The sequence below is a fragment of the Rhinopithecus roxellana genome, chromosome 7 (genome assembly GCF_007565055.1).
Source record: "Rhinopithecus roxellana isolate Shanxi Qingling chromosome 7, ASM756505v1, whole genome shotgun sequence".
In the NCBI taxonomy this organism is placed as follows: Eukaryota; Metazoa; Chordata; class Mammalia; order Primates; family Cercopithecidae; genus Rhinopithecus; species Rhinopithecus roxellana.
The window spans coordinates 76,477,899-76,549,987 of record NC_044555.1 but is presented as its reverse complement, the minus strand read 5'-3'; positions in this window follow the sequence as shown (position 1 = coordinate 76,549,987).

Sequence of the window (72,089 nt, the reverse complement as noted above, 5' to 3'; positions counted from 1 at the left end):
CCATCATGACTATTTGTTTCCAAATCTGTTCCATCATATGAAATAGAAAATTCATACCCATTAAGCATTAACTTCCCAATTCCCCCCTCCCCAAGCCGCTGGTAACCTCTAATGTACTTTCTGTCATTATGCATTTGCTTATTCTAGGTATTTCATATAAGTGGAATTATACAATATTTGTCCTTTTGAGTATGGCTTATTTCACTTAGCATAATGTTTTTAAGGTTCATCCATGTTGAAGCATGAATCAGTACTTTATTTTTGTGGTGGAATAATATTTCATTATATGTCTATACCACATTTTGTTTATTCATCCATTGGTAGATAGATATTTGGGTTGTTTCCATATTTTGGCTACTGTGAATAATGCTGAAATGGACATTGGTGTACAAATAACTGTTTGAGTTTCTGTTTTCAATTCAATTGGACATGTACCAAGGGGTGGAATTTCTATAATCTTGATTCCTTTTTCCTCTCCATGGCTTCATCCTGAGGTGAGCAAAAACAACTTGGTCCTCACTCCTAAAGTTCTTTAAAGAAGGGAGATATTTTCTCTCCCATTGTACATATTAACCCCAAAAGAGAAAGTCTGGTTGGCCATGTTCTGATGCCAACCCTTGGATCCATCACTGTACATAGAAAGAAGCTCCTTCATAGCTTCATGACTAATAACCCCACTGTGTGGGAAAGCAGTTCTCTACTCAAAAGAGACACTCTGTTTCTATGCTGGGGGTGTGGAGGAGAGGAAGAGACATTTGGTGCAATGTCATCCCAGGTGTGGGTAGAAAACTCATCTTGATTGTTTACCAGGGACCTTTGGGTGAATGGAATAATTTAAGAATGATAGAGTTAGAGTTTTGACAAGAATTAGGGAAAACAGAAACTTTCAGTGCTGCCAGTTGGAATACCAATTGCTATCACCTCTCTGGAGAGCATTTTGATAATATCTAGTACAGCCGAAAATGTGCAGATGTTCTGACCAAGCAGTTCTGTCCTTAATATAGTCCCAAGAAAACCTCTTCCCCTAGTGCCTAGGAAACATGGGACAATACTGTTCATTGCAGAACTGTTTGTAATGGTGAAAAATGGAAAGCAGCTGAAGGTTTCATTAGCTGACTAAAAGATAAACTGTAGTATAGTCATAGAATGGAATGTTATGCCATCATTAAAAATAACCTAGATTTGTATGTATCAAAGAAAATAGACTGAAAAGTATAACACTGAATGAAAAAAAATCAACTTTCAGTATCATAAATACTATTTGCAATAGCATTTATGTAGATACTAGAAAACATACAAGACTGTATTATGTATTGTTTTGGGATATATTATGGAATTAAGATGTATATGAAAGAAAATTAAAAACCTGTGTATTGGAAGAGTACCCAACAAGTTAAATAATGAAAAGGCAAATGGGGCACAAAGAAATCAAGGGTTTTTAAAAATTATACTGCTCTTTTTATTTTAAAAATAGCTAAGTTTTATTGAATAGGTATTAGCAGTTGCTAATTTTGGCTGGTTGATGCTGTATTATTTTCTTTTCTTCACTGTTCTGTATTTTTCAAGCTTTTCACAGTTAAAAGAAGTAGCACACAGTTGGAGTTCAAATAGAAATTCAATTTTTTCTTTAATATTAAAATTTTGAAAGATGTAATAGGTAGACAGTTTATCCTAAGCAAATTAATATAGGAGCAGAAAACTAAATATCACATGTTCTCACTTATAAGTGGGAGTTAAACATGGGGCATTCATGGACATAGAGATGGCAGCAATACAAACTGGGAATTACTAGAGAGGGGAGGGAGGGAATGGGGAAAGGGTTGAAAAACTAACTGCTGGGTACTGTATTAGTCTGTTCTGACACTGCTATGAAGAAATACCCAAGACTGGGTAATTTACACAGGAAAGAGTTTAATTGACTCACAGTTCTGAATGGCTGGGGAAGCCTTAGGAAACTTACAATCGTGGTGGAAGGTACCTCTTCACAGGGCGGCAGGAGAGAGAATAAGTGCAAGCAGGGGAAATGCCAGGCACCTATAAAACCATCAGATGTTGTGAGACTCACTAATTATCATGAGAAAAGCATGAGGAAACCACCCCCATGATTCAGTTAACTCTAGCTGGTCCTGCCCTTGACACATGGAGATTATGGTGACTACAATTCAAGGTGAGATTTGGGTGGGGACGAAGAACCAAACCATATCAGGTACTAGGCTTAGTATCTGGGGTGACAGAATCATTTGTACCCTGAGCCTCAGCATCACACAATATACCCAGGTAAAAAACCTGCACATATATTCCCTGAGTCTAAAATAAAACTCAAAAAAAAAAAAAAAAAGGGGGGGGGCAGGCAGTTAGGTTTGTAGAGAGAGAGAGAGAGAGAATATTGTGTTTTTTTAACTTGGTATGTTTTTCATGTAATCCTGTAAACAAGCTCTTGCCAAAATCTCCTTGCCATGCTATGCTACTTCACGCCATTTTATAGCATTTATGTGTTAGAATGCAGTTTGTCCTTAATCTTCCCTGTGCCAGAGTATTTCCCCTAACTAAGAAAATGCCCAGTGTGTTTCTCATTAACCTCAAAATTCCTACCAGGGTTCAGCCTTACAACCCTGAAATGCCTCCTATCATTTCAGCAAACAATGAGACTGCTCCCTGAACATTAAAAGCTGGTAAAAGTAAACTATTGAAATCAGTATTCCTATGAGAAGAAAGTCCTGGGAGGAGGTGAAGATGGATTTCAGAAATCCTATTCATACCAAGAGGAAAAAATGATTAAATAATTGTGCGTGAGGCAGTTGGTGACAGCCTTGTCTCTTTTGGTTTTGCAAAAACGATAACAGAAAGATTTGCAACATCTTGCATGATTCTGAAGTGGTTAAAATTTTATAATAGAAACTTAAAGGCAAGAAACAGAATTGCAGAAAGAGCATTGCTTGCTGAGCACTGACATCATTGAGTGGGAATGAATGAGTATTTTCTTACACAATGGAATGCATTCTATCTCTCCTCTGAGAGGGAATTTGGCTTGGTATGCAAATTAAAATATTGTTTTGAAAAATCTGTTGCATCGAATTACAGAAAGAATTTTTTTGCTAATCCACTTCTTTGGTCCATTGTTGGCAAAGCAATTGACAGCAGTCTCGTCTAGCCAGTTTGTCTGGGGCTCCACTCTTGGATTCTGTGATGGAGCCCAATCAAGGAGAACTGTCCTTTGGCAAAGAAGCAAAAGAGCCCTAAAATCTTGGGGTCTCTGCTTAAATGTTTTTTTCAGGCATAAAAGAATGAAGGGTAATTTGTTTGAAATACTTGTAAACCCTTAAAGGCATTTAGAATTTGAGTGTTTGTTATTTTGTTCTCCCTTTGTTGGGAAGTTGGCAGGTGAGCGACTGCGTAGCTGGCTTGTGTTGGTAGGTGGCCTTCCTCTTCTCCTTTCAAACTTACCTGAAGGGGCCTATCCCCAAATAAAGTCTTTCAGTCTGAAGTTCTACAGCCAGGAAATAATCTGAAACTATTCAGAAATGCCATACATTTCACAGCTCTGCTCCCCAGTGTCCTTGCCTGGGGTTGGCCCTGAGTTCGCTGATGGGGATTCAGAGAACAACTGATGCTAACATTCATGCCCGTGGCTCATGCCTCACTATGGGGCAGTGGCTTTGTGAAGAGTTGTCCTGAACAACATAATCAGCATCACCTGGGAGCTTGTTAGAAATGCAGATTCTCAGAGTCCACCCTAGACCTACTGGGGGTGGGGCCCAGGAATCTGTGATTTAACAGGTTCACCAGGTGTTGGGGTCTACACTCAAGTTTGAGAACCACTGCTCCAGGATCATCTGTCTGTTTGGGTGTAGAGAATCCCAATTCTGATCTCCTTTAGTCTTCCTCCTCCTGTTGTAATAATTGCTCCTTGTTGAAATAATGTTAGAATTATTGATGAAGGAGGTGGAAGGAGAAAACTGGCATTCATCAAACAGCTAGTATAAGCCAAGTGTTTTACATATGCAATTTCAGTTAGTGTTTCAAGCAATTATGAGAATAGGTCATTTGGCCCAATTTACAGATGAACAAACTGAATCTTTAATTACTTATTGTAGCAAATTTGGTTGTTTGGGTGTTCAGTGGTGATTTCTTTTTTTTTCTTCTTTTGTTAACAGAGGAATCCAGATTTACTGCAGGTATCACATAGTTCTGTGATCAGGAAAGAGGGCCCAGCCCCAGGGTATGGAATATGATTGGGTTTAAGTCAAACATGGTATTCCTTCTCTTTTCCAGTGATTGATTTGAACGTGGCCATGTGACCTGGTTCTGGCCAACTAAATGTAAGGGGAAATTTGTGGATGCTGTTGGGAAAATGTATTCTCTCTGATGAAGTAAAGACTTGCATAAATAAAAATCCTCATTCCTTCTTACATTGGACTGCTGTCTTGTGAAGATGCAGTATTTGTTTGGAACCGCAGCAGCCACCTTTCAACCACGAAGAAAAAGTCAAGGGAGAGTGGTTGAGATTGCCCTGCCTGGCACTGTTCTGTTTCTCGATTTTTGGTTATGTGAGTTAATAAATCTCTGTTGTTTAAGCCATATTTTGTTAGGCGTCCCATTATTTTCTACTAAAAGCGTGCATTCTGAGGGTACACATGTTTACCAGGCACCATAATAAAGATTAGAATCCAAGTTTGACTGATGGTAAACATCATCCGAGTTTGTTCTCTCTCATACCTATCTGCCTGCCCGCCTTTTCTTCCAATAAAAATACATTTTGCAGGGATATATGGATAATCTCTGTATCTTCCTCTTAATTTTGCTGTGAACCTAGAACTACTCTAAAATAAGTCTTTAAAAAATTATAGTTACTTTTCAGTGACCCCCCTCCACCACTAGATAATTAAATAAATAAATAAACTTTGTCTACAATCACCCTACAGAATTTAAACTCCTAGAAAAACGACTAGCAATGATATGAAAGTTTTTGAAAACATTGTATTAAGTGTAGTTTATTCTAGGCCAGATTGTCCCAAGGAATGTTTTATCAGTGCTTTTTAGGTAGCCTGATATATTTCAGGTGCACATATGATAAGTATATTGTTCTGGTAAAAGTCCAAATATTACATAAAACCAGAGCTTTCCATGACTCACTCAATTTCACTTTTCTCTCCAGAAATAATCATCCATCTCCTGTTAATAACATGTTTTACTAGTTATTTTCTGTGCATTTATATATTTATATGCTCAGATCAAGATAATTCTTTTTAAAAATAGCATTTTTGCATATATTGCTCTATGATTTTTTAACTTCACAACATGTCTTGCACGTTTTTTCACATGTATTAAGTGTACTTTTATATTATTTTCTTTTTTTCTATATAAATTATTTTCCTTTCTTTTCTTTTCTATATAATTATTTTCTTATTATATTCAGCCTAGTGCTCTATCATAGCTGCATACCAAAGTTTTATTTAATTATCCCTTTGGCTAAAGCAATACTTGGCACATAATAGGCACTTGATAAACATTTGTTAAATGAATTTGTCTTTGAAATTACTTAGGGTGTTTGCAGTTTTTCCTTGTTTTAAACAATATTTCTATGTAAATTTTAGAGTCCATTTGCCAATTTGCTCAAAATAAATCCTATTTGGACTTTCACTGGACTTTTATTGGCAAGGATTGACATTTTATAATATTAAGCTTTTCCATGCTTTTTTTGCATATGTATTTCTTCAGGATAGATATTTTGGAGAGAAATTGCTGACTCAAATGGTATATGAATTATAAAGATTTAATAGTTATTACCGAAATTATTTTTAATAAGTCTTCTCCCATTTATTGTACTATCAATAGTATATGATGGTAGCAATAATGGTGATGATGACAGAGATGATGGTAATGATACTATATTGCAAAAGAACCCAGTGCTTTTCTATAATAATTTATCTCTGCTTATCCTCAGATATCTGATGACCTTCAGATTTTATTACTGTTCATTTTGAGTGTGGAGAAAAGTTCTGATTCTTTAGCTAAACCCATGTTAGGAAAATTTGCCTTGCCTGAGAGCATGCATTTTATGATCACCACCAACATATTGGACTAGTCCCAGTCAAATGTTGAGTAGTGCCTTGAACCACTATCGTAAAATGCCCTAGGATGGCAAAGGAAGACTTCTAGAAGGGATGACAAGTAGTGAAAATAAAATAAATAGTTGACTATTGGTTCATGTTTATGTAACTGTCTTGCTGAGTACTAGGTATCCCAGCTGAGCACCTTGAAGTCCCTATTTCCTAATAAATCTCCAGATCTCTGTGAATGGATGGATCCCTGTACCTTAATGGAAGCACTTACCTGGCTGCCTTCACTTAGAATTTATTTTTACATTTTAAGCAGGCTATGTAAAGTTTGCAACTCCTAATCTTCATCATACCATGACTAGTCCATCTTGTTAAACTAGCAAAAGTCTGAACAATTTGAAGAGTTCTTCTTTTGCCATCATTTACATGCCTATGAGTTTTAGTTGTTTGTGTTTCTTTGACAAAGTATTTGCATGCCTGAGGATTAATGCCACTGACCCAATTAACAATAAACCTGATCAATTGAAATAACTCATGTGTATATCACACCACATTAAGCACTGATATTTCCTGTTTTAAATATAAAGTTTCATTCTAAATGATAAATCCTTAAGAAAATGGTTGGGGGATTTATGAATATTCTGAATTCTTAGATTCAATGATTCAAGTACATTTTGAAAAAATATAGTCTGGAACTCTTGCATAGAGATAACATTTTTGTCATCTTAAATATTTATTTAAAGATTTAAGACTTTCAAAATATGTCCCTATGGGATATCAGATATAATACTGTCACTGTAATCTTACCATCTCTTGTAATGCTATTGCCCAAAGGTCACTCTGAGGCAAAATCTGTTTTCCTTTATGTTTGCCTGAGGAGCAACGTTGCACCCAGCAGAACTACTGGGAAAAGAAGCCCTTTCCCCCGACCTGATTATTGAAGCAGGCTCTGGCCCATCCCAGAGAGGAACTCCCTGACCTACATTCCTCCTTCCCTGGCTATCCTACTGAAGCAGGAGCTGAAGTGTCAGTGAGGCTCCTGCATGTGGCCCACTGCTTTGGTCTTAGATGATTCTGAAAGATCTGCTACCTGTCCTGCAGGAGCTGCTGGTCAATGAAAATCGTCCAGATTGATGATGGGAACACATTGGGGGAGATGAATTGATTTTGAGTGAATATACAAAAACTGGAATGCCTGTCCAAATGTTTATTTTGAAACCCAAAAGCTATCCTGTGTCCACTGCTGGAACCCTCACTTGCACGTTTGAACCTGAAGCTGTTGAATATCAAAGCCTGAATTGCAAATCCACACATGGAGAGAGGCGATTTCTAGAAACAGAGAACATAACCATAGAGAAAAGAATACTTGGTCCTCACAACTCAAAATGTGACCCATGGAACAGCATTGCCCCATTACCTGTGAGCTTGTTAGAAATGCAGAACCTTGGGCTCCGCTCCAGACCTACTGAATCAGGATCTTAATTTTAACAAGATTCCTTGGTGATTTGTATGCACATTAAAGTGTGAGAAGTGCTATTTTAGGCAGTGTTAAGACTAGGAGATGTTCCTTTTCTCACTTACAGTCACCTATATTCAGTTTGGAGTACTTCAAAGGACTCTCACAGGAAAATGTCTGCACAGACTTGTGTAGAGAACTTGAGATCAGAGGTGGCAATAATGAAACAGTCCAGCAGTTAATGGTAGAGCTCTCACCAGCCATACAATCGATAAGCTCTGCATGGTTAGAGTGGGAATCCCCAGTGAATTAAAGGCTGACCCTAAACAATTATAGGCTGACACTGAGAGATTATAGCAGTGACACATCAGCAGGTTTTGGGTGAATCAACATGAGATAACACTGGCTAGAGACAGATAAAAGGAAAAGATCACTCATCAAGTATGGGATTGTGCCCTGTTTATAGCAAGCCCTGTCTTGTCTGTAGCTGTCCATTAAATACTATGAATAAGAAAAGTAGTATGATTTTAAAAATATTGATCTTGGGTGGCTTTCAGGACCTGGCTTTTAACTCTTGTATCATGGATTGAATTTGGAGCTGACTCATTCTCAATTTTCTGAAATAACCATATTTGACCATGTACAGTTAAAAACTGAGGTATAATTATGCTGCAATAAATTGCACAAAACTTTGTTTCAGTTAAGTTTTGAGAACTGTATGTACTAACCATCCGAAACCAAATAACATTTCTACCACTCCAGAAGTGTCTCTTGGCCCCTTTTGGGTCACTTCAATTACTGTTTTAATTTCTATCATCATATATTATTTTGGTGGTTCTAGAACTTCATATAAATGGATTCATACATATGTACTCTTCTGTTTGACTTCTTTCACTCAGCATAATGTTTCTGAGAGAAACATCCATCTTTGGGGGTGTATGAGTAACTTATATTTTTTATTGCTGAATAGTATTCAATTGTATGAACATAGTTTTATCCACTTACACATCGGTGAGCATGTAGGTAATCTCCAGTTGTGAGCTATTATGCATGACTGTTTTGATCATTAGTAAATAAGTCTTTTCATGAACATGCATTTTCATTCAGCTACAGTAATTGCCTAGGAGTAGAATTTCTGGGCCTTAGGGCAGATGTATGTTTAACTATTAGAAATTGCCAAACAGTTCTTCAAATTGGTTGTACTATTTCATACTCTGACTAGAATTTTAACGTTTTTAATTAGTGGGTTTTTAAAATTATTTTTTTAGAGAAGGATCTCACTCTATTGCCCTGGAACTGCAGCCTTGAACTCCTAGGCTCAAGAGTTCCTCCTGCCTCAGCCTCCCGAAGTGCTAGGATTATAGGCATGAGCCACTGTGCCCAGCCTACACTGTAAATAGAAATGCACAAGAGTTCTAGTTGCTTCCTATTCTCACCAATATTTGATGTTATCTGTTTTACATTTTGGTTTAATTTGCATTTATCTGGTAACTAAAGATATTAGCCACTATTTTGTGTACTTATTTGTCTTTCATACAATCTTCTTTTGTGAGATATCTCTTTGAGTAACTCTTTTGCCCATTTTTATTGGGTTGGCTTTCTGTTGTTGACTTGTGGGAGTATCACAGATAGGTTTCTCTCAACTTACCCATGCATTGAGTACCTCAGAGCCCAGAGTGCCTCAGATGTGCTTTCTGGAGTTTTCAGTTCTGTTTTTGGACGTGGCTGCCTTGCACTTAGGAAAGGCCTCATTCATCTCACAGGTATATCTTTTTTCTACCTATCCCAGCTTGATGTAGTTTGGATGTTGTCCCCACCCAAATCACATGTTGAATTGTAATCTCCAATGTTGGAGATAGGGCCTGGTGGGAGGTGATTGGATCATGGGGGCGGATTGCTCATGAATGATTTATCACCATCCTCTTGGTACTGTCCTCACAATAGTAAGTGACTTCTTGTGAGATCTGGTCGTTTACAAGTGTGTGGCATCTCTCTCATCACACTTTTGCTTCTACTCTGGCCATGTGATGTGCCTGCTCCCCCTTTGCCTTCTGCCATGATTGTAAACTTCCTGAGACCACCCCAGAAGCAGATGCCATTATGTTTCCTGTATAGCCTGCAGAACCATGAGCCAATTAAACCCCTTTTCTTACAAATTATTCAGTCTCAGGTATTTCTTTATAGCAATGCAAAAACAGTCCAATGCACAGCCTTTGGCACAATACTCTGAGCATTTGGTGACAACCTGTGGGAATGATTTGATGGGTCAGGGCAGACCCTGTGGCTGAGCACCTTAGCATTCTCATCTGTCACACCAGACCACATGTGACCATTAAACTTTCATTAAAATTTTGCCTAGTTTCTCCTTGTTCTCTACCAGGGTGGATTTCTTCTCCACCCATCATTTTATTCAGATTGAGAACAATTAGGGCCGTCTTCTCACCTATGAGAGGCTCACTGCTTTCTGGATCCATGTTCATTTATGTTTCTTTACCTCCTCCACTCTCTGGTGAATTTTATAAAATTTTGATTTTATAGCTTATCAGGCTTGTTTTGGTGGTTAGGGTGAGAATGATGCTTTCTTGTGACTTTATACATTCTAGCCAGAAGTGGAAGTCCTGCACATTTTTACTCTTACATTACCAGTCCATTCCTTCTTGAAATGTGCCAGAAATGTTGTCTACTGAAGCCTGGAGAAAGACATTGCTTTAAAGATAACAAGCCAAGATGTTCATAATGACCCAGTGTAGAAACCCTGGAATTATCAGAAGAACCAACCACATTGTACATTTATGCTGATAATTTAATGTTTAAATTAGCAACCAGTAAACCATGATAGCTGTTGACCCTAAGCACATTACTAAACATCACTGTGACTTAGTTTCCTTGTTTATAAAACAAGAATCAAAAGGGTACTTACATCATGGGATTGCTGGATGATTAAATTAGTTAATATACACAAAGTGCTTAAAAGTATACTTGGTACATAGCAAATGCCTGATAAATGTAACGTTAGCTGTCATTATTAATATATTGCTACAAATGACTGTTGTTCCAGGAGGAGAAGTTTTTCTAAGAAGAATTTATTTCTTCTCAGTCAATCCCTCTTATGTCCTAATTAAACATTAAGTTAAAGCTTTCTTTGGGTTTTGATGAGAGTTAACAGATTTAAGCAACCAATACTGTGGTCTATTTCAGTTCCATGAACAAAAGGTTGGAAAATTTTGCCTTAAATATTGGTGCCTGTGGTAGTGTCAGAGGCATTCAAACCAGAGTGGCTCCATCTTGAATAGGTGCTGGGTAAAATAAGGCTGAGACCCACTGGGCTGCATTCTCAGGACCTTAGGCATTCTTAGTCACAGGATGAGTTAGGAGGTTGGCAGGACTGATGTCACTGGATACAGGTCACAAAGACTCTGCTGATAAAACAGGATACAGTAAAGAAGCCAGCCAAAACCCACCAAAACCAAGATGGCAATGAAAGTGGCCTCTGGTTGTCCTCACTGCTCATTATATGTTAATTATATTGCATTAACATGCTACAAGACACTCCTACCACCACCATTACAGTTCACAAATGCCATAGCAATGCTTGGAAGTTACCTTATGTAGTCTAAAAAGGCGAGGAACTCTTAGTTCCAGGAATTCCCCAACCCTTTCCTGGAAACCGCATGAATAATCCACCCCTTATTTAGCATACAATCAAGAAATAACCATAAAATTAGCCAACCAGCAACCCTCAGGGCTGCTCTGCCTAAGAAGTAAGCATTCTTTTGTTTCTTTATTTCTCTAATAAACTTGCTTTCACTTTACTCTATGGATTCACCCCAATGCTTTCTTGCACAAGATCTGAGAACCTTCTCTTGGGGTCTAGATCTGGACGCCTTTCTGGTAACAGTAGAAGTTAATATCATTCAGCAATATCTTTGGTTCCCCTGTCTTTGGGTGGGATCTTTTGTGCCTCCTGATATGAAGCATGCTTATGTGATGCATTGGCCAATTAATTGTGACTGAAGATGTATCACTTCTGGGCAAGTCTTTAAGAACTGATTTGCAATGCAATAAGGTTCTGGGCAAGTCTTTAAGAACTGCTTTGCAATACATATGCTTTCTTCCTCATGTTATGTGACCAGTGAAGTTCCAAAAAGAGGAGCCTCTAAGTGAGGGTGATTTGGAGCAGAGTCACACCTGGCTCATGGTGGGCCCATAGAATAAGCCAAACATAAACCTTTGCTTTAGACTGCAGAAGAGTTTGGAGCTGTTGGTCACAGAAGCATCCCCAAGCCTCTCTTGATTGATAAAGTACCTTCACAGGATAGAGGCCAGACTGTTCGTTCTGCTCTGTCTGGGCAGGGTTGAGTCTGATGAATACACTAGTCAGGCGGAGAACTCCTGGAGACCAGAGTTTGAGTGGAGATGTAGCCAGATTCATGGGTACCAGAGTAAGTTCAAACCACATCTAAGTTAAGGTGCCAAAAATCCAAGTGTCCAAATCTGCCCAAAGTGTAGGTGTGGGACTGGAAGCAGAAGACAGAAAGTGGAGACCAAATGTTTGAAGCTGAGTAAAGGCAGGGATGGAGCAGGAACCGAGGAACAAACCTTGGAACTAGATAAGAAGTTCTCTCTATGACATTTCATTGAGTAGTAAAGGGAGAGCCAAAGGGCTGTGTTATTGGGACAGCTCTTTGTTTTATGGTGGGCCGCTTGACTGAAAGGTCAAGTCACAAGGTCAAGTTCACTGATTTGTTTTTCTAAAGACCACCAGAGCGGGCACAAAAGAACCAGCAAGTAGGCAAGCGTAGGAGCAAAACTGCAAATTTATTTTGGTCACCTAGCTTCAGGGGAAGAAGGTGGGTAGGGAGAGGTCTGTCGGCCTCCGGCAAAGGAGGCCGACAGAGTCCCCCGGTGGGGCTCTCAGGCGGAGTTCCTGACACAGTCCCGACATCCCGACAGGAGTGGGGCTGGGAAGTCCGCGCGTGGCGTCAGTCAGGAGCGGCTTTTCTAGGAGTGGGAGGGCAATAGGCGGGACACCGGCGTGTCGGGGGGCGTTCCGCAGGTGTGACCAGGTAAATCTTGGTCTCTTCGGATTGACGTCACCTGGCGCATGCCCGGTTGGTCTGCACCTTCCCGTGTCGCCGGCTGCATTTTCGTGCGCACGGGAAAAGTTGGTGAAGAAGAACCCGGAAGTGCACCATCTTGCCTCCGTTTGTCCAAACATTCACCACATCTCAGGGCGATTTCTGCTTTTATGAACCAGTCTTCACACCAGCAAGATTCCTTGGCACCTCAAGGTTTGAAGAACAGCTACACAAAAAAATTCACTCTATTATGGATGATGATGATCTCCCAATCCAGGTTTAAAGGTCCATCACTTTCAAATTAACAATCACTCTCACTCTGCTCCGGGGAATTGCTTCTGAAACATCAGAACACCTATTTTGGCTCCCTTTTATGGTACCTTGTCATTTAAATCATACAAAATGTTACCAATACAGAGCTGTCCATGTGTGTTTTTAATAGGGTCAGTGATGTTAATGCAGCAGCAGTGTAAGCAGAGCATTTTAAGAAATTCTTCCAGTCCTTTTGCAATACAGCTTAACAGACATGTATTGACATAACTAACTTGTTCAACATGTCTTTCTGTAAGTTATAAGTGAGGAGAAAGTAAAGCTTCCCATTAAACTAACAGATGAGATTTTTGTATTAGGGATAATGTACTAATATGATACACACTAATAGGATATATATTCCAAAGTGCTGTTACATTATTTAATGCAAAGTTACCTCCTACTAGGAACTAAAGATTATTTTACAGAAAATATAAATAATGTTAAGACTCTCTGGGCACTCAGTAATAACCTGGAATGTGAAATAACTCGACTTGTGCCACTGGCCATGTACAATATCTTTTTGTTGAAGATGATTATCAGAATTCTATGGAAAATGTATTGTCAGGGCTGTAGAATGGACTATTCTTGCTATGATTCACTAGGGAACAAGCTTTCTAAATGATTGTTTTTGTTATTAGTTGTCCTCTAAATAAACTAGAAAGGTAGAACGTGTTCACCTAAGTCTGTTTCCATTTGTGGCCATGAGGTTGTTTAATATTATTATTTGTCAGTTAAGTTGTCTGATTTTTTTGACAATTGACTTATTACAGTGATGATACACATTGACATACACTAGCATATCCACCCATATAGAGTAGGTGTTTAACAAATGTTTGTTGAAAATGATTCTATAAATACATCTATAAAGTTTGAAATCTACATTGTCAGAAAGCTGAGGAAAACTCTTCTGTGAGAAAAAAACAGCAAATCTTAGACATTTCCATCGTTTGTAATATATATGTTATATATATATACACACATATGTTATATATATACACAATACATATATAAATATAGGAAATATCTTGAAATAAATATTATCAAATAATCTTTAGGTGTTTAGATGGAGATTTGTATGAGGAAGGTATATTCAAAGAGAAAAGCTGCCTTCACTTAATTTATTGCCTATTTGCTAAAGGTATTTACTCAGTAGATCAGGAGTAAAACTTTAAACTCAGATGTCTGGAGGAATTTAAATATATGTGAATGTGTATGTTTAAATTGAAGAAGAATGTTGACAGAAATAAATCATTTTTAGAGAGAATTCCCAGGACCTGGTCCCTTTTAAGAAAGCTCTCCTGGTCCTTGTGCAAATACATAGTTCTTTAAAGTACTAGCCCACATACTTTATGGGTTTATGTCTGTATGCCTCTGTTTATTTTTGGAATAAAAATCCTTGCTTATAAAAAAGGTAGTTAAGCATGGTACAACATAGCTGTGATCCCTTTGGCCTGACTTAAGAGTTTGTACTTAAGGAATATAAACTAAAGTCAGAGATAATTCAATTAGCATTTTGAACACACAAAGGCATGCTTGCTTCCTAGTTTTCAAGGCACAAAGCAGTCCCATTAAATTATAACAGTAATTACACCACTTGCACACATCCTTCAAAATTTCATGAAGTGCAATGCTAAGCTCTACTTTGAGATATTTGTCTGTCTCTGGAGAATCAACTGAAATAGGAATCTGCAAGTCAAATAACTTAACTGCTTGTCCAACTTCACACAACAAAAATTGCCACTTTCCCTTCTAGGACACATATCCAGTAATCCCTGTTTTCTTCCCACTCCTACTAATCCATCACTAAACTTTGTGGATGTTAACTCTGAAATGACTCTCGAATCTGTCCACTTCTTCCCATTTTCCTTGCCACTGCCCTGGTGTAGGGTGCCACCTTCCCTTGCCCATACTCATGGCAGTGGTCTTCTACCTGTTCTCCCTGCCTTGACATTGACTCACCCCATCTCTCCTCCCCTCTGCACAGAGCTATCCTTTCAATAAAATGATATCTCAACAATAATACCCTGAGTCTCAGCTTCATCACCTTAATCACTTCCCAGGTCACCCCTGATTCATCTCCTTTACTCTACACTACTGAAGCCCCTATAATTACTCTGCTGTAGTAAGTACCACATTTTATTGTGCTTCCTCGCATAGTGGTCTGTTTCAGTAGATCATAAGTTCTGAGAAGGTCGGGACCATGCTTGTCTTGTTTACCCCAGAATTCTTGGATTTAAGCCTAGGATATACTCTCAAATTACGAAGGAATTTATCACAACTCTTCAATATCAGAGCAAGTCCTGAGCCAAGGCACATACCAGTGCTCTCTAACATATTAAAATACTATTTTTTTCTTGTGTTGGAGCCTTTATGGCTCTAAAGGAAAATTCCCTAAGGCAGTGTGTCTCTACGGGCTTTATTTTACTAGTGAGAATAGTGAAATCATATAAATTTCTCCTTGAACTAAAGGTACCAACTTAAATTCCTTCTCTCAACTTTGACTAAAATGCTTGTAATTAGGTTTCAAAATATTTTTATTTTATGCATCCTTTATGATATATGAAAATGACATGACATATAATGATGGTGATATAATAACAAACTGTGATATAAAAATCTACACATGTGTGGGATGGGGTGTGGCCTAAGTTCCTTTAAGTATTAATAGGTTAGTTGACTTTTTTGTATTTTTCTTGTTTCTTTCTCTAATGCCTTATTTACAGACTTTTACCCATAATTGAAGACTCTAGTTCAGTTTAGGCTAGATAAGTGAGATACAGGAAGAAAAATTACATGTGTCTTTCTGTGTGATTTGTATGTATATATGTGTGATGATTGATTAATGACTATTATTAGCCATACAAATAAAACACATGGGAGTTCATGGAACAGAAGTTTATTCACAGGTCTATTGTGAAATAAAAGGTCATTGTCAGTTCAAATGAAATCTCATCTTTATTGTATATGTGCTGTCAAAGTGAGCACTCATCTTTATTGTAAATGTTATAAGTGAGTAGTGTTGAATCGAATTGGTTCCTGTTATGAAAATAGTAGAAATAAATATAATTCTTGTAAAAGTCAAAACATTCATTTTAATTATGGCCAATGATAGATTTGGCATAAAACCCCATATAAGAAATATAAACCTAAATATGTATGTACAGAAATAATTGTAGGTGAAATGAAAGTGTAGGGTTTGTTTCAAAATAATTGTGGTGTAGGGAAGGAAGGGAAGAGTGGACAGGGCCATGGAGGAAATAGGAAGGGCCCTGAGATGATAGTTGTTGAAACTGAGTGATAAGTATATGGTGAGTTATTATGTATCATCATGACTTCTGTATATGTTTGAAAATTTCCATAATATAAAGTTTTTATAAGAAAATAAAGAAAACCCATATGTAGAAGTAGGAACACCCTGAAGCTGATGAAGCTTAAGCTTGAGGATCCACTACTGGATGAGTTCCTTCCAGAATGCTGAGAGGAGCCCTGGGGATGTCTTCATATTTTTTTTCTGTAAAACTTGAAAAAGTGAGATAATTTAACCACAGTTGGCTAAGACTGTTGTCCCTTCCCTTTTCAAAAGCCCCTCCATCACACTTCCCTTCAAAATGAGAGATGTTTGGGCAGCTGTAGACTTTTGGGGGATCTAACTAAGGGAAAGTTAAGTTGGAGATATAAGATAACTTTCAATTATCTTTACTCATAGATGAAAGATACAGATTTAAAATTCCCAGCAGGAACATGCACTTTGATACCCGCACAATTCATTGGTGGAATATGCTTATTGATTACCAGTCCCTTCTGTGTATGTTATGACTAGTTGCTCTGGTGTAGGAAAGGCTTCCAAGAATACTGTCCACTGTGCTGAGCCACCCTGTGTTGTGACTCAAAGCACAAGACCAGAGATTGTACTGTGACATGGGTGCGCTCCATGTTACTTGTCAACAAAGTATGTAAGTAGTGGAAGAAAAGCACGATTTGAAATGTGTGTAGCCAGAAGCCTGTCTATAGACAATCTTTCTAATCATCAGATGTGTAAAATTGTATGCATTGGATTTGGTTCTCACTGATACCAACTTAAACTCAAAGTCATCTTCAGTCAGAAATATAGTTGATGATGCTGCAGTTATAAATGCATCATATTTATTTGCATTTTTATATAAATCAAGAGAAATATAATTTATCAAAATGTTTTGTTTACAGGGCATAAATGTATACTACCAGAAATATAAACTTAAGTTTATACGTATAGCTGCTTGAATATCCATTCATTGTGTCTTAGCCTATCTAGTGCATTATTTTGCCCTGAGGCAGTGTAGGATTCCAAATAAAAAGATACATAAAAGAGGAAGCAGAGCAAGATGGCTAAATAGAAGCCTCCACTGATTGTCCTCCCTGGAGGAACACAAAATTGAACAACTATCCACACAAAAAAATGCACCTTCATAAGAACCAAAAATCAAGTGAGTGATCACAGTGCCTAGTTTTAACTTCAAATCACTGAAAGAGGCACTGGAAAGGGTAGGAGAGATAGTCTTGAATTGCTAGCACCACTCCTCCTGCATCCCTCAGCAGCAACTGCGTGGTATGGAAAGAGAATCTGTGCACTTGGGGGAGGAAGAACAGTGATCATGGGACTTTGCACTGGAATTCTGTGCTGCCCTACCACAGTGGCTCATGGATTGAGCATTTAGACCAGCCCTAGCCAGAGGGGAACTACCCATCCCAGCAGTTGGGACCTTAGTTGTGGCAAGCCTCACCATTGAAGGCTAAAGTGCTCTGGGGTTTTAAATAAACTTGAAAGGCAGTCTAGGTCACAGGAAGTCAATTCCTGGGCAAGTCCTGGTGGTGTGCTGGGCTCAGAGCCAGTGGCCTTGGAGGGGGACACATGGCTTAGTGAGACACCAGTTGGGGTGGCCAAGGGAGTGCTTGCACCACCTCATCCCCAAACCCAGGCAGTGCAGCTTGCAAATCTGGAAGACATTCCTTCCTTCTACTTGAAGAGAGGAGAGGGAAGAGTACAGAGGACTTTATCTTGCAAGTTGGATACCAGCTCAGCCACAGTAGGATAGGGCACCAGGCAGAGTCCTGAAGCCCTCATTCCAGGACCTAACTTCAAGACAACACTTCTAGATACACCCTGTGCCTTGAAGAGAAGGACCCAGTCCAGGCAGAATTAATCACCTGCTGACTAAAGAGCCATTGGGCCTCAAATAATCATCAGCAGTACCCAGGCAGTACTTGTCGTCAGCTTTGGGTGGGACTCAGAGAAGTACTGGCTTTAGATGTAACCAGGCACATTACCAGCTCAGTTGACTATGGAGAGGGACTCCTTCTTTTTGAGAAAAGGAGAGAGAATAATAAAGGAGACTTTGTTTTGCAGCCTAGGTACAAGCTTGGACACAGTGGGAGCTTTTGGAGTCACCAATTCCAGGCCTTGGCTTTTGGATGGCATTTCTAGATCTGTCTTGGGCCAGAGGTGAGCCCACTGCCTTGAAGGAAGAGTCCCAGGCCTAGCAGCATTCACCACAAACTGACTGAAGGGCTCTTGGACCTTGAATGAACATTGGCAGTAGTCAGCAATATTTGCCACAGGCCTGGGGCAGTGGCAGCCACAGGGAGAGATTGGGAAGAGTGGGAAAAGCAGTGCAAACCAAGCCCAAACTTAGTAGAAGAAAAGGAAATAATAAAGAGCAGAGCAGAGATAAGTGAAATTGAAATGAAGTGACAATGCAAAAGATCAACGGAATAAAAAGTTGGTTTTTTGTAAAGATAAACAAAATTGACAAACCTTTAGCCAGACTAAGAAAAAAATGGATAATACCCAAAGAAATACAATCAGAGATGAAAAAGGAGACATTACAATTTATCCCACAGAAATTTAAAGGATCATTTGAGGTTGCTATGAGCAAGTATATGTAAATAAATTGAAAAACCTAGGAGAACTGGATAAATTCCTAGACACATACAACCTAGCAACACTGAACCATGAAAAAATCTAAAACTTGAAAGGGCCAATAATGGGTAATGAGAACTCAGAGGGGGTGGAGCAAGATGGCAGAATCGTAGTCTACGTGGTTTGTACCCCACCAGAAACATCAAATTTTAACAACTATCTGCACACAGAAAAGAACCATTGCAAGAACCAAAAAATCAAGTGGGCAATCACAGTACCTGGTTTTAAGTTCATGTCATTGAAAGAGGCATTGAAGAGGGTCAGAGAGACAGTCTTGGATCACCAGTGCCACCACTCTCCTGTCTTCTGCCAGTGGCTGTGCAGTGCAGAGAGTCTGTGCACTTGGGGGAGGGAGAGCACAGTGACTGGGGCACTTTACGTTGAACTCAGTGCTGCCTTGTCATAGCAGAGAGCAAAGCCATGTTGGGCTCAGTCATTGCCTGTGCATGGAGAGAGCATTTGGACTAGACCTAGCCAGAGGGGAATTTCCGATTCCATTGGTCTGAACTCAAGTTTCTCGGCAAGTCTTGCCAGATCAGACCAAAGGGCTCTGGGGTCCTAGGTAAACTTGATAGCAGTCTAGGGCACAAGGCTTACAATTCCTAGGCAACTCTTAGTGCTGGGCTGGGCTCAGAGCTGGAGGACTAGGGTGGCACATGACCTAGGGAGATACCAGCTGGGGTAGCTAAAGGATTGCTTATACCACTTTTCCTCAAACCCCAGGCAGTGAAGCTTGCAGCAATGAAAGTGTCCCCTTCCTTTTGCTTAAGGGGAGGAGAGTGAAGAGTAAAGAGAACTTTGTCTTACATCTTAGATACTGGTTCAACCACAGTAGGATAGGGCACTGGGCAGAGTCATGAGGACCCCATTCCAGGCCCTGGTGCACAGATAACATTTCTAGACACACTTGGGGCCAAAAGTGAACCAGCTGCCTTGAAGGGAAGGACAGAGTGCTGGCAGGATTTCTTACCTGTTGACTAAAGAGCCTTAAGCCATGAATAACCCAAAGCTACGATCAGGCCTTGGGCACTACTGTTGGCCTTGGGCACTGTAATGTGCTGACTGTAGGTGTGACCCAGCACGTTCCCAGCTGTGGTGGCTACAAGAAAAGACTCCAAGTAAAGGGGACTTTGTTTTGTACCTTAGGTACCAGCTTGGCCACCTTGCAGTAGAGCAACAAGCAGGCTCTTGGGGTCCCTGAGTCCAGGTCTTAGCTCTTGAACAGTATTACTGGAACTGCCCTGGGAAGTACGAAGAAACAAGATCCCATCATCTGTTGCCTATAAGAAACACACTTCACCTATAAAGATACACATAGACTGAAAATAAAGGGATAGAAAAAGATATTCCATGCCAGTGAAAACCAAAAAAGAGCAGGAGGAGCTATACTTATATTGGACAATATAGATTTCAAGAAAAAACTATAAAAAGAGACAAAGAAGGTCCTCATATAATGATAAAGGGGTCAATCTAGCAACAACATATAATGATTGTAAATACATGTGCACCGAACCCTGGAGCACCCAGATATATAAAGCAAATATTATTAGAACTAAAGACAGAGATAGAACCCAATGAAAGAGCCGGAAATGTCAACACCCCATTTTCAGCATTGGACTTATCATCCAGACAGAAACTAAACAAAGAAATACCAGGCTTAATCTATACTATGACCAAGTGGGCCTAACAGATATTTACAGAACTTTTCATCCAAAGGCTGCAGAATAAACATTCTTTTCCTTGGCACATGGATCATTCTCAAGGATAAACCATGGTAGGTCACAAAACAAGTCTTAAAACATTCAACTAAACTGAAGTAATATCAAGCATCTTCTCTGACCTCAATGGAATAAAACTGGAAATCAACAAAAAGAGGAATTTTGGAAACTATACAAACACATGGGAATTAAACAATGTGCTCCTGAATGAGTAGTGGGTCAATGAAGCAATTAAGAAGGAAATTGAAAAGATTTTTGAAACAAATGATAATGGAAAGACAACATGGCAAAACCTATGGTATACAACAAAACCAGTAGTAAGAGGGAAATTTATAGCTATAAATGCCTACATCAAAAAAGAAGAAAAACTTCAAATAAATAACCTAGTAATGGATTTTAAAGAACTAAAAAGGCAAACACAAAAAGGAATAATAAAAATCAGAACAGAAATAAATGAATTCAAAATGAAGAAAACAATATAACAGAACGACAAAATACAAAGTAGATTTTTGAAAGGATAAACAAAATTGACAGACTTTTAGCCAGACTAGGGAACAAAAAAGGGGAGAAAATCCAAATAAAATCTGAGATGAAAAAAGAGATACTGCAACTGATACCACAGAAATTCAAAAGATCATTAGTGGCTGCTATGAGCAACTATATGCCAATAAATTGGAAAATCTAGAGGAAATGGGTAAGTTCCTAGACACATACAAACTACCACAGTGGAACCATGATGAAATAAAAAACCTGAACAGATCAATAACAAGTAACTATATTGAAGCCATAACAAAATGTCTCCCAGTAAAGGAAAGTCCAAGACTCAATAGCTTCACTGCTAAATTCCACCAAACATTTAAAGAACTGATACCAACCCTACACAAAATATTTCAAAAAACAGGGGAGGAATATGTCCAAACTTATTATATCAGAGCAATATTACTCTGATACTAAAGTCAGACAAAGATCCATCAAAAAGAGAAAACTACAGGCCAATGTCTCTGATGAATATTGATGCAAAAATCCTCAACAAAATACTAGCAAATCAAATTCAACCATACCTTAAAAAGATCATTCATCATGACTAGGTGGTATTTACCCCAGGGATGCAAGGATGGCTCAACATATTCAAATCAATCACTGTGATACATCATATCAACAGAATGAAGGACAACAACCATATGACCGTTTCAATTGATGCTGAAAAAAAATTTGATAAAATTCAATATCCCTTCATGACCCTCAAAAAACTAAATATAGAATGAACATACCTTAACATAACATAATAATAATAAAGCCCATAGCTAGTATCATACTTAATGGAGAAACACTAAAATTCTTTCATCTAAGATCTGGAACATGACAAGGATACCCAGTTCACTGCTATTATTCAACATAATACTGGAAGTTCTCGCTAGGGCAATCAGAGAAGAGAAAGAAATAAAGGGCATCAGAATTGGAAAGGAAAAAGTCAAATTATCATTGTTTGCTGATAATATGATCTTATATTTGGAAAAACCTAAAGACTTGACCAAAAATTATTAGAACTGATAAATTCAGTAAAGCTGCAGAATACAAGATCAACATACAAAAATCAATAGCATTTCTAAATGCCAACAGTGAACAATCTGAAAAAGAAATTAAAAAGTAATCCCATTTACAATAGTCACTAATAATGTAAAATACTTAGGAATTAACTTAACCAAAGAAGTGAAAGATATCTACAATGAAAACTATAAAATACTCATGAAATAAATTGAAGAGGACACAAAATAATTGAAAGATACTCCATGTTCATGGATTAGAAGAATCAATATTGTTAAAATGTCCATATTATCCAAAGCAATCTACAGATTCAATGCAATCTCTATCAAAATACCAACGACATTCTTCACAGAAATAGGAGAAACAATCCTAAAATTTATATGGAACCACAAAAGACCCAGAATAGCCAAAGCTATCCTGAGCAAAAATAACAAAACTGGAGGAATCACATTACCTGACTTCAAATTATACTACAGAGCTATAGTAACCAAAACAGCATGGTACTGGCATAAAAACAGACACACAGGCCAATTGAACAGATTAGAGAACACAGAAGCAAATACATCTACAGTGCACTCATTTTTGAAAAAGGTGCTAAGAATATGCCTTGGAGAAAGGACAGTCTCTTCAATAAATGGTGCTGGGAAAACTGGATATCCATATGCAAGAGAATGAAACTTGATTCCTATCTTTCATCATATACAAAAATCAAATCAAATTGGATTAAATATTTAAATCTAAGATTTCAAACTATGAAACTACTACAGGAAAATGTTGGGGATCATCCTGCATGTAGAATTCTTAAAAGAAAAAAGCAACTGAAAATAAAAACGAAAACACTGGGGAAGCTCACCAGAACATTGGTCTGGCTAAAAATTTCTTGAATAATACACCACAAGCACAAGAAACCAAAGCAAAAATGGACAAATGAGATCACATCAAGTCGAAAAGCTACTGCACAGCAAAGGAAACAACTGATAAATTGAAGAGACAACCCACAAAATGGGAGAAAATATTTGCAAACTATCCATCTAACAAGGGATTAATAACCAGAATATATAAGGAGCTCACACAACTCTATAGGAAAAAATGTAATAATCCAATTAAAAATGGTCAAAATATTTAAAGAGCTATTTCTCAAAAGATAACATACAAATGGCAAAATGATCATCACAAAAATGCAAATCAAAACTACGATGAGATATTTTCTCATCCCATTTAAAATGGTTTTTATCCAGAAGTAAGGCAATAACAAATGCTGGTGAGAATGTGGAGAAAGGGGAACCCTCATACACTGTTGGTGAGAATGTAAATTAGTACAACCACTATGGAGAACAGTTTGTAGGTTCCTCAGAAAACTAAAAATAGAGCTACCATATGATCCAGCAATCCCACTACTGGGTATGTACCCCAAAGAAGGGAAATCAGTATATGAAAGAGATATCTATGCTCGCATGTTTATTGCAGCACTGTTTACATTAGCCAAGATTTGGAAGCAACCTAAATGTCCATCAACAGTCGAGTAAATAAAGAAAATGTGGCACATATACACAATGAACTACTATTCAGCTATGAAAATGAATGAGATCCTGTCATTTGCAACAACGTGGATGGAATTGAAGGTCATTATGTTAAGTGAAATAAGCCAGGCACAGAAAGACAAATTCATGCTCTCACTTATTTATGAAAGCTGGAAATTAAAACAATTGAATTCATGAAGATAGAGAGTAGAATGATGGTTACCAGAGGCTGGGAAGGGTAGTGGGTGGGTGGGTAGAGGGGCAAGTGGGGGAATATTAATAGGTATAAAAATATGGTTGGATGGAAGGAATAAAATCTAGTATTTGATAACACAACAGGCTGACTATAATAAACAATAATATATTGTACATTTTAAAATAACAAATAGTATGATTGGACTGTTTGTAACACAAAGAAAGGATAAATGCTTGAGGTGATGCATACTCCATTTACCCAGATGTAATTATTACACATTGTATGCCTATATCAAAATTACTCCTATACCCCATAAATATATACACCTACTATATATGCAAGAAAATTAAAAATTAAAAATTGGAGGCATAAAACTGCCTCCAATGCAGCAAAATGATGAGAAACACACACACACACACACACACACACACACACACACACACACACACACACGAACACACAGTGGATTGAGCCATTGAGTGTAGGAGGTGCTCAGATATTAGTGAGTGGCTGAAAGTGTTGCTGTTTAGCAAATTCTCCTATGAACAGAAAGATTTTTGGAAACCTCCTTCCAGAGTGACTTAAAATATGCAATGTGCTCCTTGAGAATAAAATTTAAAATAGAATAAAATTAGTTGCATTTATAGGTTTGAAACCAAAGTTTTCTACTACTTCAAATTTGACTCCTTTGTGAAGATAGTTTCAAGTATAACAATATAAATTGTTTTTTTTAAATAGAGTCCCTCCAGAGAATTGAAGCATAGCTAAATCCTTCCACAGAAAAGAATAATTGCTTAAAAGAGAAAAGCAAGTCATCCTGTTTCACTTGGTTATTTTCTTTTCCAAGTATGTACTATAGACATCTAGAAAGCATGGTAATAGTGAGTTAATATACATCATGCTTTGTTTATTTTGGCCTTTAAAATAACACACTTCTTAAATTTCTAGTTTGTATAATTTCTGTATTTATTCAACCAACCTTATATCTTTTCCTATTTTTGACTTTTCAGGGAAAATCTTGGTTTATTTTCCTCAAGTTTTCCTATTCTCTTTTCAGGCATTGTTTATTAATTTTGCTAAGAATCTATTTACTCAGAGCATGACGGTAGGATATTTTGTTTTTGAAACAAAACATAAGCACATTAACACACAAGCAATGGTGTGTGTAATATGTATGGGTGAATATAATTACATGATCCATTTATATCTTCCATAGCTAAATATAGGATGCCAGTTGTTTGTTGGTTTGTAAGTGATTATGCTTTTGATTACATTATCTCCACTTGCTATGCCTATAATGGCAAAGAAGTCTTTTCTTTTTCCTGAATATTCTAGGATACTGTTGTACAGGGCTACTCTAATACAGTTTCTAAAACATTCAGAAATTTTCTGACAAACCTAGTCCTTATGGCTGCATTCAGATATAGCTAAAGTCAATGTATTAAGGTAAGCATTACAATCCAGGTGACATGAAAATCTCTCTGGCATAGCCCAAGCATGGTTGACATAGTGTAGAGAAAGGCTCTATTGCATTCAGCCATTCAGGGGCTCAGGCTCCATTTATGTTATGGCTCCATGCCCTGAGACCTTAGGAGTCAACTGGATTAACTACAAACAAATAGTAGAAAAAGTAAAAAGGAGCATGAAGAATTGTGTATGGGGGGTTGGGGGCAGGGAGGCAGTAAAGGAACGGGCATAGAAGTGGCAGGCATCACTTCTAGCCACATTATGTGGGCCAGAATTCAGTCATATGGCCTAGTTGCATCACAGAGAAGGCTGGGGAATCTATAACATTGAGGACATATTTTGTTCTCCTAGAAGGACAAAAAAAAAAAAAAAAAAAAGAAAAATGGGGTTTGGTGAGTTCATAGCATTGTCTCTGATACCATATAGTTCACTGTGGTATGGCACCATAAAGGTCCCTCATGTTCCCCAAGTAGTCTCTAATGGCAAGCTGATTCTTTGATCAAGCTTGAATCAAGGTTGAATGACAACCTTAATTCCTGTTAGGTGAGAATAAAGTATCATCAGTCATTTAGCCCTCATGGTGAAGGCTTTCAGAGAAGGTCTTGTTAAAGGGTGGTTGGGGAAAATTCCTAGGGATATGAGGGGTCAGTGGGGAGTGGAAGTGAGATACTGTAGAGTAAGCGAAAATGTTGACCAGTTGCTCCTTACCTACTTACAATGGCCTGAACTGCTGAGTGTGCAAGAGGGACAGTTTTAAAAGCTGCCAGACCACAAGCTTTCTAACTGCCATCAGCATAGGTTGTTTTTCCCATCCTGTGGCCTTAGGCTGGGTTCTCTAGGAAACAGACTCTAAGATGGAAATTTGCATGCAAGTAATTTATTGGAAAGTGCTCAATGGACAGAAGGATGAGACAGAGGGAGGAGTTGAAATGGTAATGGGTCAGGAAGCTTTAGCACTGGGATGGCTCTTCAAAGCTGTCCTGCCTTGAGGCAAGGGGGCCAGGCTTTTGGATCCCTCTCTATTTGACAGTCACTGGATCTGAACTCCTCCCAGGGAGGGAGTGTGATCTAGGGTAATGGATGACATCTGGGCTTCTACCACTGCTTTTCTGTACACTCCCCCTTCTTGGAATACTATATGAGAAGTACAAAAGAGTATCCCCATGAACATGTTTTCAGATGCCATGGTTCTATGTGGCAAAATTATTCTGCAAAGACAAGCTTTGCTCATGCTCTACTTTCCAGCCTCATCTCACCACCCTAGAATGGCTTCCTCACGTTTCCTAGCTTATACGAAGCATCCTCATCCTTTCAAGTATATTTCAATTTTCACTTTGATGAGGCACTCTCGCTTCCCTTCATTCTAAGGGAACTCACACTCACCAGAAATCTTTTATAGTAATTATTGTCTGAATTATACATCTGTTACTCATTAAGCACTGTTTTACGGTGCTAGCTATCTTTTCTGGTGTGTACCTTCACCCAAAAATGTAAGTACTTGAAGGAAAAGGTTATGTTTTATATTATGTGAATTATCATCAGTGTTTGGTACAATGCAAGTCTTATTTCATTAGTTTGACAAGTATTCATTGAGCACCTGTTATGTTTGAGGCACCATGATGGATGCTGGGGAGACTAAGGTAAGAGTTCTCACACTCAAGAAGATTATTCTTGTGTGAGAGAGGGACAGACAATTTTATGGCAAATAATATGAATAGAGGTTTCAGATGATAAAGAAGGATTGAAACTGCCTGATGCACAGGGTTGGGTCAAGGATCGGGGTGAGGATATGGGTCAAGAGAGGTATCAAAAAGATCAGTCACCATTAATATGGTGATATGAAAAACTCTGAAGCTTCAGATGAATAGGGTAGAAAGTCAGGAAGCAGGAACTGACAGACCTAAAAATTTATGGAAATAGGCACTAATTTATGGAACTCTGAATTCAGCCCAGGGTTTCTCAACCTTGGCACTATTGACATTTTGGACTTTAAATTTCTTTGTCGTGGGAGGCTGTCTGCTTTGTAGGATGTTTAGCAGCATACCTGGGCTCCACCCACTGGATGTCAGTAGCTTTCCCAAGATGTGACAATTAAACATATACCTGATATTACGAAATGTCACCTGGGGCCTCAAAACACCCCCAGCTGAGAACCACTAGGCTGGACACTTGTGCAAAAAGCAACACTGGCCATGATAGCAACTTCTCTATGAGCAGGGGACATTCCTTTCATGAGGTGAAAAGTGAGGAGTGTGTTCAATGCTAATGGAAGGAAGTTCAAATGCTGACACTCTTTGTTGGGAATAATACACTTGTGATGGGTGTTTTACTATCTACTCTTGATGGTCTGTCTACCTAACAAGATATCCCTGCAGTTGAGATCTGGTATATGGATCCTATTTTCCCTAAAGTTAATAGCTCCACTTTTTCAAGTGCTTCTTATAAGGTACATGATCATAGAATAAAAAGATCAGAGTTAATAATCATTTGTTTATTATTTTTTGGAAACTTTTACTAGCAGGGAAGTATGAGGATTTCTAGAAATCACCAGGGTACAGTGAAAGCTGTCAATAAAAATGTAAAATAATACAGATGTTATTATGAAGCAGAAACATATTATGTTTCAAGTAAATCAGTATCCTTAACAATTAGCAAGAGAACTTGAGTTTTGAAAAAAGAACAATAGTATCATAATTTTATTATCTTTTTCCTACACATCTGGAATTTTAAAAACTTTTTGAATTAAAAAAACATTAGATTATTTAGGTCACTCTTGAGTTTAATAGTGGTTTTGAAAATATACGGAAAATTTCCGCCTCAAATATCTTCTCTTTTTACAGACTCTTCTTATTTAAAAGAACTTATCTATGAGTTATTGCCTGATATATATATAGTGAAAATCCAGAGAGAGACTAGAAACTTTAAAATTACTCATTATTTTTTCTGATATAACTATAAAATTTGAAAACTAGAGACAAATATAAAAAATGTAATTTATCATATTTTGATGTAACTGTTGACCTTTTCTCTTGCTTATTTTTTAGTGGCTTTTAAACTTTAATGTACATAAGAATCACAGGGATTACTTGTTTTAAAAGGATGTCCCAGGGCACTACAAAAGAAGAGTACAGGATGAAACCTAGCAAACAGCATTTTAACAGCTACCCCAGATGATTCTGATTCAGAAGGTCCATAAAAACCACCTGAAAAAACGGATTTACGTTCTTATGTTGCCATCATATCATTACCATCCATTGACTGATTGGGGGGGGAAGAAACTTTTCCCTTGTCTGTTTTTAAAAGAGCCCTGCTATTTGTAAATATCATTCTTTCTACAACAATTAGCTTCTATTTAAGACACAACATTCATTTTAGTCTTTCAGTACACTTTTGGGTGACTTTCCTTGGATTGGTAATCATTCAGTGTTTTTTGCCTTTTATCATCTGGAACAGATACATGAATGATCCATTTAAGAATTAATAATCTCCTCTGGACTCCCAGTACATTTGGCCTGTATTCCTCTTGGGATGTGTTAGCTCCAGGCATGACGTAATGTTGACACAGAGCATCTGTGGAAGGATCAGATGAATGGCACAGACCAAGATAATTTTGGTGGGCAGAATCTGTAGTAATTAGCACCTCTTAAGGTAAGAGGGTGAATGACAAGCCAGTGTCCCAGGTGATTCCAAGTTTGGGAACCTGGGCAACTTAAGTGAGAGGAGCTGTGTTGGGGAATTTGGGAGCACAGGTCAGTGAATATAAGAAGAGTGGCAGTGATATGGTTTGGATTTGTATTCTTGCTCAAATCTCATGTAGAATTGGAGGAGGGGCCTCGTGGGAGGTGATTGGATCATGAGGAAGATTCCCCCATTGTTATTCTTATGATAGTGACTGAGTTCTCATGAGATATGATGATTTAAAAATGTGTGGCATTTCCCCCTTTGCTCTCTCTCCTGCCTCCATGTGAAGAAGGTGCTTGCTTCCCTTGTCTTCTCTTATGATTGTAAGTTTCCTGAGGCCTCTCCAGAAGCAGAAGCCTGTACAGCCCACAGAACCGTGAGTCAATTAAACCTTTTTTCTTTATAAATTACCCAGTCTTAGGCAGTTATTTATAACAGTATGAGAACCAACTGATACAGGCAGGATGCAAAATTTCAGGAGCCAGCGGGACATCTGTTAGAGATGTGTATAAGAAGTTTAGAAATTTCAACCATGCTTCAGAAGTTTATCAAGGTTTGGAATAGAAAAGTAGCAGCCAAAGGCGTAAATGTACTAACTAAAAGCTGGTAAATATTAATAAAAGAGAGCTCAAAACTAAGCTGTGAGATGTGCCCTCATTTAGAAACCTGAAGAGGTGAAAAGAAGGGAATAAAACAAGTAAGAAAGGGACATAAGAGGAAGTGGGAACTTCTAGTAAAAACTTGTCCTGGAATCAAGGGAATGCTTCTGAAGGAAGACGTGTCTAGCAGAGGCAAGCCCCGCTGAATTGAGAGAGGAAAAGTATTGAAACAAAGCTTTTGAGTTTGGTGGCCAAGGTTTCACTGGTGACCTTTGACAAAACCTCAGTTACTTGAGTAGACTTAAATGAAGTGAAAAGTCATGAGCTTAACGGAGAACTTAAAACTCAAAATTGCAGTAAGAACTTGTTTCTTCCAGGTCCACTTGTCATCAGGTTCCTTGTTTTTGTTGTGGATTTCTGCCTGCAGGATAAATTTTCCCCTGCAGTCTTCCCTTGGTGACCTCTTCAATGTAATCAGTTCAATATTTCTGCTGTACCTCCATTACTCGCATCTGAGGCTCTGAATTAGGTGGAGTTAATTGATTCAATTGGAGATTCACACCCATGGCAACTTGTCATCTCCTAACCTCTTGATGGAGTATACCAGGGAATGAGAGATGACTTGAAGTAATCTGACCCTTTCATTTCACATCCACAGCACAATTACTCTCCCTTTTACTCGCCTAACACTATCTCAAATACTAAAATGACCCAATCCAGCTTATTAGATCCCCAAATAACTTAATATAATAACATAATACAAAATTTAGACATTTGGAAAAGGCACATGGTAGGGTCCGTATGTACCTGCTCCCATTTTTTTGTATGGTTCAAAGCGCAGTTTTAAGAAACCAGTTAACTTTCTTCAATGAGGCCTATTTGCCAGCTTCTCTACTGGGAATTATTTATAGTATGGCAATAAGGTCATTAACTTCTACTTGGTTCTGAAAAGCTAAAAACCTTTGAAGTTGCAAACTTGAATTTTTGCCCTGATATCTCTGACTCCATTGACAATACTATTTTCCACCATACCATGGTACCTTGACAGATTATCTTTCTCTTCAAATTTTCTTTTGTAAGAATGGCTAATTGACACGTTTTCTTTCTGCTGCCTCCTGTGGTATATAAATACAATTAAGCAATAAAACCAAGGAAATGCAATATCAAATTGATTATATATAATCCAAATGTCTAGGAATAAAACATTTAGCCTTATACCTTTTCATACTCCATGTGCAGCTAAGAACGAGTCCTAGTTTCCTAAAGCACCTCTTGATGAGCTAAAAAAAAAATGGACCTTAATGAGTCTGTCTTCCATACCACATCTCTAATGTTTATAAATATTTCATATAAAGTCAATTCATGAAGTTAAACTTCTGAAACCAAATTATGAGATCTGACAGACTCCATCTATTTAAGGCAAAAGTTGAAAATGTCTAATTCAAAGGCATCATAAATTATTTATATGTAAATTTAAAAATTTAAAGTTTCATTTTGGCTTTTTTCATTTTCAGAGAAGGAAAGGGTCATGTTAGATCTGATAACAAGTAAGTACAGTTATATATCAACATATTCTAGATATTCGGGTGTGAAATACCCCCATAAAGCATCCTTGTGGAGCAGTGTATCTTATTTCTGAATTTGAGTGTTCTGAGGCATTGGGCTAGTGTGAGTTTGAGGATGTCAAGTCTAAAAAAGATGTGGGTTTGGTTCTGGACCATGGTTGTGGCCAGAGGAATGTAGTCTGGCTGCAGGGTCTGAGTGTTAGACACTGGAAGGACAGACTTTGTGGTGGTAGATCATGAGTCCCTTAGAGAAGGACCCCAGGCAGTAGTTATGGGATTATGGGAAATGACACCCACCACTCAGGGACAAAGTTAGCAAGAGTTGTCAATGGCTAGGACAATACCAACCATGTGTGGATCACAGAAGAGCTCCAGGCAGTCCCAGTGGAGAATTCAAAGGATAAGGATGATTGCCACAATGGGAATTATGGGAATTGTAGTGACCAACAATTTGAGTAGCACCTTTGGTAGGACTTGGTGGTACCACTTGATACTCTATGGCCACTTTGTCTCAGAAATTTGGTAGCATTGAGCCTACAGTAACTCCACCTACAAAGGTCTGAGAAACTGACGACCTCCAGAATTTTGGTCTTTGATCCTACAGTTCAATGATTTTATATATTTTATTTTTGTTCTTCTCAACATGCTGATTTAATTTTATGTAGTTTATTTTTATGTATGGGTGACTAAGTCTCTTAAAAGTCAACCAAACACAGACTCTGGAGCCATATCACCTGGGTTCAGCTGCGGGCCCTTGGACAAGTTACTTGAACTCTCTGTGGTTTAGCTTTGTCATCTGTAGACTGGGGCCAATATCCCTACGTTATTAGTTAGTTATGAGGATTTAATGAGTTAATACTTGCTTTACATAGAGTAAGAGTTTTCTATTAAATTGTTAAAAACTAAAAATAAAATTTTATGTAGGTTAGTAGGTCCATTTGTATCTGTTTCACATGGGCGCATTGTTTAAAATGCAGATTCTGGAGTGTCACCCCAGACTTACTCAAATTGTTAAGGGTAGCCCTAGGAATCTATATTTCTAACAAATCTCTCAGGAAATGCCATTTGTCAAAGTAAGATCTGGGAATTAAATGAGCCATGTTTCTTGTTCACAATATATTTAAAGTTATTAGCAAATTATTTTCTGACTCATTTCTTAAGAAAACTCCTTAGTAGATTGTACAAAGCTTGCTTACTTACTTTAAATGTTATTTGGAACAAGAAAGAATATAACTAAATCAAGCTTTCTCTAAACTATTCTTCATGCAAGATTTGCTCTTACATCTTCCTCTACCAACTCCAGATGCAAATATATCACCTATGAATTTTAGAAACTACTCTAGCCATTTGTTGGGCATGTCTTTTACTAAGACTAACCTGGAATTTGTTTTGAATTACCAAGTATTTGTAACACAATATAAAGGAAATGCAGTTCTGTGTGTCAGAAATTCCCAATTCCTAAAGTCTTTGCCCATGCCTATGTCCTGAATGGTACTACCTAGATTTTCTTCTAGGGTTTTTATGGTATTAGGTCTAACATTTAAGTCTCTAATCCATCTTGAATTAATCTTTGTATAAGGGGTAAGGTAAGGTTCCAGTTTCAGCTTTCTACTTATGGCTAGCCAATTTTCCCAGCACGATTTATTAAATAGGGATTCCTTTCCCCATTTCTTGTTTCTCTCAGGTTTGTCAAAGATCAGATGGCTGTAGATGTGTGGTATTATTTCTGAGGACTCTGTTCTGTTCCATTGGTCTATATCTCTGTTTTGGTACCAGTACCATGCTGTTTCGGTTACTGTAGCCTTTTAGTATAGTTTGAAGTCAGGTAGCATGACGCCTCCGGCTTTGTCCTTTTGACTTAGGATTGCCTTGGCAATGCGGGCTCTTTTTTGGTTCCATATGAACTTTAAAGCAGTTTTTTCCAATTCTGTGAAGAAACTCATTGGTAGCTTGATGGGGATGGCATTGAATCTATAAATAACCTTGGGCAGTATGGCCATTTTCACGATATTGATTCTTCGATTCTTCCTATCCATGAGTATGGTATGTTCTTCCATTTGTTTGTGTCCTCTTTGATTTCACTGAGCAGTGGTTTGTAGTTCTCCTTGAAGAGGTCCTTGACATCCCTTTTAAGTTGGATTCCTAGATGTTTGATTCTCTTTGAAGCAATTGTGAATGGAAGTTCATTCCTGATTTGGCTCTCTGCTTGTCTGTTACTGGTGTATAAGAATGCTTGTGATTTTTGCACATTAATTTTGTATCCTGAGACTTTGCTGAAGTTGCTTATCAGCTTAAGGAGATTTTGGGCTGAGACAATGGGGTTTTCTAAATATACAATCATGTCATCTGCAAACAGGGACAATTTGACTTCTTCTTTTCCTAACTGGATACCCTTGATTTCTTTCTCTTGCCTGATTGCCCTAGCCAGAACTTCCAACACTATGTTGAATAGGAGTGGTGAGAGAGGGCATCCCTGTCTTGTGCCAGTTTTCAAAGGGAATTTTTCCAGTTTTTGCCCATTCAGTATGATATTAGCTGTGGGTTTGTCATAAATAGCTCTTATTATTTTGAGGTACGTTCCATCAATACCGAATTTATTGAGCGTTTTTAGAATGAAGGGCTGTTGAATTTTGTCAAAAGCCTTTTCTGCATCTATTGAGATAATCATGTGGTTCTTGTCTTTGGTTCTGTTTATATGCTGGATTACGTTTATTGATTTGCGAATGTTGAACCAGCCTTGCATCCCAGGGATGAAGCCCACTTGATCATGGTGGATAAGCTTTTTGATGTGCTGCTGAATCCAGTTTGCCAGTATTTTATTGAGAATTTTTGCATCGATGTTCATCAGGGATATTGGTCTAAAATTCTCTTTTTTTGTTGTGTCTCTGCCAGGCTTTGGTATCAGGATGATGTTGGCCTCATAAAATGAGTTAGGGAGGATTCCCTCTTTTACTATTGATTGGAATAGTTTCAGAAGGAATGGTACCAGCTCCTCCTTGTACCTCTGGTAGAATTCAGCTGTGAATCCATCTGGTCCTGGACTTTTTTTGGTGGGTAGGCTATTAATTGTTGCCTCAATTTCAGAGCCTGCTATTGGTCTATTCAGGGATTCAACTTCTTCCTGGTTTAGTCTTGGGAGAGTGTAAGTGTCCAGGAAATTATCCATTTCTTCTAGATTTTCTAGTTGATTTGCGTAGAGGCGTTTATAGTATTCTCTGATGGTAGTTTGTATTTCTGTGGGGTCGGTGGTGATATCCCCTTTATCATTTTTTATTGCGTCTATTTGATTCCTCTCTCTTTTCTTCTTTATTAGTCTTGCTAGCAGTCTGTCAATTTTGTTGATCTTTTCAAAAAACCAACTCCTGGATTCATTGATTTTTTGGAGGGTTTGTTGTGTCTCTATCTCCTTCAGTTCTGCTCTGATCTTAGTTATTTCTTGCCTTCTGCTAGCTTTTGAATGTGTTTGCTCTTGCCTCTCTAGTTCTTTTAATTGTGATGTTAGAGTGTCAATTTTAGATCTTTCCTGCTTTCTCTTGTGGGCATTTAGTGCTATAAATTTCCCTCTACACACTGCTTTAAATGTGTCCCAGAGATTCTGGTATGTTGCATCTTTGTTCTCATTGGTTTCAAAGAACATCTTCATTTCTGCTTTCATTTCATTATGTACCCAGTAGTCATTCAGGAGCAGGTTGTTCAGTTTCCATGTAGTTGAGTGGTTTTGATTGAGTTTCTTAGTCCTGAGTTCTAGTTTGATTGCACTGTGGTCTGAGAGACAGTTTGTTATAATTTCTGTTCTTTTACATTTGCTGAGGAGTGCTTTACTTCCAATTATGTGGTCAATTTTGGAGTAAGTGCGATGTGGTGCTGAGAAGAATGTATATTCTGTTGATTTGGGGTGGAGAGTTCTATAGATGTCTATTAGGTCCGCTTGGTGCAGAGATGAGTTCAATTCCTGGATATCCTTGTTAACTTTCTGTCTCGTTGATCTGTCTAATGTTGACAGTGGAGTGTTGAAGTCTCCCATTATTATTGTATGGGAGTCTAAGTCTCTTTGTAAGTCTCTAAGGACTTGCTTTATGAATCTGGGTGCTCCTGTATTGGGTACATATATATTTAGGAGAGTTAGCTCTTCCTGTTGAATTGATCCCTTTACCATTATGTAATGGCCTTCTTTGTCTCTTTTGATCTTTGATGGTTTAAAGTCTGTTTTATCAGAGACTAGGATTGCAACCCCTGCTTTTCTTTGTTCTCCATTTGCTTGGTAGATCTTCCTCCATCCCTTTATTTTGAGCCTATGTATGTCTCTGCATGTGAGATGGTCTCCTGAATACAGCAGACTGATGGGTCTTGACTCTTTATCCAGTTTGCCAGTCTGTGTCTTTTAATTGGAGCATTTAGTCCATTTACATTTAAGGTTAATATTGTTATGTGTGAACTTGATCCTGTCATTGTGATATTAACTGGTTATTGTGCTCATTAGTTGATGCAGTTTCTTCCTAGCCTCGATGGTCTTTACATTTTGGCATGTTTTTGCAATGGCTGGTACCGGTTGTTCCTTTCCATGTTTAGTGCTTCCTTCAGGGTCTCTTGTAAGGCAGGCCTGGTGGTGACAAAATCTCTAAGCATTTGCTTATCTGTAAAGGATTTTATTTCTCCTTCACTTATGAAACTTAGTTTGGCTGGATATGAAATTCTGGGTTGAAAATTCTTTTCTTTAAGAACGTTGAATATTGGCCCCCACTCTCTTCTGGCTTGTAGAGTTTCTGCCGACAGATCTGCTGTTAGTCTGATGGGCTTCCCTTTGTGGGTAACCCGACCTTTCTCTCTGGCTGCCCTTAAGATTTTTTCCTTCATTTCAACTTTGGTGAATCTGGCAATTATGTGTCTTGGAGTTGCTCTTCTGGAGGAGTATCTTTGTGGCATTCTCTGTATTTCCTGAATTTGAATGTTGGCCTGCCCTACTAGGTTGGGGAAGTTCTCCTGGATGATATCCTGAAGAGTGTTTTCCAACTTGGTTCCATTTTCCCCCTCACTTTCAGGCACACCAATCAGACATAGATTTGGTCTTTTTACATAATCCCATACTTCTTGCAGGCTTTGTTCATTTCTTTTTCTTCTTTTTTCTTTTGGTTTCTCTTCTCGCTTCATTTCATTCATTTGACCCTCAATCGCTGATACTCTTTCTTCCAATTGATCGAGTTGGTTACTGAAGCTTGTGCATTTGTCACGTATTTCTCGTGTCATGGTTTTCATCTCTGTCATTTCGTTTATGACCTTCTCTGCATTAATTAGTCTAGCTGTCAGTTCTTCCACTCCTTTTTCAAGATTTTTAGTTTCTTTGCGCTGGGTACGTAATTCCTCCTTTAGCTCTGAGAAGTTGGATGGACTGAAGCCTTCTTCTCTCATCTCGTCAAAGTCATTCTCTGACCAGCTTTGATCCGTTGCTGGCGATGGGCTGCGCTCCTTTGCAGGGGGAGATGCACTCTTATTTTTTGAATTTCCAGCTTTTCTGCCCTGCTTCTTCCCCATCTTTGTGGTTTTATCTGTCTCTGGTCTTTGATGATGGTGACATACTGATGGGGTTTTGTTATAGGTGTCCTTCCTGTTTGATAGTTTTCCTTCTGACAGTCAGAAGGACTGTCTGTTGGTCTGTTGGAGATTGCTTGAGGTCCACTCCAGACCCTGTTTGCCTGGGTATCAGCAGCAGAGGTTGCCGAAGATAGAATATTGCTGAACAGCGAGTGTACCTGTCTGATTCTTCCTTTGGAAGCTTCCTCTCAGGGGTGTACTCCACCCTGTGAGGTGTGGGGTGTCAGACTGCCCCTAGTGGGGGATGTCTCCCAGCTAGGCTACTCAGGGGTCAGGGACCCACCTGAGCAGGCAGTCTGTCCGTTCTCAGATCTCAGCCTCCGCGTTGGGAGATCCACGGCTCTCCCCAAAGCTGTCAGACAGAGTCGTTCGCGTCTGCACCGGCCCCTGCTGCTTCCCCTGTTGGTCTTCAGCTGTGCGCTGTCCCCAGAGGTGGAGTCTACAGATACAGGCAGGCTTCCTTGAGCTGCTGTGAGCTCCACCCAGTTCGAGCTTCCCAGCAGCTTTGTTTACCTACTTAAGCCCCAGCAATGGCGGGCGCCCCTCCCCCAGCCTCGCCGCTGCCCTGCGGATAGATCGCTGCAGTCTGCTGTGTTAGCAGTGAGGGAGGCTCCGTGGGCGTGGGACCCTCCCGGCCAGGTGTGGGATACACTCTCCTGGTGTGCCTGTTTGCTTAAAGCGCAGTATTGGGGTGGGAGTTACCCGATTTTCCAGGTGTTGTGTTTCTCAGTTCCCCTTGCTAGGAAAACGGATTCCCTTCCCCCTTGCGCTTCCAGGTGAGGCGATGCCTCGCCCTGCTTCAGCTCTCGCTGGTCAGGCTGCAGCAGCTGACCAGCACCGATTGTCCGGCACTCCCTAGTGAGATGACCCCAGTACCTCAGTTGAAAATGCAGAAATCACCGGTCTTCTGTGTGGCTCGCGCTGGGAGTTGGAGACTAGAGCTGTTCCTATTCGGCCATCTTGCTCCGCCTCCCACGAGCACATTTTTAAAAAGTATAGCAATGATTGAAAACCAAACAATAGAGCCTCCGTAAAGATTTATCCAAATGTAGTTGCCAAGACAAATAATGTGGCATTTTAACAGTAACATGGTTTGTTCCTCATTAAACAAAACAAAACAAAAACAAAAACGTGATCTTGTTTTCTATACGTGAGTTTGATAGAGAGGTAATGTGCAAATAATTTATTTGAAATGAAAAAAGAAAATAATTTTCTACTCCTATCACTGTAAATGTTTATGGGCTGCCCATTTTTAGGCACAGAAGATGTCTCTTTAGTAGATTATTTGCCAGTAGAAAAGGATTTACACTGAGACATTCTATTTGGCAGGGTGTGAGGGATGTCTGGTTGTCCTTGTTTGCAGTATCATTTGTTTTCAAGGTGATTGACTCAATGTAGGGACCTAATCCATGACCTTGAAGCAAAGCAGAGTTAATTGACATAGCAAAGGATTCATTAGCATTTGTCTCTCAACCATGAAACCAGATGGGCAGGGTAGCCTAATTGAGAAATTAACTGTATATTTTCTTGCTTATGGGCTTTTAATGCACAAAAACAAAGGAAACATTTTTTCTTCCTCTTCTTTTTTTCCATCTTTTATTTTAGTTTCATGGGGTACATGTACAGGTTTGTTACCTGGGTATACTGCATAATGCTGAGGGTTGGAGTACAAATGATCCTGTCACCCGGGTAGCGAGCATAGTACCCAATAGTTAGTTTTTCAACCCTTGATCCCTCCCTTCCTCCCCACCTAGTAGTCCCCGGTTTCTATTGTTACCATCTTTATGTTCATGAGTACCCAATGTTTAGCTCCCACTGATAAGTGAGAACATGCAGTATATGGTTTTCTGTTCCTGCATTAATTCGCTTAAGATAATGGCCTCAGCTTCATCCACATTGCTGCAAAGGACATACTTTTGTTGTTTTTATGGCTGTGTAGTATTCTGTGACATATATGTGTTGGGGAAACCAGCCCCACACCACCCAGCGGGTACCTCGAGTCCGGCAGAGACAAAGGAGTTAGAAAGAGACAGAATAAGAGTTTAAAAGGCAGGTCCAGGGGAGCATCGGAGGCTTGCTCATGCTCCGGAGCTCTCAGGCTCCACCTAATTTATTGGTTTACAAGCTCTTTGTTCTTAGGGCAGATGGGAGGGGGAGGAAGGAATGAGGAAAAGGATTAATCAGTGAAGGAGAACTCATGAGTCATTCGATGAGAGGTATAGCAGTGGCGGTTTCTGTAAATTTCCTTGAGCAAAGGCGTATGTCTAAACTACTTAAGATCTTTAACTTACCAGGACTGAAATGAGTGGGAGCGGGTTTCAGGAGTAGCCAAGATGTGTGATTATACTCCACTGCTTCAAGGGACTGTTACCTCCCTGAGCAACCTGTGGAATGCCGCTCAGCGGTTATGCTCTGGGGGCATAAAGACATGAAGGCAATAAGGAGACTTTTCTCCTCAGAGGCCGCCCATGGCTTCCCATGTGTGTCTCACACAGGGGAGACTGAGACTCAACTGGTACCCCAGAAACTCTTTCCCACAATATGTACCACGTTCTCTTTATCCAGTAAACCACTGATGGACACCCAGATTGATTCCATGTCTTTGATGTTGTGAATAGTACTGTGATAAGCATGCGAGTGCAAGTGTATTTTTGGTAGAACAATTTGTCTTCTTTTGGATATATGTCCAATAATGGGATTCCTGGGTTGAAAGGCATTTCTGTCATAAGTTATTTGAGAAATCTCCAAACTGGTTTCCACAGTGGCTGAGCTAATTTACATTCCCATCAACAGTCTATAAGTGTTCCCTTTTCTCTGCAGCCTTGCCAGCATTGGCTGTTTTTTTGACCTTTTAGTAATAGCCATTGTGACTTGTGTGAGATGGTATCTCATTGTGGTTTTGACTTGCATTTTTCTAATGATCAGTGATATGCAGCCTTTCTTTATATGTATGTTGGCAGCTGGTATGTCTTCTTTAGATAAGTGTTTGTTCATGTATTTTACCAATTTTTGATGGGTTATTTGCTTTTTGCATGTTCAATTGTTCAAATTCCTTATAGATTCTGGATATGAGACTTTTGTCAGATGCATACTTTGCAAATATTTTCTCCCATTCTGTAGGTTGTCTGTTTACTCTGTTGATAGTTTATCTTCATGTACTGAAGCTCTTTAGTTTAATTAGGTCCCACTTGTCAATTCTTGTTTTTGCTGTAATTGCTTTTGAGGACCTAGTCATAAATTCTTTCACAATGCCCATGTCCAGAATGGTGTTTCCTAGGTTTTCTTCTAGGATTCTTATAGTTTGAGGTCTTATATTTAAATCTTTAACCCATCTTGAGTTAGTTTTTGTATATGGTGAAAAGTACAGATCCAGTTTCATTCATCTGCACGTGACTAGCCAGCTATCCCAGCACTATTTATTGAGTAGGGAGTCCTTTTCCCATTCTTTATTTTTCTTGACTTTGTCAGAGATTGGATGGCTCTAGGTGTGTTATAACTGGATTCACTATTCTGTTCCATTAGTCTGTGTCCATTTTTGTACAGTACTATGCTGTTTGGGCTACTGTAGCCTTATAGTACAGTTTGAAGTCATGTAATCTGATGCTGGTTGTTTTGCTTAGGATTGCTTTGGCTATTCAGGTTTTTTTTTGGTTCCATATGCATTTTAGAAAGGTTTTTTTTCTACTTCTGTGAAAAATGACATTGCTTGCTTCATAGGAATAGTGTTGAATCTATAGTATGCTTTGGGCAGTGTGGCCGTTTAAGTGATATTGATTCTTCCAATCCATGAGCATGAAAATGTTTTTCCATTTGTTTCTGTCATCTATTATTTCTTTTAGCAGTGTTTTGTAGTTCTCCTTGTAGAGATCTTTCACTTCCTTGGTTAGGTGTATTCCTAGGTATTTTATTTTTGTGTGGCTATTGTAAATAAGATTGCATTCTTGATCTGGCTTTGAACTTGAACATTATTGGTATACAGAAATGCTACTGACTTTTGTGCATTAATTTTATATCTTGAAGCTTTACTGAAGTTGTTTCAGTTCCAGGAGCCTTTCGACAGAGTCATTCGAGTTTTCTAGGTATCGAATCATATCATCTGTGAAGAGAGATAGCTTGCTTCTTTTCCTGTTTAGATGCCTTCTATTTCTTTCTCTTGCCTAATTGCTCTGCATAGCATTTTCAGTACTATGTTCAATAGATGTGGTGAGAATGGGCATTCTTGTCTTGCTCCAGTTCTCAAGGGGAATGCTTCCATTTCTGTCCATTCAGTATGATGTTAGCTGTGGGTTTGTCATAGATAGCTCTTATTATTTTTACTTATGTTGCTTCTATGCCTAGTTTCTTGAAGACTTTTATCATGAAGGTGTGTTGGATTTTATAAAAAGCTTTTACCACATCTATTGAGATGATCATATGGTTTTTGTTTTTAATTCTGTTATGTGGTGACTCACATTTATTAATTTGCATATGTTGAACCAACCTCACATCCTAGGGATTTAGCCTACTTGATCATGGTGAATTAATTTTATCATGCACTGTTGGATTCAGTTTGCTAGTATTTTGTTGAGGATTTTTGCACCTATGTTCATCAGGGATATTGGCCTATTGTTTTCTTTTTTTGTTGTGTCCTTGCCAGGTTTTGGTATCAGTGTGATGCTGGCTTTGTAGAATGAGTTAGTGATCGATAACTATTTTGGGAATAGTTTCAGTAGAATCAGTACCAGCTCTTCTTTGTACATCGGATAGAATTCAGCTGTGAATCCATCCAGTCTGGGGCTTTTTTTGTTAATATGCTTTTTTATTATTGATTCAATTTTGGAACTTGATATAGATATATTCAGGGTTTCACTTTCTTCCTGATTCAAATTTGGGATGTTGTATTTTTCCAGGAATTTATCAATTTCCTCTAGCTTTTCTAGTGTGTGTGCATAGAAGTCTTCATAATAGTCTCCAAGGATCTTTTGTATTTCTGTGGGTCAATTGTAATGTTACCTTTGTGATTTCTGATGTGCTTATTTGGATTTTCTTTTTTTCTTTGTTAATCATCTAGCTAGCAGTCTATCAATCTTGCTTATCCTTTCAAAAAACAAACTTTTGGTTTCATTGATTCTTTCTATAATTTTTTTCTCAATTTTGTTCAGTTTCTTCCTCTTCTTTTTAACACAGTGAGCCAGGTGTGGCAGATAATATTTTCTAAAAATGGCTGCAGCAATATATCCAGTCCTACATGTTCCTCCAGAACCATGCCACCCTCCTATTAAGAGATGGAATCTATTTGTTTTCCCTTGAACCTGAGTGGAACCTGAGTGGAACCTGAGTAAACCTATTGAGATAGAATGGTCAGCAAATAGAATGGAGTGGAAGTGATGCTGCATGACTTCCAAGTCTAGGTCCTATAAAGCAATATGGCTCTACCTGGCTCTCCCTCTTTGGCATGCTCACCCTTGAGACCCAGGCACCATGCTATAAGTAAGCCTCAACCACATGAGGAGACAATGTGTGCTCTAACAGCACTAGCTGAGACCCCCAGCTGGCAGCCAGCATTAGCCATCGGAAATGTTAGTGAACTAGCCTCTAGATGATTTTATATCCTAGTCCTCAGCCTCTGAGCAACCCCAAATTGCAAATTCTTGAGCAAAAAAAATATATCATTGCTTATGAAAAGTTTGGGTATGATTAGTTAATCAGGATGAGATAACTAACACCAGGGCTTCCTCTTCTGGAGGTGTGGATAGTTTTTTGCTTCAAGGACAGATAGGAGAGGCCCTTGTTTCCAAATAGGGTGAACAAGATCAAGACTCAGAGGGTTCAAGCAGTGAGGTGGCAGTCTAGTCCACAAGGAATAGGATTTCTAATCCCAGTAGTTAAGGGTAGGGAGTTGTGAGAGCAGTGGAGATGTTGCCCTGCTCTCAATCTGGCTTTGGGGAAGAGGCAGGATCTCTGATAAGGCTGGCAACCAAATACTAAGCTCAGTGACCTTGGAAACTGCAGTTAAGGCTGTCATGATCTGCTGGGGGAGGAGGATGTGTACATGCACATGTGCATAGGCATGTGCATGTGTGTGTACTGGAGGGATTGAGTCAGAAAAGCCAGCTGCCTTCAGGAGGATCACAAGAGCCAGAGCAAAGAAAAATGGCATAGTTACAACCACACACTGAAAGACACTCTTGGAGTTTATGTCATACCCTGGGACTCTTGTCAGACCCTAGGAAGGAGACCAGATCCTCAAACTTTATTCTGATGTTATATGTATAAATTGAAAAATTGTTAGTCATTTGTTCTAATATCATTTATCAGCTGATTAGTTACCTGGTTAATTCTTTTCTCACTAATTTGAAATATTGTGTGATCATATATGAATGTCTTTGGTCTGCTGTGTTTTTGTTCCATTAATCTGTCTGTAGTCACCAATATGATTCCATTTTACTGACTATATATTTAAAATACGTTTTGTTATTCCTTCAGGCAGGCTTTCAAATCAAATCATCTGGTGATGTTCCTTTCAAAAAACTCATTGGGGCTTTGATGAGTATTGTCTTGCATATGAATAGTTAAAAATGGTAGATTGAACATACACTTAGCTCCTTTCCCTCCCAGAATCCCACTAAATGAGAATAAAGGAATGTTTACAGAAGATATAAATACATGAGAACAAAGTATGAGACAGGAGACAACAGTGACACAATTTTGGAAGTTGGTGGACAGATGGTAGAGGTTAAATGATTTAACAGACATGAGAAAGCTGAATCCTAATCTGGAAGTTGGAAAAGGGGAGAAATAACCTAATGTACATTGCAGACTCCTACAAAGAAGCAGGATTTGGCAGGTGGAATAATCAGTTGAAAGACTGTTTAAAAATTTAGTCCCTCATATCTCCATTCCAAATTTATACATCTGAACAAATATCCATCCCCCATTCTGGCAGGAGACTTGAAGTTTATTCTCTAAGGATGATAAGCAGATGATCTTTGAATTAGGCAATACGAGGTACAACTAAAACAGAGATACCAAACAGAAAACATGGGGACTAAGATAAACCTTATGTATAGGACCTAAGTTCTCTAGCCATCTTCCCTCATATAGCTCAGTAATGTTGGGAGCCAGATACATATGTTCTTCTTAAATTCTAGAAATTTTATATTGAATTATTTTATTACTGATTTCCTTCTATTTTTCTCTATCCTCTTTTCATAGAATTTCAACTATTCTAAAACATTCTCCCCCTTCTGTGGAGGGGGTCAAAGGCATCTTCTTTGAGAAACCTATCTCCCAAGAGAAATAAGCACATGACACTCAAATCAAAAGTTTTCCAAATATTATCCTAGAGAGAAAAGCACCATTGAGAAGCACGCCCCTGCCATGAGCTCCCAGCCTTCATTTTAGCGCCTGCCTCACTCTTTTTTTTTTTTTTTTTTATATACTTTAAGTTCTAGGGTACATGTGCATAACGTGAAGGTTTGTTACATATGTATACTTGTGCCATGTTGGTGTGCTGCACCCATCAACTCGTCAGCACCCATCAATTCATCATTTATATCATGTATAACTCCCAGTGCAATCCCTCACCCCTCCCCCCTCCCCATGATAGGCCCCAGTGTGTGATATTCCCCTTCCCAAGTCCAAGTGATCTCATTGTTCAATTCCCACCTATGAGTGAGAACATGCAGTGTTTGGTTTTCAGTTCTTGTGACAGTTTGCTAAGAATGATGGTTTCCAGCTGCATCCATGTCCCTACAAAGGACGCAAACTCATCCTTTTTTATGGCTGCATAGTATTCCATGGTGTATATGTGCCACATTTTCTTAATCCAGTCTGTCACAGATGGACATTTGGGTTGATTCCAAGTCTTTGCTATTGTGAATAGTGCCGCAATAAACATACGTGTGCATGTGTCTTTATAGCAGCATGATTTATAATCCTTTGGGTATATACCCAGTAGTGGGATGGCTGGGTCATATGGTACATCTAGTTCTAGATCCTTGAGGAATTGCCATACTGTTTTCCATAATGGTTGAACTAGTTTACAATCCCACCAACAGTGTAAAAGTGTTCCTATTTCTCCACATCCTCTCTAACACCTGTTGTTTCCTGACTTTTTAATGATTGCCATTCTAACTGGTGTGAGATGGTATCTCATTGTGGTTTTGATTTGCATTTCTCTGATGGCGAGTGATGATGAGCATTTTTTCATGTGTCTGTTGGCTGTATGAATGTCTTCTTTTGAGAAATGTCTGTTCATATCCTTTGCCCACTTTTTGATGGGGTTGTTTGTTTTTTTCTTGTATATTTGTTTGAGTTCTTTGTAGAATCTGGATAATAGCCCTTTGTCAGATGAGTAGGTTGCAAAAATGTTCTCCCATTCTGTAGGTTGCCTGTTCACTCTGATGGTAGTTTCTTTTGCTGTGCAAAAGCTCTTTAGTTTAATTAGATCCCATTTGTCAATTTTTGCTTTTGCTGCCGTTGCTTTTGGTGTTTTAGCCATGAAGTCCTTGCCCATGCCTATTTCCTGAATGGTACTACCTAGATTTTCTTCTAGGGTTTTTATGGTATTAGGTCTAACATTTAAGTCTCTAATCCATCTTGAATTAATCTTCGTATAAGGAGTAAGGAAAGGATCCAGTTTCAGCTTTCTACTTATGGCTAGCCAATTTTCCCAGCACCATTTATTAAATAGGGATTCCTTTCCCCATTTCTTGTTTCTCTCAGGTTTGTCTCTTTTGATCTTTGATGGTTTAAAGTCTGTTTTATCAGAGACTAGGATTGCAACCCCTGCTTTTTTTTGTTCTCCATTTGCTTGGTAGATCTTCCTCCATCCCTTTATTTTGAGCCTATGTATGTCTCTGCATGTGAGATGGGTCTCCTGAATACAGCAGACTGATGGGTCTTGACTCTTTATCCAGTTTGCCAGTCTGTGTCTTTTAATTGGAGCATTTAGTCCATTTACATTTAAGGTTAATATTGTTATGTGTGAACTTGATCCTGCCATTATTATATTAACTGGTTATTTTGCTCGTTAGTTGATGCAGTTTCTTCCTAGCCTGGATGGTCTTTACATTTTGGCATGCTTTTGCAATGGCTGGTACCGGTTGTTCCTTTCCATGTTTAGTGCTTCCTTCAGGGTCTCTTGTAAGGCAGGCCTTGGTGGTGACAAAATCTCTAAGCATTTGCTTATCTGTAAAGGATTTTATTTCTCCTTCACTTATGAAACTTAGTTTGGCTGGATATGAAATTCTGGGTTGAAAATTCTTTTCTTTAAGAACGTTGAATATTGGCCCTCACTCTCTTCTGGCTTGTAGAGTTTCTGCCGACAGATCTGCTGTTAGTCTGATGGGCTTCCCTTTGTGGGTAACCCGACCTTTCTCTCTGGCTACCCTTAAGATTTTTTCCTTCATTTCAACTTTGGTGAATCTGGCAATTATGTGTCTTGGAGTTGCTCTTCTGGAGGAGTATCTTTGTGGCGTTCTCTGTATTTCCTGAATTTGAATGTTGGCCTGCCCTACTAGGTTGGGGAAGTTCTCCTGGATGATATCCTGAAGAGTGTTTTCCAACTTGGTTCCATTTTCCCCCTCACTTTCAGGCACCCCAATCAGACATAGATTTGGTCTTTTTACATAATCCCATACTTCTTGCAGGCTTTGTTCATTTCTTTTTCTTCTTTTTTCTTTTGGTTTCTCTTCTCGCTTCATTTCATTCATTTGACCCTCAATCGCTGATACTCTTTCTTCCAGTTGATCGAGTCGGTTACTGAAGCTTGTGCATTTGTCACGTATTTTTCGTGTCATGGTTTTCATCTCTGTCATTTCGTTTATGACCTTCTCTGCATTAATTAGTCTAGCTGTCAATTCTTCCACTCTTTTTTCAAGATTTTTAGTTTCTTTGCGCTGGGTGCGTAATTCCTCCTTTAGCTCTGAGAAGTTGGATGGACTGAAGCCTTCTTCTCTCATCTCGTCAAAGTCATTCTCTGACCAGCTTTGATCCGTTGCTGGCGATGGGCTGTGCTCCTTTACAGGGGGAGACGCGCTCTTATTTTTTGAATTTCCAGCTTTTCTGCCCTGCTTTTTCCCCATCTTTGTGGTTTTATCTGTCTCTGGTCTTTGATGATGGTGACGTACTGATGGGGTTTTGGTATAGGTGTCCTTCCTGTTTGATAGTTTTCCTTCTGACAGTCAGGACCCTCAGCTGTAGGTCTGTTGGAGATTGCTTGAGGTCCACTCCAGACCCTGTTTGCCTGGGTATCAGCAGCAGAGGTTGCGGAAGATGGAATATTGCTGAACAGCGAGTGTACCTGTCTGATTCTTACTTTGGATGCTTCCTCTCAGGGGTGTACTCCACCCTGTGAGGTGTGGGGTGTCAGACTGCCCCTGGTGGGGGATGTCTCCCAGTTAGGCTACTCAGGGGTCAGGGACCCGCTTGAGCAGGCAGTCTGTCCCTTCTCAGATCTCAACCTCCGTGTTGGGAGATCCACTGCTCTCTTCAAAGCTGTCAGACAGAGTCGTTTTCGTCTGCAGAGGTTCTGCTGCTTTTGGACTCGGGAAGGGGAACATCGCACACTGGGGCCTATCATGGGGAGGGGGGTGGGGGCAGGGATTGCATTGGGAGTTATACATGATATAAATAATGAATTGATGGGTGCTGACGAGTTGATGGGTGCAGCACACCAACATGGCACAAGTATACATATGTAACAAACCTTCACGTTATGCACATGTACCCTAGAACTTAAAGTATAATTTAAAAAAACAGAGTTATCCTTGTGTAAACTTAATTCTGAATTCTTAATTCTTCAACCATTAAGACTTTGGCTGGGAAAGAAAATGAGAAAGAATGAGAGTTCCTCAAATCAGATTCTTTCTTCACTCGCCTTTAACCATTTATTGTTTGCTCAAAAAATTTTTTTAAAAGCACAGATGCCTATGCTTTCACATTTCCAAATAACAAACTTAAAACTTAAAACTTCACTTTAGCAGTATGCTCATTATTGCTCAGGAAAAATTCTCAATGCAATGTAAAGAATGAAAGCCTATAAAGACATATTAATCTTTTGCTTTGATTGGTTTTGTTCCATTGCAGTCTTATAAAGATACATGAATAAAGAAAATTGGGGTTAGGAACTGCTAAACTGAAGATTTCTCTAGAATGCTTTCTTCTCTTGCAAACTCGTGGAAATTAAATGCACAAACTATGTTACCACAGTATTTCTGTGCAAAGACCGAACTTTAGAAAAGTTGTCAGGAAATTCCAAAACTTCTACACCCTAATTACGTGGGTGTTGTGGCCTGAATGTAATTTTTCTATTCCTCTTTTCCTTGTTAAATTTATACCTTCAGTACAGTTCCGTTCATGTGGTAAAAACTGTGTCATAATTTGCCCAGGGTATGCAATGTGACCAAGTTCTCACTGTTCTAAAGATCCTTTACTAGGCATTTCCTGACTTTTTATTTTTCACCCTTTTAACAATTTTGCACTAATGCACACCATACAGGATATTAGCTTGAGAGAAAAGGAAGAAATTTAGGATAAGGATATTTGTAAACATGTGGCACCCACAGAGAACAGTTCAATAAGACCAGGTTTGCTGTTTGAATAAATATGCTTTTTAGGGCAGTCAACTTATTCTTCTAAGCATGAGAGGAAGAGAAAGACAAATCTTTATTTTGCATTTTTTATAAAAGCGATGCTAAGTTCACCTCATTTATCATTCAGCTACAAAATGGAAACTTGGCCTTTGTTCACTCACAACTCTAATTTTTCAGAAAGTCATGCACAGATTTGAAGAACTCTCACTTCTGTGTGGTTAACATGAAATCTTAAGTTTTTAGAACTTGGAAAACAGTTTTAACAAGGAAGGAGAACAATTTCAATCAGGTAAGAAAACAGTTTAATTTGGAGATTCAAGCCCTTAAATAATGGGGATCTACAGTAGGATTAGAAATCAAGAGACATCGAGATCTCCACAGACCATAGCTAAAATGAAACTAGTTCCAGTGTGGTGCAAATTGAAATTGATATTAATAGTTAATATTGTAGTGGATTTCAGGAATAAACTTTCTGTACAAGTGTAGAAAACTATGATTGATATTTAATATAATGAAGTTTGCCCTGTTTCTTAACTGAGTTCTGGTCTACCACCATCCCCCCTACTCTTCCTGTCCTCTCCCCATCTCTCCCTCCCTCTCCCCATCTCTCTCTTTCCACTCACACACTTCTCTCTCTCTCCCCCCGCCCTCTCTCTCCTGTTTTCCAAATGGAACAGAGTTGGCTAGAGATGATGGTCTTAGCTGTATGTCCCTTCCACCCTCTTTCTCTTGTTGCCTAATTCCTCCTACCTCAGAATCCTGACTCTGTGGATTCACATTCTTTTGGCACTTGGTGCCAAGTTGCCTTCTGCCACTTGGCCATCCAGCTACTGCGTGCTCTCTGATGGGGCAGCTGGCAAAAGGAGGGGCCATCACTCCCTTGATTCACAGATATGATCATTTAATCAATTGTTCAACAATCATTTATTACATATCACCATGTGCCTGGCACTTGGATTGGAGTCCCTGGGAGGAGTAATGTGTTTCCAACTTACCTTGACTCTTCTGCAACTCCTCAAGGTCCCACTCCACAGCCTTATATGGTTAGTAGGCTCTCACTTTCTTTGGTGATCCTGGACTCCCAATTTTGTTCTCCTAGATTTAGGAAACTGTCAGACATTTTGCTCAACTTCTCAGCTTCTTCGTTCCCTCATTTGGGCTTGACAAATGTCTCTAAAGGACAAGGAACATCTAAATGGCAGGCTTACCTCTCTGCAGTTCTGTCTGCTCCCAGTTCCCAGAAGTTAAAGTTGTTTAATCCCTTGTTAGCAGTTCAATGCCTTAAAGCAGCTGTTTTTAAACAACTTTTCCAGCTTTTCTCAACAAGTTGTTTTAAACAACTTGTCCAATTTGTCCCTCATTGGAGGGGTGGTTCTAATGATCTAGTCTTCCCTCACCTTTTAAGATTCATTTCCACATCTTAGCTTCCTGAGATCATATCTCTCATACCCCTTTCTTTTAGGCAGAATTCATCATGTCATTCTCTGTGTCAGCAAACTCCTGAGTGCATGCCTGTATTAAAGAGTGTATTCATGTTATAAAACTTATTTAAGAGGGGGCGGAGCAAGATGCCCGAATAGGAACAGCTCCAGTCTCCAACTCCCAGCGCGAGCAACACAGAAGACCGGTGATTTCTGCATTTTCAACTGAGGTACTGGGGTCATCTCACTAGGGAGTGCCGGACAATTGGTGCTGGTCAGCTGCTGCAGCCTGACCAGCGAGAGCTGAAGCAGGGCGAGTCATCGCCTCACCTGGAAGTGCAAGGGGGAAGGGAATCCGTTTTCCTAGCAAGGGGAACTGAGACACACAACACCTGGAAAATCGGGTAATTCCCACCCCAATACTCTGCTTTAAGCAGACAGGCACACCAGGAGAATATATCCCACACCTGGCCGGGAGGGTCCCACGCCCACAGAGCCTCCCTCACTGCTAACACAGCAGTCTGCGGCGATCTATCCGCAAGGCAGCAGCGAGGCTGGGGGAGGGGTGCCCGCCATTGCTGAGGCTTAAGTAGGTAAACAAAGCCGCTGGGAAGCTCGAACTGGGTGGAGCTCACAGCAGCACAAGGAAGCCTGCCTGTCTCTGTAGTCTCCACCTCTGGGGACAGCGCGAAGACCAACAGGGGAAGCAGCGGGGGCCGGTGCAGACGCGAATGACTCTGTCTGACAGCTTTGGGGAGAGCCGTGGATCTCCCAACGCGGAGGTTGAGATCTGAAAACGGACAGACTGCCTGCTCAGGTGGGTCCCTGACCCCTGAGTAGCCTAGCTGGGAGACATCCCCCACTAGGGGCAGTCTGACACCCCACACCTCACAGGGTGGAGTACACCCCTGAGAGGAAACTTCCAAAGGAAGAATCAGACAGGTACACTCGCTGTTCAGCAATATTCTATCTTCTGCAACCTCTGCTGCTGATACCCAGGCAAAAAGGTCTGGAGTGGACCTCAAGCAATCTCCAACAGACCAACAGACAGTCCTTCTGACTGTCAGAAGGAAAACTATCAAACAGGAAGGACACCTATACCAAAACCCCATCAGTACGTCACCATCATCAAAGACCAGAGACAGATAAAACCACAAAGATGGGGAAAAAGCAGGGCAGAAAAGCTAGAAATTCAAAAAATAAGAGTGCATCTCCCCCTGCAAAGGAGCGCAGCCCATCGCCAGCAACGGATCAAAGCTGGTCAGAGAATGACTTTGACAAGATGAGAGAAGAAGGCTTCAGTCCATCCAACTTCTCAGAGCTAAAGGAGGAATTACGTACCCAGCGCAAAGAAACTAACAATCTTGAAAAAAGAGTGGAAGAATTGACAGCTAGACTAATTAATGCAGAGAAGATCATAAACGAAATGGCAGAGATGAAAACCATGACACGAGAAATACGTGACAAATGCACAAGCTTCAGTAACCAACTCGATCAACTGGAAGAAAGAGTATCAGCGATTGAGGATCAAATGAATGAAATGAGGTGAGAAGAGAAACCAAAAGAAAAAAGAAGAAAAAGAAATGAACAAAGCCTGCAAGAAGTATGGGATTATGTAAAAAGACCAAATCTACGTCTGATTGGTGTGCCTGAAAGTGAGGGGGAAAATGGAACCAAGTTGGAAAACACTCTTCAGGATATCATCCAGGAGAACTTCCCCAACCTAGTAGGGCAGGCCAACATTCAAATTCAGGAAATACAGAGAACGCCACAAAGATACTCCTCCAGAAGAGCAACTCCAAGACACATAATTGCCAGATTCACCAAAGTTGAAATGAAGGAAAAAATCTTAAGGGCAGCCAGAGAGAAAGGTCGGGTTACCCACAAAGGGAAGCCCATCAGACTAACAGCAGATCTGTCAGCAGAAACTCTACAAGCCAGAAGAGAGTGGGGGCCAATATTCAACGTTCTTAAAGAAAAGAATTTTCAACCCAGAATTTCATATCCAGCCAAACTAAGTTTCATAAGTGAAGGAGAAATAAAATCCTTTACAGATAAGCAAATGCTTAGAGATTTTGTCACCACCAGGCCTGCCTTACAAGAGACCCTGAAGGAAGCCCTAAACATGGAAAGGAACAACCGGTACCAGCCATTGCAAAAACATGCCAAAATGTAAAGACCATCGAGGCTAGGAAGAAACTGGATCAACTAATGAGCACAATAACGAGTTAATATCATAATGACAGGATCAAGTTCACACATAACAATATTAACCTTAAATGTAAATGGACTAAATGCTCCAATTAAAAGACACAGACTGGCAAACTGGATAAAGAGTCAAGACCCATCAGTCTGCTGTATTCAGGAGACCCATCTCACATGCAGAGACATACATAGGCTCAAAATAAAGGGATGGAGGAAGATGTACCAAGCAAATGGAGAACAAAGAAAAGCAGGGGTTGCAATCCTAGTCTCTGATAAAACAGACTTTAAACCATCAAAGATCAAAAGAGACAAAGAAGGCCATTACATAATGGTAAAGGGATCAATTCAACAGGAAGAGCTAACTCTCCTAAATATATATGCACCCAATACAGGAGCACCCAGATTCATAAAGCAAGTCCTTAGAGACTTACAAAGAGACTTAGACTCCCATACAATAATAATGGGAGACTTCAACACTCCACTGTCAACATTAGACAGATCAACGAGACAGAAAGTTAACAAGGATATCCAGGAATTGAACTCATCTCTGCACCAAGCGGACCTAATAGACATCTATAGAACTCTCCACCCCAAATCAACAGAATATACATTCTTCTCAGCACCACATCGCACTTATTCCAAAATTGACCACATAATTGGAAGTAAAGCACTCCTCAGCAAATGTAAAAGAACAGAAATTATAACAAACTGTCTCTCAGACCACAGTGCAATCAAACTAGAACTCAGGACTAAGAAACTCAATCAAAACCGCTCAACTACATGGAAACTGAACAACCTGCTCCTGAATGACTACTGGGTACATAACGAAATGAAAGCAGAAATAAAGATGTTCTTTGAAACCAATGAGAACAAAGATACAACATACCAGAATCTCTGGGACACATTTAAAGCAGTGTGTAGAGGGAAATTTATAGCACTAAATGCCCACAAGAGAAAGCAGGAAAGATCTAAAATTGACACTCTAACATCACAATTAAAAGAACTAGAGAGGCAAGAGCAAACACATTCAAAAGCTAGCAGAAGGCAAGAAATAACTAAGATCAGAGCAGAACTGAAGGAGATAGAGACACAACAAACCCTCCAAAAAATCAATGAATCCAGGAGTTGGTTTTTTGAAAAGATCAACAAAATTGACAGACTGCTAGCAAGACTAATAAAGAAGAAAAGAGAGAGGAATCAAATAGACGCAATAAAAAATGATAAAGGGGATATCACCACCGACCCCACAGAAATACAAACAACCATCAGAGAATACTATAAACGCCTCTATGCAAATCAACTAGAAAATCTAGAAGAAATGGATAATTTCCTGGACACTTACACTCTGCCAAGACTAAACCAGGAAGAAGTTGAATCCCTGAATAGACCAATAGCAGGCTCTGAAATTGAGGCAACAATTAATAGCCTACCCACCAAAAAAAGTCCAGGACCAGATGGATTCACAGCTGAATTCTACCAGAGGTACAAGGAGGAGCTGGTACCATTCCTTCTGAAACTATTCCAATCAATAGAAAAAGAGGGAATCCTCCCTAACTCATTTTATGAGGCCAACATCATCCTGATACCAAAGCCTGGCAGAGACACAACAAAAAAAGAGAATTTTAGACCAATATCCCTGATGAACATCGATGCAAAAATTCTCAATAAAATACTGGCAAACTGGATTCAGTAGCACATCAAAAAGCTTATCCACCATGATCAAGTGGGCTTCATCCCCGGAATGCAAGGCTGGTTCAACATTCGCAAATCAATAAATGTAATCCAGCATATAAACAGAACCAAAGACAAGAACCACATGATTATCTCAATAGATGCAGAAAAGGCTTTTGACAAAATTCAACAGCCCTTCATGCTAAAAACGCTCAATAAATTCGGTATTGATGGAACGTACCTCAAAATGATAAGAGCTATGTATGACAAACCCACAGCTAATATCATTCTGAATGGGCGAAAACTGGAAAAATTCCCTTTGAAAACTGGCACAAGACAGGGATGCCCTCTCTCACCACTCCTATTCAACATAGTGTTGGAAGTTCTGGCTAGGGCAATCAGGCAAGAGAAAGAAATCAAGGGTATCCAGTTAGGAAAAGAAGAAGTCAAATTGTCCCTGTTTGCAGATGACATGATTGTATATTTAGAAAACCCCATTGTCTCAGCCCAAAATCTCCTTAAGCTGATAAGCAACTTCAGCAAAGTCTCAGGATAGAAAAGTAATGTTCAAAAATCACAAGCATTCTTATACACCAGTAACAGACAAGCAGAGAGCCAAATCAGGAATGAACTTCCATTCACAATTGCTTCAAAGAGAATAAAATACCTAGGAATCCAGCTTACAAGGGATGTAAAGGACCTCTTCAAGGAGACCTACAAACCAGTGCTCAGTGAAATAAAAGAGGACACAAACAAATGGAAGAACATACCATGCTCATGGATAGGAAGAATCAATATCGTGAAAATGGCCATACTACCCAAGGTTATTTATAGATTCAATGCCATCCCCATCAAGCTACCAATGAGTTTCTTCACAGAATTGGAAAAAACTGCTTTAATGTTCATATGGAACCAAAAAAGAGCCCACATTGCCAAGACAATCCTAAGTCAAAAGGACAAAGCTGGAGGCGTCACGCTACCTGACTTCAAACTATACTACAAGGCTACAGTAACCAAAACAGCATGGTACTGGTACCAAAACAGAGCTATAGACCAATGGAACAGAACAGAGTCCTCAGAAATATTACCACACATCTACAGCCATCTGATGTTTGACAAACCTGAGAGAAACAAGAAATGGGGAAAGGATTCCCTATTTAATAAATGGTGCTGGGAAAATTGGCTAGCCATAAGTAGAAAGCTGAAACTGGATCCTTTCCTTACCCCTTATACGAAGATTAATTCAAGATGGATTAGAGACTTAAATGTTAGACCTAATACCATAAAAACCCTAGAAGAAAATCTAGGTAGTACCATTCAGGACATAGGCATGGGCAAGGACTTCATGTATAACACACCAAAATCAACAGCAGCAAAAGCCAAAATTGACAAATGGGATCTAATTAAACTAAAGAGCTTTTGCACAGCAAAAGAAACTACCATCAGAGTGAACAGGCAACCTACAGAATGGGAGAAAATTTTTGCAACCTACTCATCTGACAAAGGGCTAATATCCAGAATCTACAAAGAACTCAAACAAATATACAAGAAAAAAGCAAACTACCCCATCAAAAAGTGGGCAAAGGATATGAACAGACATTTCTCAAAAGAAGACATCCATACAGCCAACAGACACATGAAAAAATGCTCATCACTCGCCATCAGAGAAATGCAAATCAAAACCACAATGAGATACCATCTCACACCAGTTAGAATGGCAATCATTAAGAAGTCAGGAAACAACAGGTGTTGGAGAGGATGTGGAGAAATAGGAACGCTTTTATACTGTTGGTGGGATTGTAAACTAGTTCAACCATTATGGAAAACAGTATGGCAATTCCTCAAGGATCTAGAACTAGATGTACCATATGACCCAGCCATCCCACTACTGGGTATATACCCAAAGGATTATAAATTATTCTACTACAAAGACACATGCACACGTATGTTTATTGCGGCACTATTCACAATAGCAAAGACTTGGAATCAACCCAAATGTCCATCTGTGACAGACTGGATTAAGAAAATGTGGCACATATACACCATGGAATACTATGCAGCCATAAAAAAGGATGAGTTTGCGTCCTTTGTAGGGACATGGATGCAGCTGGAAACCATCATTCTTAGCAAACTATCACAAGAAGAGAAAACCAAACACCACATGTTCTCACTCATAGGTGGGAACTGAACAATGAGATCACTTGGACTCGGGAAGGAGATCATCACACACTGGGGCCTATCATGGGGAGGGGGGAGGAGGGAGGGATTGCATTGGGGAGTTATACATGATATAAATGATGAATTGATGGGTGCTGACGAGTTGGTGGGTGCAGCACACCAACATGGCATAAGTATACATATGTAACAAACCTGCACGTTATGCACATGTACCCTAGAACTTAAAGTATAATTAAAGAAAAAAAAAAAAACTTATTTAAACATTTGTCTCTCATCTTAGACAGTTTATTTGTAAAGGACACTAATTATATATAACATATATTTGTACCCCTAGTGCCTAATGTTGGTATATATAGTAGATCTTCAATAATGTTTATTTATGGAATAGATGGCATTTCATATAAATGTTATTGTTAGTTAGATTCAGTGTCTCAAATCAAAATCATGAGCTTTCTTCCCACCACAAGAAGATAAAAGAAGAAAAGGAGAATGAAACTTGTGTATCTCACATAGGATGCTTCAGATAGGGAAATTAGAAAACCATGTATCGTCTTTGGTTTTGTCAAAGGAAGAGTGGGGAAATAAGAAAAGATAAGTACAGTAATCATCGAGGTTAGAAAGGTAAAAAGAAAGAGAAGAAATCTTTAAATCTTTATGCACAATTTTTTTGGGATGGTTTTCCAAGATGTTAGCCTATTTACATTGTTCAACCTCTGCATGTGTGTCATTATCTCCCAAAGGAGAATCGCATGATACCCAGATATCTGCCTTTAATCCTCATGCCTGGTGGAATGGGAGTTCAAAAGGAATGGAATTCTGACAATTGTTTTCAGAGATATCCACCTCACTATTTAGGTTCTCTGGGTGGATATTTGATAAATTATGTAGAAATATTTAAAAGTACAGAAAAATAATAAAAAGTGCACTTTTGGCACAAGAGGTGGATGGGAAATAATAAAGGAAATGGCACTTTTTCCTCACAGTGAAAATTCATTTATAAATAAGAAAAATTGTCCTATTTACAACACATTAATTACTGCAAATGGTATAAGAAGAAGGAATTTATGTGAAATTGCAGTTTTGCCTTTTCATTCTTGTCCTATTCTCAGCCTTTTTTTCTCCATATCTTCCCCTATAAAATAAAATAGTCACATGGACAATTTCCTTCTGGTGTTTAAGGATGTCTCAATTCTCAGAATAGCAACAGTATGCTATGATAATGTTTCTAATTTCAAATTTTGCAGTTAAAAAATACAAAATCTGTCACTCATGATCAATAATGCACGGAAATCATGGAGTGACAGTCTCTAAAATCGCCATTAAAATAATGTGAGCAAGAAGTTCCACCATGATCTATTTATTCAGCACAATTTTACTGTTGAAAGAAAGTCAAGGGAACCTGTAAGCATTAAGCACCTTAACAAACTGATGTTGTATTTTCCCCAGTAAGCATAAGAGGTAGGTGATCTTACCCTCAGAGAGCCAAGGAAGCAAGGGTTCTGAGAAATGTAGTGCCTTGTTCAAACCAAGGAAGTGGAAAAAGAGAATCCAAACACAAACTTCAGTTCTCTTGCTTCCAGAATCTCTGCTGTTTCCACTTGACCACACCATTTTCAGTCTTCAGACAGGATGGATCATGGCTCTGACATCTAAAAAAATGACTCCTCCAATGTAATGCAAAATAAAATAATGCCAAACCCTAAAAGAAGTACAAAAACATACCACATTGTCTCACCTTTTTCCCCATGGTAACTACTTTTTTTTATTTTTATTTTTTTATTTTTATTTTTTATTATTATTTTTTTTTATTATACTTTAAGTTCTAGGGTACATGTGCATAACGTGCAGGTTTGTTACATATGTATACTTATGCCATGTTGGTGTGCTGCACCCACCAACTCGTCAGCACCCATCAATTCATCATTTATATCATGTATAACTCCCCAATGCAATCCCTCCCTCCTCCCCCCTCCCCATGATAGGCCCCAGTGTGTGATGATCTCCTTCCCGAGTCCAAGTGATCTCATTGTTCAGTTCCCACCTATGAGTGAGAACATGTGGTGTTTGGTTTTCTCTTCTTGTGATAGTTTGCTAAGAATGATGGTTTCCAGCTGCATCCATGTCCCTACAAAGGACGCAAACTCATCCTTTTTTATGGCTGCATAGTATTCCATGGTGTATATGTGCCACATTTTCTTAATCCAGTCTGTCACAGATGGACATTTGGGTTGATTCCAAGTCTTTGCTATTGTGAATAGTGCCGCAATAAACATACGTGTACATGTGTCTTTGTAGTAGAATAATTTATAATCCTTTGGGTATATACCCAGTAGTGGGATGGCTGGGTCATATGGTACATCTAGTTCTAGATCCTGGAGGAATTGCCATACTGTTTTCCATAATGGTTGAACTAGTTTACAATCCCACCAACAGTGTAAAAGTGTTCCTATTTCTCCACATCCTCTCCAACACCTGTTGTTTCCTGATTTCTTAATGATTGCCATTCTAACTGGTGTGAGATGGTATCTCATTGTGGTTTTGATTTGCATTTCTCTGATGGCGAGTGATGATGAGCATTTTTTCATGTGTCTGTTGGCTGTATGAATATCTTCTTTTGAGAAATGTCTGTTCATATCCTTTCCCCACTTTTTGATGGGGTTGTTTGTTTTTTTCTCGTATATTTGTTTGAGTTCTTTGTAGATTCTGGATATTAGCCCTTTGTCAGATGAGTAGGTTGCAAAAATTTTCTCCCATTCTGTAGGTTGCCTGTTCACTCTGATGGTAGTTTCTTTTGCTGTGCAAAAGCTCTTTAGTTTAATTAGATCCCATTTGTCAATTTTTGCTTTTGCTGCCGTTGCTTTTGGTGTTTTAGACATGAAGTCCTTACCCATGCCTATGTCCTGAATGGTACTACCTAGATTTTCTTCTAGGGTTTTTATGGTATTAGGTCTAACATTTAAGTCTCTAATCCATCTTGAATTAATCTTCGTATAAGGGGTAAGGAAAGGATCCAGTTTCAGCTTTCTACTTATGGCTAGCCAATTTTCCCAGCACCATTTATTAAATAGGGAATCCTTTCCCCATTTCTTGTTTCTCTCAGGTTTGTCAAAGATCAGATGGCTGTAGATGTGTGGTATTATTTCTGAGGACTCTGTTCTGTTCCATTTATCTATATCTCTGTTTTGGTACCAGTACCATGCTGTTTTGGTGACTGTAGCCTTGTAGTATAGTTTGAAGTCAGGTAGCGTGACGCCTCCAGCTTTGTCCTTTTGACTTAGGATTGTCTTGGCAATGCGGGCTCTTTTTTGGTTCCATATGAACATTAAAGCAGTTTTTTCCAATTCTGTGAAGAAACTCATTGGTAGCTTGATGGGGATGGCATTGAATCTATAAATAACCTTGGGGAGTATGGCCATTTTCACGATATTGATTCTTCCTATCCATAGAAGTGTCAATAACCAATTTTTTTCAAAGAGCCCTCTCCTTCCTTCCTCTTCCCCCTCTCCCACCTGCTTGGTGGTGTCCTAAGCACATAGCTTGTTTTTCATTTGTGTAATCTGTTACTAGTCAGGGTAGGAAAACTTTTGCTCTGTGGAGCAGAGTTTCTTAAGTAAGGTTTACGGGCAACTAAGGAGTCAATAGAGGGACGAAAGATATCGATGAGAGCTCTGAAGTAATGAAGTAATGTGCAAAATGTTGTTTTCTGGGGTGTAGGGTAGAGCTTTTGTTGTTGTCCTCAATAGATGAAAAACGATTGATATAAAAAGTTGATGCTGCTAGGAATTCCTAAAAGCAGGAGAAGAGACTGAAGAACAAATAAAGAGCAAGGTTTTCATATTGCTTTCATAAGACAAACGCTAGAAATTTTACACATTTGCTTCTAAATTAATGACAAGGATTATAAAATGGTATTTAATAAATACCAAACATCAAGATAATTCTTGCTAACTTATCTTTACATAACTTTTCATCTCTCCTTGGCATTGTTCTAAGCCTTTTATGTATATTATTTAATCCTCACAAGAACTCGATGAAGTTAGTATTATCATGGTTTCCACTTTATTTAAGGTGCAAGATATTTCATAAATAAAAAATCTCAGTTCTATATTACGATAATAGACAATGGAGAGAGAAGAACAGAAGAGAGGGAAAGAGAAAAAGGAAGAAAAATAGAGCAAGGAAGGATGCAGATGAAAGGGTGAGGAAGAGAAATCTAGTGCTGAACTGTTGTAGGAAAACAGAAGTAACAACTATGTATAGGCTGGGGCAACCATAGCTGTAAAAACACAATTCTGCTATTTGCCAAAACCACAAGCATTAACAGATTATTTTGGAAGAAAAAAATATGTAAGTGATTAGATTAAAAACATGTATAAACACTGTAAGAATTTATTAGGAGAAGTGTTTGAATTTCAGCCTAATATTTAGAAGCACAGACATTTCTAAAATGTTCTCTTTTCTTCATTTGATGGAAAATCCTTATTCACACAGTATAGAAACAGGCTGAGAAAATAGTCATTTCATTGAATAAACATCCATCTTCCACATGGTCTTTTGGACTTTGGTTAATGGTCCCTCATAGCTCACCCTGTATATTGGTGAAATTAAGCCAAGAACTGTATCAAGACTACAGATGAATGCCTGTCCATCCTTCCTCACTTGCCAAGTCTACCATGAAATTAAACTAAGCTGTCATAATTGGAAAGTAGATTATATTGTAACTGAAATGCTCTTGGTATGTTTAAACTAGCCCTGTATAGTACCTGTGATGATAAATATACTACTGTAGGAATTTGAACTACATTCTTTATTCTCTTTAATGAAAAACCCATGAATACAGTAAGTGCATTTAGGATAGGGAAGTTCGTATGGTTTTCCTTTCATATTAAAGAAGTTTTGTTACTTGAGAGAGAATGAATGATCTTGGATCAGTGTCAAGTTTCTCATTTTCTTTGTTTTCATCTTTAAAAATGTGGGGAGAAGAGTGGAATTGAATATAAAAATTGACTTTGTTTTTTCCTTTATTCTCAGTGATCAGGGTGGATCTGAGATGCACATTTTTCAAGCAAGTGTTTTCTAATATATTTGGTATTTGTTGTGTTATGCCTCTCCTATACCACCCCTCATCCCTCACATACATTGTCTACTCTACAAGACTGCAGAGCCATGGAATTAGGGCCACAACTTAGGGAACAGGGGCAAGGAGGGACGATTCAGGCTCTATGTGAATTGTTCTTCTCACAGAACTAATGGATTTACAATTTAGACTAAATGGCTATCAAAGATGGACGTTAAATAGCTTGAATTGGCTCTGAATGACCAAATTTTCTTTCGAAAAGTTAAGCATGTATATTTCAAAGATAGAAAGGGAACTTGCTTATTCGTTGTTCTCTTTATGTTCACTTATAAAAATACGTACTCCCTACTTGCCCATTTCTTTTCATTGGACATAGACTGTTGTTACAGTCAGCTCATGAAGCTGTCAGCAGATCCATGGAGACCGCTTTAAAGTAAAGGCAATGTAACATCAATGCAAATCCCATGATTATTAACAAAACAAATAGAATTCATTTAAAATGACTTTTATAGTTGAGGTCTCCTCTCAGAACTCTTCCCTACTATTCTGTTTCCATTTCAAAGTCACATCTTTGTTAATGACATCATGGGATCCTGAATTCAAATTGCTTATGTTTTGTTAAGCTTTGAGAACACTCATGCTAGAGTTTCAGCTTTGCTAGGGCATATTAGAAAACCACATACTATTTGAAAGGATTTTAATATTGGTTAAACACTTTGTGTATTAAAATGCTATATTATTGCAGCAGAGTTTAAAATCTTCCCTTGAATTGGGGATATTGAGTAAAAGAATTCAGCTAAAGGTATATCACTAAAATATTTGCAGATGAAGAGCATTTGAATTATGACTCCAATTTTTACTCATTTTTCCAAAAAGAACATTTATTAAGTGCTTACCATCTGCCAGACATTGGCTATATATTAAATAAGGAGAAGAGAATAATGTAAAGAAAGATGAGGCATACCCATGATGCTCAAGGATTTTTTGGAATTTTTAAGTGAGGGAAACGCAAATGCATAATTCCAGTACAGCATGCTGAGGGCCACGGTAGGGGTATGCCTCATGAGATTGAAAGCCAGCTGCCTAAAGGAATCTGTTGATTAGTTTTGGAAGGGACATATAAATCTGATCTGGTCATCAAAGAGGAAGGATGTTGTGGATAGTTGACAGATTCTCTAGCTGCCTAGACCCTTTAAACACTCTTGTAATGGTTGGGAAACTTCTTGCATCCCCAATATAGAAGGCAAAAACCTTTCTTCACCAGACTTACTTGGAGCTAAACGCTTGCCCATTACCTAGATTTCAGCAGTCAGAGGGGTAAACAGGAGACATTGATATAGAGGTGAGCAATGGAAGTGGTAGGTGTGTGGGTTTTGCCTTCTGGAAACAGAAGTAGAGCTTTAGTGTGAGCAATGTAGGGGTGAGGAAATCTGTGATGTTGAGTCGCAAAGAGGAGGCTAGGGTATTTGGGTATTGTTCTTGGCATCTGAGTACACAAAAGTCCCTGACTCTTCTGGAAACTTTGTAAGCTTCTTCATACCAGTCAATATGTTTTGTGAACTACCAGTATCCTATAATAAATGTCCTTTTGCTAGAATGGGTATAGTTTGGACTTGAGGACCTCGACTGATAAAAATATGTAGGTATTTATGGTTTGACCAAGGCAGAAAGAAGAGGGTGTGCAAAGAAAAGAAGAAATTAAGGAAGCAGACTAAGTTTAGAGTGTGATAGGGATGGTTTTGATGTGACCACTGGTAGTGAGGTAGGGAGTAATATAAGGAGATTGAGAAAAGTTAATATCAGATCTGGGGGCAAACTAGGATATAGTTCTAAATTATTTAGACTTTACTCCATAAGCAATGGGGAAACTTTGGACAGTTTTAATTGAAAGACTGACAGACATTTTGATGTCTCTATTTTCAAGCAAGAACCCTGGTGGTATTGGGAGGAGGCATGAATGAAGAATTGCTCATGGTGGGAGTACCAGTTTGGAAGCTGATACCATAGTCCATGTGAAAAATAATGAGGCCCTAATGAGATGGTCACAGTGAAGATGTGGCTGTGAGGGGAGCACTGGCAGGTGTATCTGTGAGATCTCTAGAGAGGGCAATCAGTAGGACTTTATGACATTGAAAGTTATGGGGCCGGGCGCAGTGGCTCACACCTGTAATCTTAACACTTTGGGAGGCCAAAGCGGGTGGATTGCCTGAGCTCAGGAGTTTGAGACCACCCTCAGCAACATTGCAAAACCCCATCTCTACTGAAAATACAAAAATTAGCTGGGTGTGATTGTACATGCCTATAATCCCAGCTACTTGGGAGGCCAAGGCATGAGAATTACTTGAACCTGGGAGACAGAGGTTGCAAAGAGTAGAGTTCATGCCACTGCACTCCAGCCTGGGCGATAGAGCAAGACTCTGTCTCCAAAAACAAAGTAATGGGTCATGAGGAAGGAAAATAGGGATAACTCAAGTTTTCTAATTTACATTATTAGGTGAATAGTAATGAAAGTCATTGAGATGGGAATTATAGTGGCAAAGGCAAGTTCTGAAGTGAATGTGAGAGGATAACTTAATTTTAGACATGAAATTTTAAGCACTTGAAGGAAATAGTTGGGAATACACAACTGGAATTTTATAGAGCAGTCAATGTTGTAGATAAAATTCAAAATCATTAGCAATTAAGTGGTAGTTGGAGTCATGGGCACACATACAATAAACAAGGGAGGGTATATAGGGAAAAAAGGAGCAGAGATCTGGATAGGGGCTGGGGAGGTGTAATTTTAAGGGGACAGAAAGAAACCAGTATAAAAGACAGAAAACTGGGAAAGGAACATCAAAGATGTAGAAAGAAAACTAGAAGTGACACTCAAGCAGCCTTGAGTCTTCTACTGTTGGAAATTAATGGCTTATTTTACTTCATCTTAACATGAAGGTCCTGCTATTACCTTTAAAAATATTTTCCTTTCACTGGAATATTCCACATAGCATACATCAGAATGTTAACTATGTTCAGTGGGTACTGCCACTAATTCATCTTGCAACCCCTATGTTCAAGGTTTTAGAAGAGGGTAAAATGTACATAAAATAAATACAATAGAGTAAGCATTAAGTACATGGGTTAGGTTTTCTGTAGAAAGTGAACAGTCTTCATTTCCTTTACAGATTTCTAAGTGATAAAACCCCCAAATAATTCCTTGTGGTAAATCACTGCAGACAGCGTGAAAAATTTCCTTAGGTAATTATTACCCTCAAGGATTTCTGGTAAGGCAACCAAATGAGCATAATACTGACAGTCCAGACACCTTAGTTTGAGTTTTCAACAGGTGATCCACATAACAACATTCAAATTTATATGTTCACATGAATGGAAACATTTGGCACATGTACAGAAACCTTTCTTTTCAGAAGTTAACAATTATGATTTCTAACTAGGAAATTTTATTCGCAATCCTTCAATAACTTTCAGCATTGACAATAACTTTAAAAACTAGAGTTGGCTTAGTCCCTACTTCTAGATATTTAGTTCTTGAGTTCATCAATTCCTCTTCTGTGATTTTTGAATATTGGATTCCCCAGGTTCTTCTACAGACACACAACAGTTCTGCATCTTGTGAAAGATTCCTCCGGGAGCAAGAATTATTCTCAGTTCCTTTAATGTGCTATTACCATTTTGTCCCATCCTACCTGGAATCATCTCTACACTCTTCCCTGCCTACTTCTAGATCCAAAGGGGAAAGAGCCCCACACTCTAATTGCTGGTATAAGAATTCACCATCAATATCAAATCCCATGCCTTTTCATCTTATATTTACCTGGCATTTTTCATGGTGACATACCAATGAATTGCAAACAGAAATATCCTGGATCACAAATATGTTTATAATGGTAACCAACAACATTCATGTAATTTTTTTAGCAGCCTTCAGTACAAACTTAGGAATGGTGAAAGCGAATGACTACTATGGGTTGGAGGTTGACAGAAGTGGGCATAATGGACAAATTGAAGGTTTTCAGGAGAGCCAGTGAAATAACTAACCCCAGAGTCCAAACTGGGGAGGAAAATTTATGAATTTATTTATTCTTTTAGCTGATTATTGTGTGCTTGTTCCACCAGGGCCAGATTACTCTTATGTCCCCAGGTTTTTGCTGTTTAAAGGAAAGATTTAAGAAAGGAAATGATAATATATTTCACAGATGAGGAAACAGAGGTTCAGAGAAGCTAAGTAACACGTGTAAGAACTAGTAAGTGTTGAACTACAAAGTCGGACCTGGTCTGTCTGCCTCAAAGGTTCATGCTCTTTTCATGACACCATGCTGGGATCCTTGAATCCTTCACAAACTCATGTTGCCCTTAACACTTCCCTTTGTTATCAAGGGGTCATGCAACTCTGAGAGCAGGTCAGGTGCCTCAATATAAAGGTCCAGGTGCCATGGACCCCGACACAGTCAGAACCTGTGTCTCTACATCTAGGAAGATATAACCATCAGACCAAGGTTTGCTGTCCTCCAAGCATTATCCCCTGATGTAGGAATGTAGTCAGGAAGTTTGACAGCTTTCACGTCTGTCTCCTTGAGTGCTCTGCCCTCTCAGATTCCCTCTCCCTAAGACAGTCTTCAATATCTGGTCTCTGATACTCCAGTTTGGTTTTGAAATGCTTTTGGTTTCTCTGGCCATGCTATGTTCCAGGGAAGAGATGTTCTCTTTTTTTTTTTTTTCCATGCCTTAAGTTCTGTTTTGGTCAAAGCAACACCTTCCTTCCCAATTTATATTACAGTGGAGGTTTTCCACTGAATAAGGAAGAAAAACATCAATTATAGTAGAAACCAGTGGGAGAGGTAAGGGGACCTGGTGGATGAGAGGAAGGAAGAAGGAAGAGAAGATGAGGAATGAAGACAGGGACCAAAAAAGGAAAAGTTGTTAAAACCTTGACACACACACACACACACACACACACACACAAAATGGAGGAGGTAATTATGGCTGAAAGGCTGTGGGGAGAGGTCATTAGGAAGTCTTTAAGATTAAAAAATATATATATCCAATTCTGGGGAGGTGACAAGGTCATTAAACATTGCTGGAAGCAGTGTAAATTAGTATGCCTTTTTTGGCAAGAATCTAGAGTTTGGCAAGAGCCTTAAAAATGTTTATACCCTTTGGCTCAATATTGTACTTCTGGAAATATATTCTAAAAATACTTCTGAATTTTGAAGCCTAAAGAAAAAAAAAGTTTGTGCACAAAATTTTTTTCTCAGTAACAGTTATATAACTAAATAATTGGTGACAACCAATGTGGCTATCAATAGACAAGTGGTTAAATAGTTTTGACCATTCAGTAATTCCTGTTACTTGATTGAATATTAGGTAGCCATTGAAAATGATTATTTTCCAAGACCATGTAATGTAGCAAGTGCTTACAATAAATTGTTATAAAAACAAGCTACAAAAAAACTATATGATCCCAATTATGTTTACAAATGAAGAAATAAGTGTCTGTGAGAAATGGTGTTGGAAAACACACCATTGTATTGATAGGGATTATGTTTTAGTAGTGAGACTACAGGGTTGGTATTTTTTTAACAAAGCAATTCTTAAAATTAAGATATTATTTACACACAATAAAATTCACCCATTTTTAGTGTACAATGTGATACATTGTGGTATTGTGTACAATTGGTTACCACCACTTCAATCAAGAAGTTCCGTGTGAGGGATGAAAAATTACCTATTGGGTACAATGTACACTCTTCAAGTGAAGGGTGTACAGTAAAAGCCCAGACTTCACCATTGTGCAATTTATCCATGTAACCAAAAAGCACTTGTACTACTAAAACTATTGAATTTTTTTAAAGAAGTTCCCTTATGGCCTTTCACGGTGAATCCTGTCTTCTCACCCCTGACCCGAGACAACTGCTACTGATCTTTTTTCTGTCATGAAAGTTTTTCCTTTTCTAGAATGGCACATACATGGTTTCATATGGTATATGAGACTATTATTTTTAGCGTTAATCTACTTTAAAATGTTTCTTCAATGAGTACATTAAAAAATAATTTGAACCTAAAACATAGAGTTCAACTGTTTCTTTTTCCACTAAATGCAAAGTAGGAAAGAAGTAAAGAGCTTTGATTACTTAAGAGAAGAAGATATTTCAAACAGACCTGAGTTATCAGGGAGCTCAGAAAATCTCCCTGCTTAGAGGCTATAAATAGTATGGTGTAATACTGATCCTCACTCAAAGCTCTGATAGAGTAGTAAGATAACTTTTCAAAGTTTGTCTCTAACCCGATAAGAGGATAATAGAAGAGAGAGATAAGAAAAGATGTTTGTCAGCAGAAAACTATAAAGGGGGGATACTTTTTCATTGCTTTATATTCTGAACATGTGCTATTATAAATTTACCATTCTGGAACATTCTCTTTAAAGAATGCAAAGCTTGTCTGACCACCCAGCTATATTTCTGTTTTTCGTTTTTAATGTCTGCACATTAGTCATTTATTTTAAGCCATATAATTGTAAGACAAAAGATGCTAGGTTAAGTATAACCACCCACGAACATAAAGCCATTTTTAGTAAAATTACAGTCTGAGTTATTATATGTAGTCTTGTGATTATCTGCATAAACACCTATGCATTTGGGGTCAGTATGAAATAACAAAGTTAAATATTGAGTGAAAAATGCTATACACACATTATGTTTTTATGTGTGTACACATCAATATATATGCAGTTGAGAATGTTAACTAAAAATGTTCTTTCGTTCTTTCCTTATTTTACAAAAAAAAAAATTTGAATGTTTTGCTTCCCAATAACTCCCCAATACCTTATTTAATGTTTTTTAATTGTGGTAAAATATGTGTAACAAAATTTACTATTTTAATCATTTTAAGTGTACAGTGTAGTCGCATTAAATACATTCACATCATTGTACAACCACCATCCCCATCTATTTCCAGAACTTTTCTCATCTGGCAAAACTGAAACTCTGTACCCATTAAACATAACTTGTCCTTCTTTCCTCCCAGCAAGGTTTTGGCAGCCACCATTCTACTTTCTATCTCTATGATTTTGAATACCATAAGTACCTCATATGAGTGAAATCATATGGTATTTGTCCTTTTTTTATTATATGGAAGAACATTTCTATGAGTATTTCCTCCTGGCGACATAGGGAAGTTGATCCTATAATGATACAAAGATGCTCTGGGCTGCTTTCCTCATGTATCTTTATGCTCCTTGACAGGAATATCTCTATCTGTATTTTTCGCTGGAATATAGTTAACTATTAATGGTACACTGGGTTGTAGCCATGTAATAAAACAGAGTAGTCCTTAACCTGACTGAAGGACTCTGCTGTGTTGGGTACTTGACAGGAATTTTTAATCTGGAAACTTCTTAAATTTTAGGAAATTTATTTTTGTATTATTTCTTATATACTTTTCTCCCTACACTATTCTCTGCTCTCTTTCTGAAATTCCTAATAATTTGGATTTTAGACCTCTTAAACTTATTTTCTTTTTTTTATTTATTTTATTTTATTTTATTTTTTATTTTTATTATACTTTAAGTTCTAGGGTACATGTGCATAACGTGCAGGTTTGTTACATATGTATACTTGTGCCATGTTGGTGTGCTGCACCCATCAACTCGTCAGCACCCATCAAGTCATCATTTATATCATGTATAACTCCCCAATGCAATTCCTCCCCGCTCCCCGCTCCCCATGATAGGCCCCAGTGTGTGATGTTCCCCTTCCCGAGTCCAAGTTTCCTCATTGTTCAGTTCCCACCTATGAGTGAGAACATGCGGTGTTTGGTTTTCTGTTCTTGTGATAGTTTGCTAAGAATGATGGTTTCCAGCTGCATCCATGTCCCTACAAAGGACGCAAACTCATCCTTTTTTATGGCTGCATAGTATTCCATGGTGTATATGTGCCACATTTTCTTAATCCAGTCTGTCACAGATAGACATTTGGGTTGATTCCAAGTCTTTGCTATTGTGAATAGTGCCGCAATAAACATGCGTGTGCATGTGTCTTTATAGCAGCATGATTTATAATCCTTTGGGTATATACCCAGTAATGGGATGGCTGGGTCATATGGTACATCTAGTTCTAGATCCTTGAGGAATCGCCATACTGTTTTCCATAATGGTTGAACTAGTCTACAATCCCACCAACAGTGTAAAAGTGTTCCTATTTCTCCACATCCTCTCCAACACCTGTTGTTTCCTGATTTCTTAATGATTGCCATTCTAACTGGTGTGAGATGGTATCTCATTGTGGTTTTGATTTGCATTTCTCTGATGGCGAGTGATGATGAGCATTTTTTCATGTGTCTGTTGGCTGTATGAATGTCTTCTTTTGAGAAATGTCTGTTCATATCCTTTGCCCACTTTTTGATGGGGTTGTTTGTTTTTTTCTTGTATATTTGTTTGAGTTCTTTGTAGATTCTGGATATTAGCCCTTTGTCAGATGGGTAAATTGCAGAAATGTTCTCCCATTCTGTAGGTTGCCTGTTCACTCTGATGGTAGTTTCTTTTGCTGTGCAGAAGCTCTTTAGTTTAATTAGATCCCATTTGTCAATTTTGGCTTTTGCTGCTGTTGCTTTTGGTGTTTTAGACATGAAGTCCTTGCCCATGCCTATGTCCTGAATGGTACTACCTAGATTTTCTTCTAGGGTTTTTATGGTATTAGGTCTAACATTTAAGTCTCTAATCCATCTTGAATTAATCTTTGTATAAGGAGTAAGGAAAGGATCCAGTTTCAGCTTTCTACTTATGGCTAGCCAATTTTCCCAGCACCATTTATTAAATAGGGAATCCTTTCCCCATTTCCTGTTTCTCTCAGGTTTGTCAAAGATCAGATGGCTGTAGATGTGTGGTATTATTTCTGAGGACTCTGTTCTGTTCCATTGGTCTATATCTCTGTTTTGGTACCAGTACCATGCTGTTTTGGTGACTGTAGCCTTGTAGTATAGTTTGAAGTCAGGTAGCGTGACACCTCCAGCTTTGTCCTTTTGACTTAGGATTGTCTTGGCAATGTGGGCTCTTTTTTGGTTCCATATGAACTTTAAAGCAGTTTTTTCCAATTCTGTGAAGAAACTCATAGGTAGCTTGATGGGGATGGCATTGAATCTATAAAATAACCTTGGGGAGTATGGCCATTTTCACGATATTGATTCTTCCTATCCATGAGCATGGTATGTTCTTGCATTTGTTTGTGTCCTCTTTGATTTCACTGAGCAGTGGTTTGTAGTTCTCCTTGAAGAGGTCCTTGACATCCCTTGTAAGTTGGATTCCTAGGTATTTTATTCTCTTTGAAGCAATTGTGAATGGAAGTTCATTCCTGATTTGGCTCTCTGCTTGTCTGTTACTGGTGTATAAGAATGCTTGTGATTTTTGCACATTAATTTTGTATCCTGAGACTTTGCTGAAGTTGCTTATCAGCTTAAGGAGATTTTGGGCTGAGACAATGGGGTTTTCTAAATATACAATCATGTCATCTGCAAACAGGGACAATTTGACTTCTTCTTTTCCTAACTGGATACCCTTGATTTCTTTCTCTTGCCTGATTGCCCTAGCCAGAACTTCCAACACTATGTTGAACAGGAGTGGTGAGAGAGGGCATCCCTGTCTTGTGCCAGTTTTCAAAGGGAATTTTTCCAGTTTTTGCCCATTCAGTATGATATTAGCTGTGGGTTTGTCATAAATAGCTCTTATTATTTTGAGGTACGTTCCATCAATATCGAATTTATTGAGCGTTTTTAGCATGAAGGGCTGTTGAATTTTGTCAAAAGCCTTTTCTGCATCTATTGAGATAATCATGTGGTTCTTGTCTTTGGTTCTGTTTATATGCTGGATGACGTTAAACTTATTTTCTAATGTTTTTCTCTTCCTCTCTAGTTTTCCCAATTGTTTGTTTTAATTTTTGGTAAAGATTGTCAGCTTCTAATCCTTCTCTAAATTTCTCCTCCTTCTCCTGAATTTTAATTACTATTATCATGATTTTAATTTCTATGATCTGATTTTTCTTTCTTTCTTTTTAAAAATAAAACCCTGTTCTACTTTCCCAAATGCCATATCTTTTTTATCTTTTGGATGATATTATAGTTTTTTAAGGTATCTTCTCACTGATTTACTTCTATTTTCTTCAATTCCTCTTTGGTATTCACCTATCATTGACATTAGAGGCTTTCTCGAAGGTCTGGGGATCCTTTGCTTCCAGCATGTAAAAAAAGAGCTAATTGATAGATCTGGATTCCTGTGTGGGTGTTGGGGAAGGAGGGCCTTATAGAGTGTGTACTTTAATGTAGGATCACTGGGATGAGTTATCTGGGTAAGGTGGGGGGTACAAATCTCAGTAGCTTTGAGCCTTTTCTTTGAGCTGAGTTTCCCAGAGAGAAGTTTTCCATCTTTTCCTGGGGTGTTTAATGCTGGCTTCTCAATGGGATCTCACTCATCAGGCAGTAGATTTTTACTTTATTGTTCTGACTACAGTACAGCACCCTTTTCTCTGACCAGCCACAAGTCCAGGGTGCCTTTGATTCATCACTGCCAGAGAATAGGCCTGCAGTCCTTTACTGAAATGGGAGTAGTTTCCAGATTATTTGAGTTAGGGAAGAGATACATGTCCCTAACTGCTTTTTAAAATGCAGCTAATTGTACTATTTTCGATTTTACCCATAACCCAATTTTAAAGGTAACCAGTGGTTCTAATTCCTGAGTGATTCTGGAGTTCTATGGTATAAATCGTCCTGCTTTGGGTTTTCTCTTATTGCCATTGTAAATTTTATGTCTATTTCTGCTTCCAAACTGTGGTGGCTGTGGCTTTTTTCCCCCTACTTCTTTATCTTTGTGAGTTTTGGCCTTTTTATATCCCTGTAATTTTAATAGTGTTTGGGGAAGGTATGGAGGTGAACATGTGTGTATCTAGGCTGATGTGTGTGATTGGAAACTCGATGTGTAATTTTTAGATCCCTACTGTATTTTTATTATTATTTAAATATGATTTTTTCACTGTATGTTACTGAATTGTAATTCGAAAACATGGGCTGTATGATATTAGTTCTTTGGTGTTGAGATTTTCTTCGTAAACTATTACATGGTCATTACAGTAAATGTTCCATGAATATTTAAAAATAAGCTCAATTGTCTTAGATGGGTGCAGAAATTTTCTGTTTCAATTAATTAAGGTTTGTTAATTGTGTTGTCAAAGTCTTCTA